General features: G+C 45.2%; 4 protein-coding genes and 1 pseudogene across 6 annotated transcripts in view; 4 read left to right on the forward strand and 1 right to left on the reverse strand.

Moving 5' to 3' along the window:
* The first annotated feature begins 42,289 nt into the window (after positions 1 to 42,289).
* Positions 42,290 to 43,544, forward strand: LOC123448833. The gene has a single exon (XM_045125854.1). It carries the CDS (start codon positions 42,358 to 42,360, stop codon positions 43,504 to 43,506), a length of 1,149 nt encoding a protein of 382 aa, XP_044981789.1. The 5' UTR covers positions 42,290 to 42,357; the 3' UTR covers positions 43,507 to 43,544.
* A 4,376-nt stretch (positions 43,545 to 47,920) lies between these two features.
* On the forward strand, positions 47,921 to 52,240 carry LOC123448832 (argininosuccinate lyase, chloroplastic). Its single transcript, XM_045125853.1, has 7 exons — positions 47,921 to 48,327; positions 48,691 to 48,954; positions 49,574 to 49,690; positions 50,066 to 50,214; positions 51,031 to 51,322; positions 51,399 to 51,563; positions 51,772 to 52,240. Exons 1-7 carry the CDS (start codon positions 48,016 to 48,018, stop codon positions 52,021 to 52,023), a joined length of 1,551 nt encoding a protein of 516 aa, XP_044981788.1. The 5' UTR covers positions 47,921 to 48,015; the 3' UTR covers positions 52,024 to 52,240.
* On the reverse strand, positions 52,156 to 55,073 carry LOC123450586 (annotated as a pseudogene).
* A 13,753-nt stretch (positions 55,074 to 68,826) lies between these two features.
* Positions 68,827 to 70,512, forward strand: LOC123448834 (outer envelope pore protein 16-2, chloroplastic). Its single transcript, XM_045125855.1, has 6 exons — positions 68,827 to 69,157; positions 69,248 to 69,299; positions 69,408 to 69,479; positions 69,590 to 69,624; positions 69,722 to 69,755; positions 69,844 to 70,512. The coding sequence occupies exons 1-6, from the start codon at positions 69,035 to 69,037 to the stop codon at positions 70,053 to 70,055; spliced, it is 528 nt and encodes a 175-aa protein (XP_044981790.1). The 5' UTR covers positions 68,827 to 69,034; the 3' UTR covers positions 70,056 to 70,512.
* Positions 70,513 to 71,251: 739 nt separating this feature from the next.
* LOC123448835 overlaps positions 71,252 to 71,873 on the forward strand; it is a 2,542-nt gene continuing 1,920 nt past the window's right edge. For 2 of the 3 annotated variants that reach the window (XM_045125856.1, XR_006631932.1), the window contains exons 1-2: positions 71,254 to 71,634; positions 71,787 to 71,873. The exon at positions 71,787 to 71,873 is cut by the window's right edge and continues 289 nt beyond it. In XM_045125856.1, coding sequence (XP_044981791.1) covers positions 71,423 to 71,634; positions 71,787 to 71,873 — 299 coding nt within the window. In that variant the 5' untranslated portion in view covers positions 71,254 to 71,422. Of the gene's footprint in view, positions 71,635 to 71,786 lie in introns of all 3 variants that reach the window. The other variant, XR_006631933.1, reaches the window with a different exon arrangement.

Consider the following 71,873-nt stretch of genomic DNA (forward strand, 5'->3'; position numbering starts at 1 on the left):
GTCGTTCTAAGCAAAATAAGGTGCATAAAAGGATTAACATCACATGCAATTCATAAGTGACATGATATGGCCATCATCACGTGCTTCTTGATCTCCATCACCAAAGCACCGACACGATCTTCTTGTCACCGGCGCCACACCATGATCTCCATCAACGTGTTTCCATCGAGGTTGTCATGCTACTCATGCTATTACTACTAAAGCTACATCCTAGCAAAATAGTAAACGCATCTGCAAGCACACACGTTAGTATAAAGACAACCCTATGGCTCCTGCCGGTTGCCGCTTCAATCCAACAATACCGCGGAATCAAGAAAAGACAAAGGAGGGCAGCAAAACGCACATCACCGCCCACAAAAACTTTTGTGTTCTACTCGAGAAGACATCTATGCATGAACCTAGCTCTGATACCACTGTTGGGGAACGTCGCATGGGAAACAAAAAATTTCCTACGCGCACGAAGACCTATCATGGTGATGTCCATCTACGAGAGGGGATGAGTGATCTACGTACCCTTGTAGATCGTACAGCAGAAGCGTTAGAGAACGCGGTTGATGTAGTGGAACGTCCTCACGTCCCTCGATCCACCCCGCGAACAATCCCGCGATCAGTCCCACGATCTAGTACCGAACGGACGGCACCTCCGCGTTCAGCACACGTACAGCTCGACGATGATCTCGGCCTTCTTGATCCAGCAAGAGAGACGGAGAGGTAGAAGAGTTCTCCAGCAGCGTGACGGCGCTCCGGAGGTTGGTGATGACCTTGTCTCAGCAGGGCTCCGCCCGAGCTCCGCAGAAACGCGATCTAGAGGAAAAACCGTGGAGGTATGTGGTCGGGCTGCCGTGGAAAAATCGTCTCAAATCAGCCCTAAAACCTCCGTATATATAGGTGGGAGGGAGGGGACCTTGCCTTGGGGGGGGGGGGGGGGGGTCGGCCGAGTCCAAGGGGGAGGACTCTCTCCCCCCCCCCAAACCGAGTTGGACTTGGTTTGGTGGGAGGGAGTCCCCCTTCCTTCCCACGTCCTCCTTTTTTTTTCTTTCTCTCTTGATTTTCTTCTCCTTGGCGCATAGAGCCTTTTGGGCTGTCCCACCAGCCCACTAAGGGCTGGTGTGCCACCCTTAAGGCCTATGGACTTCCCCGGGTTGGGTTGCCCCCCCCCCCCCCCCGGTGAACTCCCGGAACCCATTCGTCATTCCTGGTACATTCCCGGTAACTCCGAAAATCTTCCAGTAATCAAATGAGGTCATCCTATATATCAATCTTCGTTTTCGGACCATTTCGGAAACCCTCATGACGTCCGTGATCTCATCCGGGACTCCGAACAACATTCGGTAACCAACCATATAACTCAAATACGCATAAAACAACGTCGAACCTTAAGTGTGCAGACCGTGCGGGTTCGAGAACTATGTAGACATGACCCGAGAGACTCCTCGGTCAATATCCAATAGCGGGACCTGGATGCCCATATTGGATCCTACATATTCTACGAAGATCTTATCGTTTGAACCTCAGTGCCAAGGATTCATATAATCCCGTATGTCATTCCCTTTTGTCCTTCGGTATGTTAGTTGCCCGAGATTCGATCGTCAGTATCCGCATACCTATTTCAATCTCGTTTACCGGCAAGTCTCTTTACTCGTTCCGTAATACAAGATCCCGCAACTTACACTAAGTTACATTGCTTGCAAGGCTTGTGTGTGATGTTGTATTACCGAGTGGGCCCCGAGATACCTCTCCGTTCACACGGAGTGACAAATCCCAGTCTTGATCCATACTAACTCAACTAACACCTTCGGAGATACCTGTAGAGCATCTTTATAGTCACCCAGTTACGTTGCGACGTTTGATACACACAAAGCATTCCTCCGGTGTCAGTGAGTTATATGATCTCATGGTCATAGGAATAAATACTTGACACGCAGAAAACAGTAGCAACAAAATGACACGATCAACATGCTACGTCTATTAGTTTGGGTCTAGTCCATCACGTGCTTCTCCTAATCACGTGATCCAGTTATCAAGCAACAACACCTTGTTCATAATCAGAAGACACTGACTATCTTTGATCAACTGGCTAGCCAACTAGAGGCTTGCTAGGGACGGTGTTTTGTCTATGTATCCACACATGTAAATGAGTCTTCATTCAATACAATCATAGCATGGATAATAAACGATTATCTTGATACAGGAATTATAATAATAACTATATTTATTATTGCCTCTAGGGCATAATTCCAACACCCGAATGTTCGTAGATGAGACACATTCGGCTTACGTCCGTAAATTGCTTCATACGGAGTCTTGCCGATCCGCCTTCATTGGAGCCCGGTTGAGAAGATAGACCGCCGTCGAGACGGCTTCTCCCCAAAAAGTCCCCGACAGGTTCTTGCTCTTGAGTAAACTCCTTGCCATGTCAACGACGGTTCGATTGCACCTTTCGACGACCCCGTTCTGCTGCGATGTGTAAGGTGCCGTGAGGAACCTCTTTATGCCAATCTTCTTGCAGTAGTCGTAGAACTCATTCGACGTAAACTCTCTGCCGCGATCAGTCCGTAGAGCGCGAACCTTTAACTTGTGTTCCATCTCCGTCGCAGCCTTTAGCTTCTTGAACGCTTCAAACGCCTCATCTTTAGATCGTAGGAGAATGACCCACATATATCTCGAGTAGTCGTATACCACGAGGAAGAAATACTTCTTTCCCGCGTGAGTTGCCGGGGTGATAGGGCCACATAGATCACCATGGAGCAGCTCGAGTGCATCACTTGCATGATAGGTAGATTGAGCAAGGAACGGCCTGCAATGCTGCTTTCCAACCAAGCACCCGTCACATACTTGATCAACATGGTCGATAAATGGCATCCCGGATACCATCTCCATCTTTGACATCTTCTTCAAGGTGTAGAAGTTAACGTGTCCAAATCTAGCATGCCATAACCACGAATCATCATCACTCTTCGCGAGTCAACACTCCGGTTGAGATTGATCAAGGTTGAGGATATAGAGCCTGTTCCATGTGCGACTAACATGAGCTAGCACGTTTCGGAGGTTGTCGAAGATCGTCATCAATCCGTTCTCGATATCCACCTTGCATCCATTCTCGTCAAGCTTCTCGATAGAGATGATGTTGTTGCGAAGCCGTGGGATGTAGTACACTCCGGTGAGTATGTGATGTTCGCCTGTGAGACCCTCGAAGAGGACAAATCCTTGCCCACAAATTTCCACATTTGAAACATCACCAAACTTGACCGAGCCTTCAACATCGTATTCCAACTTGAGGAATTTCTCCTTGCAACCCGTCATGTCGTTTCTGGCACCCGTGTCGAGATACCATGACACGTTCTGATCACCGGATAACTTTGGTGTCACTTTCTTCTCATGAAGTAGCACCTTCCGGCTTGGTTTCACAACCACCGTTTCAGCGAGATCACAAACTTCGGCCATCAGAAGACATGGACCTTCGTCTTCCTGCTTTGCCAAATTTGCCTTGATCTCCCACTTGTTAGGCTTCGGACAATCCTTTGCAAAGTGACCCATCTCGTTGCAGATATATCACTTAACCTCGGATAAATCCGAGTTCCTTGGCTTTTGCCCTTTAGATTGGTCCGCCTTACCACGACCTTGTGGCTAGCCTTTTCCGGTTTGTTCGTCGCGCTTCACGTTGCTTGAGCCTTCGCCACCATCACGCCTTCCTTTGATACTTGGGGCCTCCCAATCTGCGCGTGAGTACATGAGTTGGTCACTACCTCCTCCTTTGCCTTTCCGACAGCCACGAGCATTCTCTTTCCATGTCCGCAGGCGTCCGATCGCCTCCGTTATGGTCATGTCGTCGATGTAGTAAAGCTGCTCGAGAGTGCCGATGATGTACGTGAATTTGTTAGTCACCGAACTGAAAAATTTCTCCACAATCTCGGTCTCATCGAGCTTTGCACCAAGTGCGCAGATCTCTCCCACCAAAGTATTAAGATGCATGGCGTAGTCGTTCACCGATTCAGTTTCCTCCATCTGCAACTTGTGAAATTGGCGCTTCAGCACTTGTACCCGAGCCTTGGTGACGCGATCTTCTCCGATCCTCATCTCCTTGAGTGTGTTCCATGCCTCTCTTGCCGTCTCAAACTCCGCCAATGTCATTAGCACGGAATCCGGCACGGACTGGGCTATGGCGGCCATGGCACCTTCTTCGGACTCGTCATCGACGTCGTCGTCCTTGATTGCCTGCCACACTCGGAGGATTCGGAGAATAATCTTTATCTTCACCGCCCACACGCCGTAGTTGGCGTCAGTGAGCATCGGGTACTGGATGGGGATGTTGCGATGCGCCTGGGCGTTGGCGCCGCTCATTCCTCCACCACTGGTTGCTGACTTGACGTCCTTCTTCACCTTGTCGCCATTCTTGTTCGCCTTGGCACCGCCCTTGCCGGACTTGACCGACCCAGCGTCGCTGTCCGTCATCGTAGATCGTAGATCGTCGAGGCTCTAGATACCAATTGTTGGCTTTTGAACTATAGACCAATTCACCCAAAGCAACCACGTACGTGCAAAAAACTAACCAACCAAGCTAGCAGGCAGCTGGATGGATTATAGCACATGTAATGCAACTCTTGTACGTAGAGCTGGCTTGGGCTGGCAATGAATCGATCGGGCTGATCGTCTCTTGGCGTCGTCGGCGGAACACTTCGTAACGTGGCGACACAGATTGATAGACTTATTTGATGGCTACAGGCTTGTGTCGAGCCTGTCGTAATACTTTGTATTGCTTTTCATTTTTCTTGGTGATTTACAACGTGGGTTACATAGGTATATATAGGAGCTAACTAGTCCTATAGCTAACCTAGTCGGATTTCTTTACTAGTCCGTCTCGGACTAACACTTCAAAATTCTAAACCGTGTTTAACTCTAATATCGAGGTCGTGTAAGATTGGGCCTCACCAACCGCGGGAGAGCTCGTCGTGGGATGATCCAATGGAACCCGGAGCATCCGGTTGGTGTAGGACGAGGCCATGGAAGAGGTGCGCCACACCCACTAGTCCGCGGGTGAGGACGACTTGTCCTGGCTGGTCGAGGATGTGGTGGCATCGATTTGAACGTGGCTGCATCCATGGGCAGCGACCTCGATGGTGTAGATGATTCGGAAAATCATGCAGGGTACGGTTGAGGGCACGATGTCATGGACTTGAACATGGCAGCGTCCACGCACATCGACGACGACGGTGTTGGGCAGATGGACATGGTGGATGCGATGATGGCCATGGAGGCAGTGACACTAGTCATGAGGGACATGGCCCCAGTGATGAGGGCAACGAAGGTGCGGAAGATTGCGAGGATGGTGCCGCCGGCGATGACGTTCCTAGTGAGCTAACCTCATGATCTTTTCGTTCATTTTTTGTAAACATCATTTCGGTTATATAAATTGATCATGTCTAAAAATTTCATACATGAAGATGGGCATAACCAGCAGCCACGGGAGTGGAGTGACAAAGCTAAGCTCACAGTTTATGGCATGTTGCTGGAGTGGACGACTCCAGGACTCTTGAAACATGTAGTGACCAAAGAATTGGCTCGTTTGACTGGTATGCCGCAGAGAAGTGTCCACGACGTATGGCGGAAGGAAAAGATATATGGAGGGATGCTTGGAGTGTTGAACAGGAAGCCCAATAATTGTGGTCGTAAAAGGTTCGCCATCGACTCACAGAGTATAAAGGCGATCTACAAGAGGAAGAGAAGGACCATCAAAGACTTGGCAAATGAGCTGAATGTGTCAGCTCCCACGGTTTGGAGGAGGTTACAAGAGAAGCAGATTAGGCGTCACATCAATGCCATCAAGGAAAGTCTCACCGATCTAAACAAGAGATGTAGGGTTGAGTGGTGCCTCTCAAAATTGGAGAAAGAGAGCTTGCGAGAACAACCGTCTTTTAACGAAATATACAATGTTGTTCACACAGACGAGAAGTGGTTCTATCGCACGAAGAAGTCTCTCAAGCTATACCTAGCCCAGGATGAAGAGGAGCCGAAACGATTCAAGGAGAACTAGAATTACATAGAGATGGTTATGTTCCTCGCTGTTGTACGCGCCCTCGGTTTGATGTGGGCGGTACCATGACATTTGATGGAAAAATTGGAATATGGTTGTTCACTTTTGAGGAGGGGGACAAAAGGGATAGTCCTAATTATCCAACATGGACAATCGTAGCGAAGGTTATCCCCAAGGTGACAAGGCACGTTAGTCGAGACTTCTTAGTGAACAAGGTTATCCCCGCCATCAAGGAAAAGTTGCCTCCATCCGAACGTGGTCGTCCTATATTCATCTAACAGGATAATGCTAGGACTCATGTCAATGTTGATGATCCGGTTTTTCTACCCGCGTCCCAAGCAGATGGGTGGGACATTCGTTCGGTGTGTCAGCCACCGAACTCCCCTGATCTTAACATTCTTGATCTAGGATTCTTTGCTTCCTTAAAATCATTGTTTCAGAAGTTATTTCCAGGTTCCATTGAGGACACCGTCCGTAAGGTGTGCCAGGCATTTGAGCAATACCCAGCCGAGAGGAGCAACAGGATATTCCTGGCTCTACAATCTTGCATACATGAGCTATTGAAGGATAAGGGTGGGCAACGCTATAAGGTGCCACACATGAGGAAGCTAGTCCTTGCAAATACTGATGCCCTCCCGGTTAAGTTGCCTTGTGATCGATCCATCGTCGATGAAGCAAGGGCTTTTTTTACTTGGGTAGTGTGGTGCTATTTTTATGTAATCAGATTATGTAATACATCTTTTGACTCCTATGTTGATGCAATCAAAACATTAATAAAGTCCATCATAAACAAAAAAATAAGCACCATATTTCAAACAGAACAACTAGCGCCATATTCCATAGGGTTGCATCACATTGGTTCATCAAAAACAACAAGTTCATCACTAGTTTAACTAGCATAAATTTTCACAACAAGTTCAAACTACACACGGCTGATCCTCACTCATTAAACTCCACAGATAATTTTTCATAAACTCACACTTCATCTTTTCATCCGGCACAGAGAATTTCTCTCGAAGTGGCAATGATTCTCCCCGCGGCATCGAGTCAGGAGCATAAAGACAAGATGCAGCAATGTCGCCAGCCTCTTCAACCTCCGTGTCGGCCAGACACTCCTCGTCGTGTGTCATCTCGTTTCTGCTTTATGGGTCGACTTTGCTATTGTCCACGAGCGCGCGCACCTGGTCATTGTCGTCTCCTTCCACTGTCTTTGCAGCGCCATGTGTGCTACCGTCGTGCTCTAGTGTGTGCCTGCTATTGTCCGCGAGCAAGCGTCCCCATCGAGCACACCTCGGGGCAGTTTGTGTTGTCGCGTCATCTCCATCAACGTGTCGCCATCGGGGTTGTCGTGCTACTCATGCTATTACTACTAAATCTACGTCCTAGCAATATAGTAAACACATCTGCAAGCACAAACGTTAGTTTAAAGACAACCCTATGGCTCCTGCCGGTTGCCGTACCATCGACGTGCAAGTCGATATTAACTATTACAACATGATCATCTCATACATCCAATATATCACATCACATCATTGGCCATATCACATCACAAGCATACCCTGCAAAAACAAGTTAGACGTCCTCTAATTGTTGTTGCATGTTTTACGTGGTGACCATGGGTATCTAGTAGGATCGCATCTTACTTACGCAAACACCACAATGGAGATATATGAATTGCTATTTAACCTCATCCAAGGACCTCCTCGGTCAAATCCGATTCAACTAAAGTTGGAGAAACCGACACTCGCCGGTCATCTTTGAGCAACGGAGTTACTCGTAGCGATGAAACCAGTCTCTCGTAAGCGTACGAGTAATGTCGGTCCGAGCCGCTTCGATCCAACAATACCGCGGAATCAATAAAAGACTAAGGAGGGCAGAAAAACGCACATCACCGCCGACAAAAACTTTTGTGTTCTACTCGAGAAGACATCTACGCATGAACCTAGCTCTGATACCACTGTTGGGGAACGTCGCATGGGAAACAAAAAAATTCCAACGTGCACGAAGACCTATCATGGTGATGTCCATCTACGAGAGGGGATATTCGATCTACGTACCCTTGTAGATCGCACAGCAGAAGCGTTAGTGAACGCGGTTGATGTAGTGGAACGTCCTCACGTCCCTCGATCCGCCCCGCGAACCGTCCCGCGATCAGTCCCATGATCTAGTACCGAACGGACGGCACATCCGCGTTCAGCACACGTACAGCTCGACGATGATCTCGGCCTTCTTGATCCAGCAAGAGAGACAGAGAGGTAGATGAGTTCTCCGGCAGAATGATGGCGCTCCGGAGGTTGGTGGTGATCTAATCTCAGCAGGGCTCCGCCCGAACTCCGCAGAAACGCGATCTAGAGGTAAAACCGTGGAGGTATGTGGTCGGGCTGCCATGGCAAAAGTTGTCTCAAATCAGCCCTAAAACCTCCGTATATATAGGGGGAAGAGGGGGAGCCTTGCCTTGGGGTCCAAGGACCCCCAAGGGGGTCGGCCAACCAAGGGGGGGAGTCCTCCCCTTCCAAACCGAATCCAACTAGGTTTGGAAGGAGGAGTCCTTCCCCTTTTTTCCCACCTCCTCTTTTTTTCCTTTTCTCTTTGATTTTCTTCCTATGGCGCATAGGGCCTTCTTGGGCTGTCCCACCAGCCCACTAAGGGCTGGTGTGCCACCCCCAAGGCCTATGGGCTTCCCCGGGGTGGGTTGCCCCCCCCCCCCCGGTGAACACCCGGAACCCGTTCGTCATTCCCGGTACATTCCCGGTAACTCCGAAAACCTTCCGGTAATCAAATGAGGTCATCTTATATATCAATCTTCGTTTACGGACCATTCCGGAAACCCTCGTGACGTCCGTGATCTCATCCGGGACTCCGAACAACATTCGGTAACCAACCATATAACTCAAATACGCATAAAACAACGTCGAACCTTAAGTGTGCAGACCCTGCGGGTTCGAGAACTATGCAGACATGACCCGAGTGACTCCTCGGTCAATATCCAATAGCGGGACCTGGATGCCCATATTGGATCCTACATATTCTACGAAGATCTTATCGTTTGAACCTCAGTGCCAAGGATTCATATAATCCCGTATGTCATTCCCTTTGTCCTTCGGTATGTTACTTGCCCGAGATTCGATCGTCAGTATCCGCATACCTATTTCAATCTCGTTTACCGGCAAGTCTCTTTACTCGTTCCGTAATACAAGATCCCGCAACTTACACTAAGTCACATTGCTTGCAAGGCTTGTGTGTGATGTTGTATTACCGAGTGGGCCCCGAGATACCTCTCCGTCACACGGAGTGACAAATCCCAGTCTCGATCCATACTAACTCAACGAACACCTTTGGAGATACCTGTAGAGCATCTTTATAGTCACCCAGTTATGTTGCGACGTTTGATACACACAAAGCATTCCTCCACTGTCAGTGAGTTATATGATATCATGGTCATAGGAACAAATACTTGGCACGCAGAAAACAGTAGCAACAAAATGACACGATTAATATGCTACGTCTATTAGTTCGGGTCTAGTCCATCACATGATTCTCCTAATGATGTGATCCCGTTATCAAGTAACAACACTTGTCTATGGCCAGGAAACCTTGACCATCTTTGATCAACGAGCTAGTCAACTAGAGGCTTACTAGGGACAGTGTTTTGTCTATGTATCCACACAAGTATTGTGTTTCCAATCAATATAATTATAGCATGGATAATAAACGATTATCATGAACAAAGAAATATAATAATAACTAATTATTATTGCCTCTAGGGCATATTTCGAACACTTGAGCCATAAGACGAAATGTGGATGAACCCGCAGGAAGGCCTCGCAAACGATGATGAAAGAAGAAATGTGCATGAAGGAGTTCGGGGGAAGATCATGAAAATCTAGCCCGTAGTAGAATATCAGACCCCTGACGAAGGGGTGGAGTGGGAACCTTAGCCCCCGTATGAAGTGGGGGACAAACACCACTCTTTTGCTCGGCCTTGGAGTGGGCACCACCTGGCCCTCCTCTGGCACATGGTGAGCGATATCCGGTGAAAGATAGCCGGCCTCCTTCAGCTCCCGGATGTCTTTGTCAGAGACGCACAGATCTCCCACTTGCCGTGAGAACCTGATCCGACCATGACAGTGTTTGGGGGAGGACGGAGGGGAGAGTATGGAAAGCAAAGAAAATCTAGGCTCTTGGAAGCTAGGATGGGAGGGGGTCGAGTCTCGAATGTCTGTGGGTGCTCTATGGATCTTTTTCCCACTAATAGGGGGTGTTGAGCCATGGGTTCCCGTTTATTGCACCGCAGGCCCGGCCACTACGACTGAGCCAGTAAATGCGTGTGGGATTACCCAAACAATTACCCATATCCCCTTAAATGCGGGGCACGATCTCCACGTCAACGAGACATGCCTATGAGAAAGTGGCCTCGAGCCGCGAATCGAGTTTTTGTCATAAGTGACTGTTGTGACCTTTCATCACAAAGGTTGTCAGATGATGAACTATTCACACTCGTGCCTTTTGGCCTTTTGATTCACCAGTGTCTGTTTTAAAGGCATAAACATCGCCAAATGACCAAGTCTGAACCATCTGAATAAGGGGGAACTCGCCTCGCAAGCCGATCACTTTGAATGCCAAAAGCAGTCGAAGACCTTTTACATCGGCATTCGATGCAAGTTCGGGGGATACTGAGGGAGTCCTAGATTAATGGGTCCTCGGACGGCCGGCCCATCTTTTAGAGGCCGGCCATGTGGGTCATATTACTGAAGATCGGACTACATGACAACTTTGTATTCACGAAGGAAAACCCCGAAGACTAGCATGTCGTCCAAGTTTAGTAGGCTAGATCGGCGCATCTATCCCTGGCTCGAGGTTGGTTGTATGTAACCTTAGGGACCCATGGTGTATATATAAACCAGAGGTTTTCATCCGCATAGGCAAGTTGATCCATGATACGTCCATTTTGCATCATGCTTTCATGTTGATATTTATCGCTTTATGGGATGTTATTACACTTCATGGTACAATACTTATGTCTTTTCTCTCTTATTTTGCAAGGTTTAGATGAAGAGGGAGAATGCCGGCAACTGGAATTCTGGCCTGAAAGTGGAGCAAAGTTGAGATAGCTATTCCGCACAACTCCAAACACCGTAAAAATCAACGAGGATTTATTTTGGAATTTATAAAAAATACTGGGCCAAAGAAGCGCCAGAGGGCGCCAGCAGGCGGCCACAAGCCTGCACGGCGCGACCACACCCCCCCCCCCCAGTCCGCGCCATGAGGGTTTGTGGGCAACCTGCTGGCCCACTGGCCCCCCTCTTCTGCTATATGAAGGGTTTCGTCCAGGAAAAAATCAGCGAGGAGCTTTTTCGTGGTTTCGCCGCCGCCACGAGGCGGAACTTGAGCAGAACCAATCTAGAGCTCCGGCAGGACGATCCTGTCGGGGAAACTTCCCTGTCGGAGGGGGAAATCGTCGCCATCATCATCACCAACAGTCCTCTCATCAGAGGGGACTCGTCACCATCAACAACTTCATCAACACCATCTCATCTCCTAACCCTAGTTCATCACTTGTAACCAATCTCCGTCTCGCGACTCCGATTGGTGCTTGTAAGGTTGCTAGTAGTGTTGATTACTCTTTGTAGTTGATGCTAGTTGGATTACTTGGTGGAAGAGTTTATGTTCAGATCCTTGATGCTACTCATTACCTCTCTGGTCATGAATATGATTATGCTTTGTGAGTAGTTACTTTTGTTCCTCAGGACATGGGATAAGTCATGCTAATAGTAGTCATGTGAATTTGGTATTTGTTCGGTAATTTGATATGTTGTATGTTGTTTTTCCTCTAGTGGTGTTATGTGAACGTCGACTACATAACACTTCACCATTATTTGGGCCTAGAGGAAGGCATTGTGAAGTAGTAAGTAGATGATGGGTTGCTAGAGTGACAGAAGCTTAAACCCTAGTTTATGCGTTGCTTCGTAAGGGGCTGATTTGGATCCACTAGTTTAATGCTATGGTTAGACTTTGTCTTAATTCTTGTTTCATAGTTGCGGATGCTTGCGAGAGGGGTTAATAATAAGTGGGATGCTTGTCCAAGTAAGGGCAGTACCCAAGCGCCTGTCCACCCACATATCAAACTATCAAAGTAACGAACGCGAATCATATGAACATGATGAAAACTAGCATGACAGAAATTCCCGTGTGTCCTCGGGAGCGTTTTTCCTCCTATAAGACTTTGTCCAGGCTTGTCCCTTGCTACAAAAGGGATTGGGCCACTTTGCTGCACCATTGCTACTTTTGTTACTTGTTGCTTTCTATGAATCATCTCACCACACAATCACTTGTTACCGACAATTTCAGTGCCTGCAGATTTTACCTTACTGAAAACCACTTGTCAGATCCTTCTGCTCCTCGTTGGGTTCGACACTCTTACTTATCGAAAGGACTACGATTGATCCCCTATACTTGTGTGTCATTAGTGGTTTAAATATCATCCTCCCTTAGAAGGCAATGTAGTTAAACCCAATCCACTTGAAGAGAGAGGCATTGCCTATAATGATCATGTTGTTCCCAGTGCTTACATTGAGAAACAACCTTCCCCTGTTAGGATAAAGGATCATTCTAAAGCTTCAACTGTGATACGTAGGGGCTATATTAGAACACCTACACCCCCTCAGCAAATTAGAGTTGAACCTAGCATTGCTATTATCAAAGATCTCTTGTCCGACAATGTTGATGGCCATGATATTCACTTCTGTGAAGATGCTCCTAGAATTGCTAAACCACATGCTAGAGACAAACATAGGCTTGTTGTTGGCACGCCTGTTGTTTCTGTTAAGATAGGATATCATTGTTATCATGGTTTATGTGACGTGGGTGCTAGTGTTAGTGCAATACCTCAATCCTTATATGATGAAATCAAAGACAAGATTGCACCTGTCGAGATAGAACCCATTGATGTCACTATTCAGCTTGCCAATAGAGATACCATCTGCCATGTGGGAATTGTTAGGGATGTTGAAGTCTTGTGTGGTAAAACAAAGTATCCTGCTGATTTCCTCGTTCTTTCTACTACACAAGATAGCTTTTGTCCCATCATATTTGGCAGACCCTTCCTCAATACCGTCAATGCTCATATTGACTGTGAGAAGCAAACTGTCACCGTTGGCTTTGAAGGTGTGTCACATGAGTTCAATTTCTCCAAGTTTGGTAGACAACCTCATGAAAAAGAGTTGCATAGTAAGAATGAAACTATTGCTCTAGCTTCTATTGCCGTGCCTCCTACTGATCCTTTAGAGCAATACTTGCTTGAGCATGAAAATGATATGCATATGGATGAAAGGGATGAGATAGATAGAGTTATCTTAGAACAATATCCTATCCATAAGAATAATTTGCCTGTTGAACTGCTTGGGGATCCACCCCCACCAAAGGGTGATCCTGTGTTCGAGCTTAAACAGTTGCCTGATACTCTTAAGTATGCTTATCTTGATGAAAAAGAGATCTATCATGTTATAATTAGTGCTAGCCTCTCAGAGCATGAAGAAAAGAAGTTACTAAAAACTCTGAGGAAGCATCGTGCTGCTATTGGATATACTCTTGATGATCTTAAGGGCATTAGTCCCACTCTATGCCAGCACAAGATTAAAACCGATCCTGATTCCAAACCAGTCGCTGATCATCAACGGAGATTAAATCCTAAGATGAAAGACGTAGTAAGAAAAGAAATACTAAAGCTCCTGGAAGCACTGATTATCTATCTTGTTGCTCATAGTGATTGGGTAAGTCCGGTGCATTGCGTCCCTAAGAAGGGAGGTATTACCATTGTCCCTAATGATAAGGATGAATTGATCCCACACAGGATTATTTCTGGCTATAGGATGGTGATCGATTTTAGGAAATTGAATAAAGCCACTAGGAAATATCATTACCCTTTGCCTTTTATCGACCAAATGCTAGAAAGACTGTCTAAACACACACACTTCTGCTTTCTAGACGGTTATTCTGGTTTCTCCCAAATACTAGTTGCACAATCTGATCAGGAGAATACCACTCTCACCTGCCCTTTCGGTACCTTTGCTTATAGACGTATGCCTTTTGGCTTATGTAATGCACCTGCCACCTTTCAAAGATGTATGATGGTTATATTCTCTGACTTTTGTGAAAAGATTGTTGAGGTTTTCATGGATGACTTCTCCATTTACGGGTCTTCTTTTGATGATTGCCTCAGCAACCTTGATCGAGTCTTGCAGAGATGTAAAGACACCAACCTTGTCTTGAATTGGGAGAAGTGCCACTTTATGGTTAATGAAGACATCGTCTTAGGACATAAAATTTCTGAAAGAGGTATTGAAGTCGATAAGGCTAAGGTTGATGCAATCGAGAAAATGCCATGCCCCACAGATATCAAAGGTATAAGAAGTTTCCTTTGTCATGTTGGTTTCTATAGGAGGTTCATTAAAGATTTCTCTAAGATTTCTAGGCCTCTTACCAATCTCTTGCAAAATGATATTCCTATTGTTTTTGACGATGATTGTGCGGAAGCCTTTGAAATACTTAAGAAGGCCTTGATAACTGCGCCTATTGTTCAACCACCTAATTGGAACTTACCTTTTGAAATCATGTGTGATGCTAGTGATTATGTTGTTGGTGCTGTCCTAGGGCAAAGAGTTGATAAGAAGTTGAATGTTATTCACTATGCTAGTAAAACTCTAGACACTACCCAAAGAAACTATGCTACTATAGAAAAGGAATTTTTAGTTGTCGTGTTTGCATGTGAAAAGTTCAGATCTTACATAGTTGATTCCAAAGTCACTATTCACACTGATCACGCTGCTATTAAGTACCTTATGGAGAAGAAACACGCTAAACCTAGACTTATCAGATGGGTTCTCTTGCTACAAGAATTTGATTTGCATGTTGTCGACAGGAAGGGTGATGATAACCCCGTAGCAGATAACTTGTCTAGGTTGGAGAATGTTCTTGATGACCCACAACCTATTGATGATAGCTTTCCTGATGAGCAATTGAATATCATCAATACTTCATGTAGTGCGTATGCTGATTATGCAAATTATATCGTTGCCAAATATATACCACCTAGTTTCACATACCAGCAAAAGAAGAAATTCTTCTTTGATTTGAGACATTACTTCTGGGATGATCCTCACCTTTATAAGGAAGGAGTAGATGGTGTTATTAGACGTTGTGTACCTAAACATGAACAGGGACAGATCCTACGGAAGTGTCACTCTGAGGCTTACGGAGGAAACCATGCGGGAGATAGAACTGCACACAAGGTATTGCAATCAGGTTTCTATTGGCCCACTCTCTTCAAGGATGTCCGTAAGTTTGTCTTGTCTTGTGACGAATGTCAAAGAATAGGTAATATCAGTAAACGTCAGGAAATGCCTATGAATTATTCACTTGTCATTGAACCATTTGATGTTTGGGCTTTGATTATATGGGACCTTTTCCAAAATCCAACGGGTATACTCATATCCTACTTGTTGATTACGTCTCTAAGTGGGTAGAAGCTATCCCAACAAGTAGTGCTGATCACAACACCTCTATCAGGATGCTGAAAGAAGTTATTTTCCCTGGATTTGGAGTCACTAGATATCTAATGACCGACGGTGGTTCACATTTCATTCATGGTGCTTTCCGTAAAACGCTTGCTAAGTACGATGTCCACCATAGAATTGCGTATCCCTATCACCCTCAGTCCAGTGGTCAAGTAGAGCTAAGCAATAGAGAGATTAAACTAATTCTGCAAAAGACTGTCAACGGGTCTAGAAAGAATTGGTCTAAGAAGCTCGATGATGCACTGTGGGCTTATAGAAGTGCCTATAAGAATCCCATGGGCATGTCCCCGTACAAAATGGTTTACGGCAAAGCATGTCATTTACCTCTCGAGCTTGAGCATAATGCTTATTGGGCAATAAAAGAGCTCAACTTTGATTTCAAACTTGCTGGTGAGAAGAGGTTATTTGATATTAGCTCAATTGATGAATGGAGAACTCAGGCATATGAGAATGCCAAGTTGTTCAAAGAAAAGGTTAAGAGGTGGCATGATAAAAGGATACAATAGCGTGAGTTTAATGTAGGTGATTATGTCTTGCTATATAATTCTCTTTTATAATTTTTTGCACGCAAGCTTCTCTCTAAATGGGAAGGTCCCTATATTGTTGAGTAAGTATATCGTTCCGGTGCCATCAAGATCAACAACACGGAAAGTAATTGTCCGACAGTGGTAAATGGGCAAAGAATCAAGCATTATATCTCAGGTACTCCCATAAATGTTGAAAGCAATATTATCAATACCATAACTCTGGAGGAGTACCTAAGGGGTATTTATCAGCCTGTTTCAGACTCCGAAAATGAAGAGGTATGTGATTCGGTAAGTAAACCGACTCCAAAACTTTTCCAGTAGGAACTTTTCTCCGTTTTGGAATTTTTAAAAAAAATAGAAAAATTTGAAGTAGTCCGGAAAGCGCACGAGAAGGCGACAAGCCTGCTAGGTGTGGCCTCCCCCTGGCCGCGCCTAGGGGGCTTGTGGCCACCTCGTGTGCCTCCCGGACTCCGTCTTCTTGCAGAGTACTCGTTTTGGTCTGGAAAAAAACCATTATATATTCTCCTGAAAGGTCTGACCCTCGTATCACGCAAATTTCCTCTGTTTTCGTTTCGAGCCTGTTTTCTGCCGCAGATTTAGAGCAAGGATGCCGTCTCAGGAATCTGTTGGGGAGAACAATTTCCCTCAAGTCTATGAAGAAGTAGATGCTGATGTGAAAAGAGTGGAAGTCACGGAAGCCAAGGGCAAAACTAAGGAGAAGAATCAGGCGTGGGACGAAGTACAATCTGTGTTCAGCAAGGAAGAAGTCGAAGAAGTGGATTTCCTCCAACCCTACCTCCACCTACTGTCTCCATCCTTGATTGAACTCTTGAGGTTTTGTGAAACAACTCGTGTTCGCAATACTTATCTCACTCGTGAAGTTGTTTTGCTGGAGAAACATATCACAGATCGCCAAGGTATAAATCAAAGATTGATGGCCCTCTTGGAATCAAAGGACAAAACAACTCCATCACCATCACCTCCAAAGGATGGGTATGGGCAGTCCCCTTGGCTTGTGCCAAGCTTGGGGGAGTTGCCCCGGTATCGTATCACCATCACACCTTTTGCCTTTACCTTTGTTTTAGTTTGTTCCTTTTCAGTTTTCTCTTTCTCTAGTAGATTAAAGTTCTTAGTGTTTTAGGCTTGAGTTTTGCTTTGTGTCACCCCCGATGTATTCGAGCTCGTGAGCCATATAATAAAGAGTGTCTTAGTTAAGGGCCTTGCCTCATGCCATGATCAAGAGAATGAGAAAAGAATTAAAGCATGAAAGATCATGTAATGATCTTATGGGAAGTGATGGCTTCACGTATAAAAAGAATGTTTATTGAAACTTGTTGAGGGTAGACAAACATAGACCTTGGTCATTGTTGCAATTAATAGGAAGTGATAAAGAAGGAGAGGTTCACATATAAATATATCATCTTTGACACCATCTATGATTGTGAACACTCACTAAACTATTACATGCTTAGAAGTAGATGTTGGACAAGGAAGACAACATAATGAATTGTGTTTGCTTGGTTCCGAACAATGTTATATTACTAGAGATCCCTTAGCATGTGACTATTGCTTCCACCTCATATCAGTGAAAACTTCCGCACTAAGTAGAGATACTACTTGTGCATCCCTAAACCTTCAACCCAGTTTTGCCATGAGAGTCCACCATACCTACCTGTGGATTGAGTAAGATCCTTTAAGTAAGTTGTCATCGGTGCAAACAATAAAAATTTCTCCCTAAATATGTATGATCTATTAGTATGTGGAAAGTAAGCTTTGTACGAACCTGTGATGAGGAAGACATAAAAGCGACAGACTGCATAATAAAGTTCTTTATCACACGAGGCAATATAAAGTGACGTTCCTTCACACTAAGAGGACACACATCCAAACCTCAAAAGCGCATGACAACCTCTGCTTCCCTCTACGAAGGGCCTATCTTGTACCTTTAATTTTTGCCCTTGAAAGAGTCATGGTGACCTACACCAATTCCTTATTTCGCCTTTATCTTGGCTAACGTCATATGCTAGGGAAAGATCTATATTCATATGTCAACTTGGAAGTAAGTATTCATGAATTATTATTGTTGACATTACCCTTGAGGTAAATGGTTGGGAGGCGAAACTATAAGCCCCTATCTTTCTCTGTGTTCGACTGAAACTTTGATCTCATGAGTACCATGTGAGTTGTAGCAATTGTAGAAGACGAAAGGATGATTGAGTATGTGGATTTGCTTTACAAGCTCTTACTTGACTCTTTCCGATGTTGTGATAAATTGCAATTGTTTCAATGACTAAAGGCTATCGGTTGTTAATTCTCAGTAAGGTTCTGGATCCATGCTTTACCTTGTGAAGGAATTCTCACTTTAGCATAAGAGTTCATATGATGGTATTGTTGTTCTGAGTATGATCATGATGCATGCATGTCCATATCTTGTTTTGTCGACACCTCTCTCTCTAAACATGTGGGCATATTTATTGATCTCGGTTTTCGCTTAAGAAGAAGCAAGGTTTAAGCTTGGGGGAGTTGATACGTCCATTTTGCATCATGCTTTCATGTTGATATTTATCGCTTTATGGGCGGTTATTACACTTCACGGTACAATACTTATGCATTTTCTCTCTTATTTTGCAAGGTTTACATGAAGAGGGAGAATGCCGGCAGCTGGAATTCTGGCCTGAAAAAGGAGCAAGTTTGAGATACCTATTCTGCGCAACTCCAAAAGCCGTGAAAATCAACGAGGATTTATTTTGGAATTTATAAAAATACTGGGCCGAAGAAGTACCAAAGGGGCGCCAACAGGAGGCCACAAGCCTGCTAGGCGCGGCCACCCCCCTGGCCACGCCTAGGGGGCTTGTGGGCTCCCAGCTGGCCCTCTGGCCCCCTCTTTTGCTACAAGAAGGGTTTCGTTCTAGAAAAAAATCAAGAGGAGGCTTTTGGGAGGAATCGCCGCCGCCACGAGGCGGAACTTGAGCAGAACCAATCTAGAGCTCCGGCAGGACGATCCTGCCGGGGAAACTTCCCTCCCAGAGGGGGAAATCGACGCCATCATCATCACCAACACTCCTCTCATCGGAGGGGACTCATCACCATTAACATCTTCATCAGCACCATGTCATCTCCAAACCCTAGTTCATCTCTTCTAACCAATCTCCGTCTCGCGACTCCGATTGGTACTTGTAAGGTTGCTAGTAGTGTTAATTACTCTTTGTAGTTAATGCTAGTTGGATTACTTGGTGGAAGATTATATGTTCAGATCTTTGATGCTACTCATTACCTCTCTGGTCATGAATATGATTATGCTTTGTGAGTAGTTACTTTTGTTCCTGAGGACATGGGATAAGTCATGCTATAAGTAGTCATGTGAATTTGGTATTCGTTTGATATTTTGATGTGTTGTATGTTGTTTTTCCTCTAGTGGTGTTATGTGAACGTCGACTACATAACACTTCACGATTATTTGGGCCTAGAGGAAGGCATTGGGAAGTAGTAAGTAGATGATAGGTTGCTAGAGTGACAGAAGCTTAAACCCTAGTTTATGCGTTGCTTCGTAAGGGGCTGATTTGGATCCACTAGTTTAATGCTATGGTTAGACTTTGTCTTAATTCTTCTTTCGTAGTTGCGGATGCTTATGAGAGGGGTTAATCATAAGTGGGATGCTTGTCCAAGTAAGGGCAGTACCCAAGCGCCGGTCCACCCACATATCAAACTATCAAAGTAGCGAACGCGAATCATATGAACATGATGAAAACTAGCTTGACAGAAATTCCCATGTGTCCTCGGGAGCGCTTTACCTCCTATAAGAGTTTGTCCAGGCTTGTCCCTTGCTACAAAAGGGATTGGGCCACTTTGCTGCAGCATTGTTACTTTTGTTACTTGCTACTTGCTACGAATCATCTCACCACACAACTACTTGTTACCGATAATTTCAGTGCTTGCAGATATTACCTTGCTGAAAACCACTTGTCAGATCCTTCTGCTCCTCGTTGGGTTCGACACTCTTACTTATCTAAAGGACTACGATAGATCCCCTATACTTGTGGGTCATCAATCCATCTACGGTTTAGCTCATACTATCTCGGGGTAGATCAACTCTGTAATCCTCATACTCCATCAATATAATTAAGGAGGACGTAGGGTTTTACCTCCTCAAGAGGGCCCGAACCTGGGTAAAACACGACCCCCTTCGTCTCCTGCAACCCATCGATCCAAGGTCCACGGCTCGTGACCCCCTACCCGAGATCCACCAATTTTGATACCGACAACCGTGCCTTCGAAGAAGGAGGACAAACTTGTCGAACTTGAGTACTCGGGTATGGGAACCACCCTTAGCTTGTTCCAAGTTTGTGGAAAGTGCCCCGTATCGCATGCTCGTCACCTTTTTACTATTATTATGTATCTTAGTTTGGTATTTGAGTTATTTAATGATCTATAAAAAGTATTAGTTCCAATAACCTTTGGGTGTGTGTGTTTGTCCCCATGCTATGAATGTAATCACGTGTGAGAGTTCCTATATTAAAGATTAGTATGAGTATCTTTTCCTTTTGTTTTCATTGCATCAATCTTAGCAAAATAAATTTCATATGCTCATCCTATGGTAAGTAATGACTTCACATTAAGGGTGATAGTAGTAAGACCTATTGGGGATTAACAAACATAGCATTGGTCATTCAAACATTTCATGCCAAAATAAGAAAGGAAGAGAGATTTCACATGCAAATATGCTATCTTGAACATCTTTGGTGGTTGTGAACACCCAATAATTATTTCCAAAAACATGATCAAATAGTTGAAGTTGGACAAGGAATATAATGTAATGAGTTATGTTTATGTATATTTGCATAGAAGTTATATTGTCATGGATCCTCCAACATGTGGTGCTTGCTTATAATCTTTTGCTAGCCAATTTTTTTACAATATGTACAGATACTACTTGTGCATCCAAATACCCTTAAACCCAGTTTCTCGCCATGAGAGTCCACCATATCTACCTATAGATTGAATAAGATCCTTCAATTAAGTTGTCATCTATGCAAGCAGTAAAAATTGCTCTTAAATATGTGTGATATTTTATTGGAAGGGAATATGAAACTTGGTACGAACTTGTGATGATGAAGTAAAAAAAGTAACAGACTCCTCAATAAAGTTCATCACCGTAAGGGGCAATATTCAAGTGATGTTACTTTTCATTAAGAATTAAGACAACCCCACTTCTAAAAGTGCATGACAATCTCTGCTTCCCTCTGCGAAGGGCCTATCTTCTAATTATCAAAGTTTTACTTCTTTGCAAGAGTCAAAGAAACCTCTTATTACATCCTTTATTATTATCCATTTGGCAAGCAACATGTGGTGCGAAAAGATCCTTTCAAATATATCCAGTCAAATATATATGGTCACGAGTTATTATTGTTGAAAATTATCCCTATGATAAGTAAGTTAGGAGGTGAAGCATTAAACACATATGTTCCTTTGTGTTCAATGGAAACTTCCTGCTCAAAATATATGCTTTGAGTACCAACAATCATTGAATATTATATGATAGTTGAGCATGTGAAGTTTGCCAAATCAAAAGCTTTTACACGGACTCTTCTAAAAATTCTGGTGAATTGTAATTTCTTAAATGACTGAAAACATAATTTGTAAGTTGTTGAAAGAGTTTATTATTTACACTTGGTTTGCAGATAGCTTGTTACTTGATCATGAGAGGTTATATGAATAATAATTGTTGTTATATTGGTGGTCATAAACAAGATGTTGCTATGTTCGTATTTCATTTTATCGGCATCTCTCTCTAAGCATGATTATCGAATTCGATATTCACTTGAGGACAAACAGAGTCTAAGCTTGGGGGATTTGATGCGTCCATTTTGCATCATGTTTTCCTACTATAATTTACTATGTTTTCGAGTCTTATTACCTTTTCTTATGCAACTCAAATGCCTTTCTCTCTCTCAAATGCAAGACACACCAATAGATGGAGATTACTGACAACCTGAATTCTGCCCTAAGAATAGTTACAACAGAGGTAACAATTCTCCGCAACTCCAAATGACATAAAAATTAACAGAGATTTATTTTGGAATATATTAAAAATACTAGAAGGGAAAAAAGAACCGAAGACAAGCCTCGATGGGGCCACAAGCAATGGGGATGCTCCACCCAAGCTTGTGGGCTCCACTTCTACTATATGAAGCGTTTTACCCTAGAAAAAATTAAGAGAAGACTATCGGGACCTGCTACCACCGTCTCGAGGTGGAACCTAGACAAGAGAACTTTTGCTCTTCGATACATCAATTATGCGAGGGAAACTTCCCTCCGGGAGGGTGCAAATGAAAGCTATTGTCATCATCGATGCTCCTCTCATCGTGGGAGGCTTCATCTTCATCAACATCTTCACCAGCACCATCTCATATCCAAACCCTAGTTCATCTCTTGTGCCCATTTTTTCTGTCAAACCTCAAATTGGTACCTGAGGGTGCTAGTAGTGTTGATTACATCTTGTAGTTGATACTAGTTGGTTTACTTGATGGAAGATTGTATGTTCACATTGTTAATCACTTATTTATCTCCTCTGGTCATGAACATAATTATGATTTGTGAGTAGTTCTATTAATTCTTGAGGACATGGGAGAAGTCTTGTTCTAATTAATCTTGTGAAGCTGGTTTTTGTTCAATGTTTTGATGATGTGTTATGTTGAACTTCCTGTAGTGATGTCATGTTGATGTTGACTACATGACACTTCACTACCATTGGGCCCATGGGAAGTCACTATGCAATTAGTCTGTAGATAGTTGGTTGCGTAAGTGATAGAAAACTAAGCCCCGGTTTATGAATTGCGTCGTAAGATGCTGATTGGATCCATATGTTTAATGCTATGGTTAGAATTATCTTAATACTTCTCTTGTATTTGTGGATACTTGCATTGAGAGGTTAATCATAAGTAGGTTGTTTATTAAGTAAGAACATCACCTTAGAACCAGTCCACCCGCAATGACAACTTATCAAAACAATGAACGTGAGTCCATGAATCATGTTGAAAGTAACTAGACATTATTCATGTGTGTGCTCGATAACGCTTTGCTCACTATAATAGGCCACTTGTTGCACCTTGCTACTTTTGTTACTTGTTACTTTACCAACTATATACTAACATTATCTATGAAAACTATCTTACAAGAATACCTTGTTGAAAACCGCTTGTCAATTCCTTATGTTCCTCATTGGGTTCGATGGTCTTACTTATTGAAAGGACTATGATTGATCCCTTATACTTGTGGGTCATCAATGGCCTAGAGTCTCAATCTTCTTTAATGGATCGGTCAAGCCAAAGTGTGGAAATTCTGGCATGAGGACTGATACGTCTCCATCGTATCTACTTTTCCAAACTCTTTTGCCCTTGTTTTGGACTCTAATTTGCATGATTTGAATGGAACTAACTTGGACAGACGTTCTTTTCAGCAGAATTGCCTTGGTGTTGTTTTTGTGCAGAAATCAAAGTTCTCCAAACGTCCTGAAATTTTACGGGGAGCATTTTTGGAAAATATGAAAAATATCTGCGCCAAGATCCACCTCAGGGGGTGGGCCAGTGGGCCACAAGCCCTGCCTCCGCCACCCCCCTGGTGGTGATGGGCAAGCTTGTGGGGCCCACACGGCTCTGCCGCCCCTAATCTTAGCTCTATAAGTTCACTTTCGTCCCAAAAAAAATAAAAAAGAGAAGATTTCATCGCGTTTGCGATACGGAGGCGCCGCCACATCCTGTTCTTCATCTGGAGGGCAGATCTGGAGTCCGTTTTGGGCTCCGGAGAGGGGAAATCGTCGCCATCGTCATCATCAACCTTCTTCCCTCTCCAATTCCATGAAGCTCTTCTTCGTTCGTGAGTAATCTATTCATAAGCTCGCTCGGGGTGATAAGTAGGATGAGATCTATCATGTAATCGAGTTAGTTTTGATGGGGATTGATCCCTAGTATCCACTATGTTTTGAGATTGATGTTGCTGCTACTTTTCCATGCTTAATGCTTGTCATTAGGGCCCGAGTGCCATGATTTTAGATCTGAAATTATTATGGTGTCACCAATATATGTGTGTTTTAGATCCGATCTTGCAAGTTGTAGTTACCTACTATGTGTTATGATCTGGCAACCCCGGAGTGACAATAACCGGAACCACTCCCAGTGATGACCATAGTTTGAGGAGTTCGTGTGTTCACCAAGTGCTAATGCGTTGGTCCGGTTCTTTATTAAAAGGAGAACCTTAATATCCCGTAGTTTCCTTTTGGACCCTGCTGCCACAGGAGGGATGGACAATAGATGTCAAGCAAGTTCTTTTCCCTAAGCACGTATGACGACACACGGAATGCATGTCTACATCACATTGACGAACGGGAGCTAGCCACATATCTCTCCGTGTTATAACTGTTGCATGATGAATATCATCCAAACAAATCACCGACCCATTGCCTACGAGTTTGTCCTACTGCTGCTGTTACTTGTCTTGCTCTGCTGCTGTTACTTGTCTTGCTCTGCTGCTGTCACTACTGTTGTTCCTTGTCACTGCTATTACTCGTTACACTGCTGCTACCTGCTACAATCTTGATTGCTAGTCGTTGACGGGAACAGACAATTTCCGTCAACGGGCAACTTGGCGCCATTGATACAATCGTTAGAAATAGTCTGTCGTGTCAACAGATCATTTCTGACACCATTGTTATCATACTACTTTGTTGTTACTACTTTGCTTGCAGATACTAATCTTTCAGATGTGGTTGAATCTGACACGTTCAGCTACTAATACTTGAGAGTATCCTCTCACCTCCTATAGACGTATCAACAAATTTGGGTCGAATACTCTACCCTCGAAAACTGCTATGATCCCATGCGCTGGTGGGCCGTCAACAACATTCTTCTAGTTTCGATTGCCGGAGAGTGCTAGCAGCATTCTTCTGGTGCCGTTGCAGGGGAAGGTCTGCTGTCACAGAGTCAGCATTTTTCTGGCGCCGTTGCCGGGGAGGTATTGCTATATTCTCTGAGTCACTTGGGATTTATATTTGCTGATCACTATGAAGAATCTAAAGGATCCAAAAAACCAAAGTCTTGCCCTCAACTACGAGGGGAGGTAAGGAACTTCCATCTAGCTCTGCACTTGATTCACCTTCAGTTATGAGTAAGTTTGCAACATCACCTCCTGCTAGAAATCTTGATGTGTCGCCTGTGCTTGATGGTGCTTATGATGCTATTGCTAGAGATGCTATGCTTGATACTATGCCTGATACTGCTTTGCCTCATACTGCTAGAGATGCTATGCCTGATGATACTATGCTTGATACTGCTAGAGATGCTATGCCTGATATTGCTAGAGATGTTATGTCTGATGATGCTATGCCTGATACTGCTTTACCTGATGTTCCACTTGGGGTATTCTTTGATGCTCATATTGCTAGAGTTACTTCCAATGATCGTGATGCTTGTGAAACTGCCGATACTATTGAGTTAGAACCTGTTTTTGCTCCTGTTAGATCTAGCTCTCCTAGATATGAATTGCCTGGTATACCTGAGGGTTACGTTATGGAGGGAGAGATAGCTGAGGATTTTCTTGCGTGTAAGGATGCCTATGACACTGAGAAATTACTTCTCAAGTGGAAGGAAAAATCTCTGAAAGCTATGATGAAATACGACCCGAAGTTTGCCACTTCACCTATCTTTATCACTGATAAGGATTATGAATTCTCTGTCGATCCTGAAATAATCTCTCTAGTCGAATTTGATCCTTTCCACGGTTATGAGTCTGAGACGGTCGTAGCCCATCTTGCCAAACTACACGATATAGCCACCCTTTTCACTAGTGAGGAGAAGATCCGCCACTACTATATCCTTAAGTTGTTTCCTTTCTCTCTAAAGGATGACGCTAAAGCCTGGTTCACCTCTCTTGCTCCTGGATGTGTGAGTAGTCCCCAGGATATGGTCTATTACTTCTATGACAAATATTTCCCTACCCATAAGAAGCAAGTTGCCTTGCAGGAAATATACAACTTTGCTCAACTCCAAGAAGAGAGTCTCCCACAAGCTTGGGGAGGCTCGTCCAGCTACAGAATGCTTTGCCTCATCACCCTCTTAAGAAGAACGACATACTTGATATCCTCTATAACGGACTTATCGATGCCTCTAGAGACCACCTAGATAGTTGTGTCGGTTGTGTTTTTAGGGAAAGAACTGTAGAACAAGCTGAGACTTTACTGAATAACATCTTGATCAACGATAATGCTTGGACTATTCCCGAACCACCTCCTAAGCCAACTCCGAAGAAAAGAGGTATTCTATTCCTCAGTCCCGAAGATATGCAAGAAGCCAAGAAATCTATGCAAGAGAAAGGCATTAGATCTGAAGATGTCAAAAATCTACCACCTATCGAAGAGATCCATGGTCTCGATAACCCGATACAAGTAGTAGAAGTGAATTCTCTGCGTAGGTTTGATGAGAGTGATATTCCTTTTGACAAACCTGCTAGCCTATGATTTGATGAATTTGACAACTTTGTTGCCAAACAACAGAGTTTCAATGATTATGTTAGCAGACATTTGGAACAAAGTACTCGTATGCTTAGCCATTTAAGTGCTTGTGTAGACAGAAATGTCAATGATCTGAAGCTTCTAAGTAAACATGCCTCTATGATTACTACTCAGGTAGAACAAGTACTTAAAGCTCAGAATGACTTGATCAATGAATTAAATGACAACTCTGTCAGAGTCATTACTAGAGGAGGAAAAATGACTCAGGAACCTTTGTATCCTGAAGGTCATCCTAAGAGAATTGATCAAGATTCTCAAGGAATCAATGCTGATACACATAGTCATCTTAAGGAGAAGAAGAAGGATGATAGAAGCCTGCATGTTCATTCACCAAATACTGTCACACCTGAAGAACCTAATGATATTTCTGCGTCTGATGCAGAAACACAATCGGGTGATGAACATGAACCTGGTGACAATATGGACAGTGATGTTCATAATAATGCTCAACCTAGCAATGATGAGGATGTGGAGATTGAACCTACGGTTAATCCTGATAACCCACCACCTAAGAGATACGATAAGAATGACTTCACTGCTAGGAAGCATGGTAAAGAAAGGGAGACATGGGTTCAGAGATCTATGCCCTTTCCTCCTAAGTCATCCAAGAAAAAGGATGATGAGGATTTTGAGCGTTTCGTTGAGATGATAAGACCCATCTTTTTGCAGATGCGGTTAACTGATATGCTCAAGATGTCTCGGTATGCCAAGTACATGAAAGATATCGTGACTAATAAACGGAAGATACCAGATCTTGAGATCTCCACCATGCTTGCCAATTACACTTTCAAAGGTGGAACTCCTAAGAAACTTGGTGATCCCGGAGTGCCCACTATACCTTGCTCCATCAAAGGAAACTACGTAAGAACTGCCTTATGTGACCTTGGAGCCGGTGTTAGTGTTATGCTGTTATCTCTTTATCATAGACTTGAGTTGGATAAGTTGACACCCACTGAAATTTCTGTGCAAATGGCCGACAAATCAACTGCTTTCCCTATCGGCATTTGCGAGGATGTGCCTGTTGTGGTTGCTAATACCACTATCTTAACAGACTTTGTTATCTTGGATATTCCCGAGGACGATGCCATGGTTGTCATCCTCGGAAGACCCTTTTTAAACACTGCAGGGGCTGTTATAGATTGCAACAAAGGCAATGTCACTTTCCATGTCAACGGTAATGAGAACACAGTGCACTTTCCGAAGAAATGATATCAAGTACATTGCATCAATGCTATCGAAAAGACTTCATCGATTCTTATTGGGAGCTTTGAATGCCCTATTCCTCGTGTCAAGATGAAGTATGATTTGCTTGTTGGGGAGATACATATCCCCATTGAGGTGACTTAGTGGCTATTTGAAAATTCTTCGTTCTCTCTTGCGATTCGAGAAGGTTTTGTCATGAGGACTTGATCAACCCCATTGACGGATTTCTTTCGATGACCATGAAATGGATGAATCAAAGACTCACATACCTCTGTTTTGAGCTTTCATTTTCTGTTGCTTAGAATAAAAATGATAGAATTAGTTTAGTTTTTCCTGTTTTAGCGTCCCGGAGGAAAATACCTCGAAAATAAAAGTTCTCCGATGGTCCTGAAAATTTAGTATGATTTTTTCTGGAATTTTTAAAAATTACTCGGCCTGAGAGCTGGCCTCGGAGCCAGACCAGTGGGCCACAAGTCGTGCCACCGCCACCCCCTGGTGGCGGAGGGCAAGCTTGTGGGGCCCGCAGGGACCCCCTCCACTCATTCCAGCTCCCAGCCTCTTCTTCCACCTCCAGAAAAAATTGTTTCGTGGCTCAAACCCATGTTCTTGCTCATTTGGCTGTGATTTTCGATCTCCTTGCTCAAAGCACCATTCTCCGAACCGTTTTGGGGAAACTACTCCTTGGTAAATGACTCCTCCATTGGTCCAATTAGTTTTTGCTCTAGTGCTTTATCCTTCGCGTATTCTTGCTACCTTGGTGACCCTGTTCTTGAGCTAGAAATGTTGATTTTAGCTGGTCCCAAGTAGTTTTAGCGCATGATACGGTCTGTAGGCACTAGTGGGAGTAGTTGCTACAAGTTGGGTTAATCTTTATTCACTTTTCTTTCGAAGTCTCTAAAAATTTGAGAATTTTTCAGAGCTAGAAAAAGGAAAAGATGAGGAGGTCCTTGAGAGGCTCTTCAAGCCGTAACCCCAAGGAGGATGAGAAGAACCACCCCAAGTACGTAGTCCCTCGAGTCATAGAAGTTCAAGCGTGCGAGTGGCCAAGTGATGAATTCTTGCGCGCCGCTGGGCTTTATGAAGACTTTTATTACTTGGTGGAGAACTCAGGTTTTACTGCATTCGTTGCAGATAAGTGCTCACAATACCTCCTCCTCACCAATATTTTCGTTCAAAGCTTCAACTTTTATCCGAGGAAGAATCCTCCCATGGTTGATGTCACATCCCTGGATCCCTAACTAGGTTTAGCATTGTGCTCATGTTTACATTCATTGCATTCAAGAACTTGAAACAAATTCAACGCAAGTGGTGAAACAAAACCCCAAAAACCCTAGCCACTTCTAATTCAAGGAAAATTCAAATCTTTTTAAAATCAATGAACCCAAAATGGCCTCAAGAAAAGTTCAACTTTTCTGATAACTGTTGAAAACAAGATATTAGAAGTGAAACATATTTTCAAAATGCTTTTGGTATTTCTAAATGAAGTTAAAAGCTACTGAAATCAATTATATATTTGATTTCAAATATTTCAAAGTTTCCAAAAATGTTGAAAACTTCAGTAATGGTTCGAGGTATTCCAACTAGTATTTCAGTGTGTTAAAAATAATTTTTGAACTAATTTTGGAGCCAAAATAAATGGCAAATCAATTCAGTTTCAAAATAGAAAGAAAAATAGAAAAAAAAATAGGAAAAGATTACCTGTCGCTCACCTCGCCCAGCTCAGCTTCCCCTCTGTCGTCTTCCTCCCCGCCAGTGGGCAGCAGGAGGTGGCCGCCGCGTACTCCGGCGCGGCCATGCACCTGTGCGCCTGCCTGGCCGCCGCTTCGTGCTGGCACGCGAGGGGATAACCCTCCCGAGGCATGCCCGAGCTCATCCTCTCCTGAATCTTCCCCCTGCTACCTCTCCTCTCGGCCGCCATTGGAGCCCGAGCAGAGCTCGAGCTCGCCGTCGTTCTAGCCTACCTCCTTCCCTCCTGAGCCGCACACAAGAACCGCTAGGGTCCCCTGAAGCTTCCAAGCCACTAGCTCGATGCCGAGACGCGGTGAATCGAGGAGACGCAGTCATCTTCCTCGGGTCACCGAAGTTCGCCGCCGGCGTTCTCTCTCTGCAGGTCGTCCCCGAGCAAGCTAGCGCTACCACTGCACTCCCCGTGAGCCTAGCAAGATTTCCCCCATGTTTCCCCCTTCGATCTCTTCCTCTAGCCTTGATTTCACCGGAGCCCGACGAGATCCACCGCGGGAGCTCGTCGCCGGTAGCCCTCCGGTGAACGGCTCGTCCATCTGAGGCCACGAGTGGCTTCAGGGCGTCGTGTAGATGCCATAGGAGCCTAGCCCCGCGCGTGAAGCCCCCTGTTTCGATGACCCCGATGACGCCCGAGCTTCGGCCGCCGCCAAGCTCGTCGCCGGCGGCATCTCCGGCCAGATCAGCCCCGGCTAGGTGCAAAAATGAACCTGCGGGAGACGTGTCGTTCTTCTGGTGCACTCCGCGCATAGTTTGGCCGCCTGTGCCGTGTTTCCGAGCCCCTCCACCGTTGTGGTGGTCGCCGGAGGCTCACCGCCAGCGAGGACGACCTCGCCGCCGGTGGATCTGACCCCCTGAGTCTATGACAGGTGGGGCCAGCCTCTGGTTAATTAGTATTAATAAAAATAAAATAAACCTAATTAAATTAATTTAACCAGTCACTCACATGTGGGTCTAGCTTTGTTAATTAGCTAATTAAGTTTAAACTTAATCTAAAACTGGCCAGAGTCACTGACCAGTGGGTCCCACTGGTCAGGTTTGACTTTCAACGGCCAGTTGGACCTACTGATATCATGTTGATGCAGTAAAGAGTTTTCTGATTTAAAAGAATTCCAGAAAATGCCGAAAACTTCTAAATATCATAGAAAATAATCTGTAACTCCAATGGAAATAATTTATATATGAAGAAGTATCAGAAAAATCCAAGGAATCTGATTTTGATATTTTCAAACATGTTTTAAAATGTTAACATCACCAAACAGATTAAATGATGATTAGGATAACCATATTAAGTAATATAGATTTGGAATTTGAAATCCATTTGAATTCCACTTCAAATGCCATGACCAAACAATGCTCAATCACAACCAGCAACTTAACATGTCATTCCCATGCATGTTAAAACAAGATGACCTGAGCATCAGGTCGAATCAATTAAAAGGGTATCTAAAAATACCTTGTTTGAAGTGATGTTTGAATCTTGATTCAAATCAACTTCAAACTTAATAAATGATAGCTACATTAGCCTGTCACCTTTCATCTTCATGCCATGCTCATGCATTATCTTGTTGCATATGATTCTTATTGATTGATATTGTTTTTACCGGTAGGCCCCGCTCCTCCGGATTCCACCGAATATGCGACTGACGGATATTGTCCCTCTGCTGAGCAACAAGGCAAGCAACCATTTTGATCATCCCGATAAATCCCATGTTCTCGCTCCTGCACTTACTTATTGCATTAGGATCAAATGCTTCAAATGCTTTTGCCACGTTAGCTGAACCCACTTCCTTTGCATGACCTGTCTTTGTCACAGTAAATAGCTGAACCTTGCAACCTAGCATACCTGGTAGATGCTTGAGCCATGATGTGCCTTATCCTACTATGCATGCTATGCTTAGAGTTGTGTATGGTCTGTCATCTGGGTGATGAACAGAATTGTGGGAATGTGTTCAGTAAGTAAAGGTTGTGTGTTGAACCTGATTTGGTAAAGGTACCGGCGAAAGGCTATGTAGGAGTACATGGCGGGTTGTTTCATTGGAACCGCCCTTAGGAACTGAGTTCCGTGTATGTAATCCAGGACTAGATACTACCACATGTTGGGATACTTAATTGACCCTCTCGACTTATTAATCGCTTAGTACTCGGTCCAGGAGTTGCAAGTAGTTTCTGGTGTTTATAGTCATGCTGGAGACCGTGCATAGCGCTGACCTGAGAGGTGGGCTGTGATGTGGTAGGCAGTGACACGGTGTACCAAGTGGAACCCGGATGGTGGGCTTGGGAACCCTGCGCACATCGTTTGGGGCCGTGGCAGAAACCTCGGCCGGACTTCCGTGCGAGTTACCCTCAGATAGGCGATAGACCTGGACTAAGTATTAGCGTGGTAAACGGTCGTGGCCGACTCCCTCGTTGGGCTTCTTCTTGAAGGTTGTCGAGGTGCATGACGTGCACATGGCGATAAGTGGCGAGAGTGTGTGTGAAGAAGTACACCCCTGCAGGGTTATGATCTATTCGAATAGCCGCGTCCGCGGATATGGACTACTTGGAGACATATGTTGTTCATAGATAACTTTAATGGCTACTCATAAAATTGTCAAAATAAGCGTGAGTGTCGTGGACGGCATTTCCGTATGGAGACGGAATGATTCCACGATGGAGTATTGTTGTGGTGTTAGTGGACTCGTGTGCGAGAAATCAAGTTGTCAAAATTATTTAAAAATGCAAGTTGTCTAGCCACGAGTCAAGTGTTGGCTTTCCGCATGAAACCCCACAATTCCTTATTGATACATTGCATGAGTAGATAGCTTATCCTAAAGTCTTGCTGAGTACCTCTGTACTCACGTTTGCTTAATAATTTGTTGTGGAGGTTGTTAATGACCCTAATGGAGGGTTCTACCTAGACATCGACGACGACGAGTAGCTGGTATCCGAGCTACGGTCTGGCCCTAGGGTGGGTCTATAGATAGTCAGGCCATGTGCCTTTATCTTTCCATCTGTCTGTACTCAGACAGCTTTACTCTTTCGCTGGTTTGTAAGAATTGTGTGTATGACTTGTGATGATGGGTCGTGAGACCCCTACTTTGTAATATTATGTGTGTGGCTCTTCCGAGCCTTCTAAATAAAGTTTGTATGTTTATGGTTATGTTGTGAGACCATCGATGTATCTATACATATCGGTATGCCATGCGTACGTGTGTTGTACTTGATATGTACGGGGTTCGATTACCTAGCCGTAGGCTTTAGTAGCATTCCTTACAGGGAAATGCCCCTTTGTGATCCAACGAGCCATGGTAGTTCGCTACTGCTCCGGACACATTGGTTGACCGGCAAGTGTCCTTCTTAGCTGATGTGTCTGTCCCCGTTGGGGAAATGTCACGCGATGTAATGGAGTCCTTATAGCTTGCTACAACTCGTCTACATTCGCTCGTGACCGACACCTGCTTTGTCGGGTCATGTATGCATGTCCCCGTGTTGTGCATTTATGTTTTGCGGTCTCAGAAAGAGCTAGCGAGATACCACCTATTCATATTGCTTCATGCTTGTTTTGATTCAAGTGTTGGTATTCGAAACTCATTATTATTTGCTCGTTAGCTGATTATGCCATTGATATTAGTTTACCGTGAGACCTTTGTGTCACTTGCTTATGTGGTTAACTTGTGATCTTGCTGAAATTCTGGTTATGAGTTAGACATAGTTGCAACAACAAGATCAAACAGAGTTTGTCAAAGTTTTTCTTTCTCTCTCAGTTTGTCAACTGAGTTGCTTGAGGACAGCAAGGTTTTAAGCTTGGGGGAGTTGATACGTCTCCATCGTATCTACTTTTCCAAACTCTTTTGCCCTTGTTTTGGACTCTAATTTGCATGATTTGAATGGAACTAACCTGGACTGACGCTGTTTTCAGCAGAATTGCCTTGGTGTTGTTTTTGTGCAGAACTCAAAGTTCTCCAAACGTCCTGAAATTTTATGGGGAGCATTTTTGGAAAATAAGAAAAATATCTGCGCCAAGATCCACCTCAGGGGGTGGGCCAGTGGGCCACAAGCCCTGCCTCCGCCACCCCCCTCGTGGCGGTGGGCAAGCTTGTGGGGCCCACATGGCTCTGCCGCCCCCAATCTCAGCTCTATAAGTTCACTTTCGTCCCAGAAAATAAAAAAAATCGTCGCGTTTGTGATAGGGAGGCGCCGCCACATCCTGTTCTTCATCTGGAGGCAGATCTAGAGTCCGTTTTGGGCTCCGGAGAGGGGAAATCGTCGCCATCGTCATCATCAACCTTCTTCCCTCTCCAATTCCATGAAGCTCTTCATCGTCCGTGAGTAATCTATTCGTAGGCTCGCTGGGCGGTGATGAGTAGGATGAGATCTATCATGTAATCGAGTTAGTTTTGATGGGGATTGATCCCTAGTATCCACTATGTTCTGAGATTGATGTTGCTACTACTTTGCCATGCTTAATGCTTGTCACTAGGGCCCGAGTGCCATGATTTCAGATCTGAAATTATTATGTTGTCACCAATATATGTGTGTTTTAGATCCGATCTTGCAAGTTGTAGTTATCTACTATGTGTTATGATCCGGCAACCCCTGAGTGACATTGACCGGAACCACTCCCGGTGATGACCATAGTTTGAGGAGTTCATGTGTTCACCAAGTGCTAATGCATTGGTCCGGTTCTTTATTAAAAGGATAACCTTAATATCCCGTAGTTTCCTTTTGGACCCCGCTGCCACGGGAGGGATGGACAATAGATGTCATTTAAGTTCTTTTCCCTAAGCACGTATGACGACACACGGAATGCATGCCTATATCACATTGACGAACGGGAGCTAGCCACATATCTCTCTGTGTTATAACTGTTGCATGATGAATATCATCCAAACAAATCACCGACCCATTGCCTACGAGTTTGTCATACTGTTGTTGTTACTTGTCTTGCTCTGCTGCTGTTACTTGTCTTGCTCTGCTGCTACTGTTGCTACTACTGTCGCTTGCTACTATTGCTCCTTGCTACTGTTGTCACTACTGTTGTTCCTTGTCGCTGCTATTACTCGTTACACTGTTGCTACCTTCTACAATCTTGATCGCTGGTCGTTGACGGGAACAGACAATTTCCGTCAACGGGCAACTTGGCGCCATTGATACAATCGTTAGAAATAGTCTGCCGTGTCAACAGATCGTTTCTGACACCGTTGTTATCATACTACTTTGTTGTTACTACTTTGCTTGCAGATACTAATATTTCAGGTGTGATTGAATCTGACACGTTCAGCTGCTAATACTTGAGAGTATCCTCTCACCTCCTATAGGCGTATCAACAAATTTGGGTTGAATACTCTACCCTCGAAAACTGCTACGATCCCACGCGCTGGTGGGCCGTCAACAACATTCTTCTAGTTTCGATTGCCGGAGAGTGCTAGCAGCATTCTTCTGGTGCCGTTGCAAGGGAAGGTGTGCTGTCACGGAGTCAAGGACCGTGTTGTTGCTGATGTGGTCATCAACTTGTGGTGCCATTGAGTCGCTTCGACTACACAAATGGACATGCATGGGCCACCAATGATGGAGTCAAATCTGGCAAATCTCGGGTAAGGGTACCGATCTGGTAGCATAGGCTAGGAAGTAACATGACACAAGGGACACCGAGGTTTTACCTAGGTTCGAACCCTCTCGAAGAGGTAAAACCCTACGTCATGCTTTGTTGTATTAATAGTGGATGCCATACGAAATTACATGTGAGCTAACATGAGAACATATAAGAATGTATGTGTCCTCTACGACCCCGGTATCTCGGTTTTTATAGATACCGGGGTACCTAGGGTTTACACATAGGTCAGTTGAATATAGGAGCAAGTGCATCGTGGACTAACTCAAGATCTTGGAGTAGGCACAAATTTTTTAGAGCATTCCTTCACTCGTCTTCGGATCTGATGAACGAGGCCCTCTAGATGATGGGTTTAGAAGGCCCTTCGTCACAGCCCAAAGGACCAGTAACTGACGTGATGAGCACCCCCTGATCCAAGACTCCGTCACTCATCGCAGGAGTCATCGAATCCGGCTAGGGACGGCTCGAGACTGGGCGCAACCTCCTCGAATGCCGTCCATCGTAGCCATGCGACCCGACATGTCCGTCAGTGAAGAGGTAGGAGATAAAGAGGAGAGAAATATGTTATTCGACTTTTTAACTCGACCTCACACGTGGAACTCAACAATCAATTTGCCTTCATGGCAGATTTCCTCTAGCCAACTCAGCCTGACGAGTGGACCATCATTAGTGACATCATCCAAACGATTAGCATCTATCATCAGTGTTTTTACCACGGTTAGAAACTTGAGGCGGTGTCAAATGTGATGAATCATAAAGTGGTGATCTTTCGATTTTACTACTCACTTTGTTCACTTTTAAAAGACGATGAGCTGCCCGAAATGCGAACGGACGTATGGCTCTCGGCCTCCATGGAGGCCTTTTTTTGGAAAATTCAAATTGCAAAAATTTCAGTTTTAAAAAATCTGAAATAAATGTACAAGTAAACAAGTATGTGGTGCATATGTGTGTAAAATTTTAAAATGAAATACATTGAAATACGATCTATACAAAAAAGACAAATTCGTGGTCTCGGAAAATGAATAGTATCGTATGTTAAAAAGCCCTAGATTTGTCTTCTTCACATCCCTCATTTTAACTTATTTCGTCACCAAAATTTACACACTTGTGTACTAGGCCTTCATCTATCTCTGTATTTTTTTCAAAAAATTGAAATGTAAAAAATATGAATTTTCATAAATTTTAAATTCTGCATTTAAAGGCCCCATGGAGCTCGGCGTGTAAAAGCAATTTCTGATCTGAAACATCTTACAAAATTAACTAAGGAATTAGTTTTTTTAGAATGTTGGTAGTTTGCCTACCAAATTCATTGATCAAAGAAAAAAACGAATTACAAGAGCCCGAGGTGGGCAAGCACCAAGGAAGAAGTTGGTGCAAAGGAAAGAAAATAAAAATAAAAATACACGTGGCCTCAACATCGATCAAACGGGATTCCAGCTCCAGCCATATTCCACAAGTAGATCTCCTCTCTGATTTCACATAAGAGTGCGGTTTGATGCATGTGCTCCTTCTAGAATATGCGCCTATTCCGTTCACGCCAAAGTTCCCAGATCAAGAGGTGCATGAGAGAAAGCATTCCTTTCCTTTTCCCCGCATCGCGTTGGAGACACACTTTTTCATCCATGCTTTGAAGCTAGGTTGGTCGTCCCACGATAGAGGTTGCAGTGACGGGAGACCCATATCCTCCTTGACCATGGACATTCTGCGAACAGATGCAATGGTGTTTCAATACTCCGCTCACAGAACCAGAAGAAGTACTCATTTTCGCATCCTCTCCATAGCAATGCATCTGCCGTCATAATTTTCCCAAGCATTGTTGTCCAAACGAAGAAATGAAAATTGCTTGGGGCCCACGCAGACCATATCGACGTGAAGTCATCCATCAACGTTGATCCCTCGAACTGGAGCATGTACGTCGAGCTTGCGCTATACTTACAGTTAGCGGAGAATCTCCAGCTGATCGCGTCCGGTTGTCCGGTCGTAAGCGTTGTGCCATCCAGTAGGGTTGCCAAATTTGCCAACTCCGTGGTCATTTCCTTTGTTAGTCCGTGCGCCAGATCAGCCAGCCACATCTCCCTATGTAACACTTCCTGGACTGATTTGTTCTTACGCACTGAGACGCTAAACAGGGTAGCTACAATCAACTTGGGGCATTGTCCATGCAGCCATCTATCATGCCAAAATTTTGCAATCTTCCCATTTCCAATTATGATGTTAGTTGCCATCGAGAAAAAGGAGAGCTCCTTTGTGTCGCGCGGAATCAAAGTTCTTACCCACGGGTGGTCAAGTTCGCACCAGGCTAGCCACAACCATCGGAGGGAAGGTCGTCGCCGAAGGAATTCGGGTTCATGACTCCCAACCCTCCAAGGTGTTTTGGCCTACAGATTTGCCTCCATCCCACTCTGCACTGACCTCCCGTGCATGAATCCGATCCAGCCCATAGCCACGCTCTCGCGGTCTTGACCAATTGCTTGTGTGCCCAAACTGGAAACTTAAACACTGTCATTGAGTAAATTACCAACGGAATCAGATTGGCTTTTAGGAGAACAAATCGCCCACTTTTAGCCATGAGTTTTCCCTTCCAGCATGTCGACCTGTTACCAAACTTCAGCAGGAAGGGTCGATCTCCGCTTTGGTGAGACTTTTCACGGACAACGGGAGTCCGAGGTAACTGGTTGAGAGCGTTCTGACCATGATGCCGTGAGGAGCTAGAATGGTTGCTAAGTCCAGTCCAACGCACCTACTGGGAAAGGCACAGCTCTTGCCATGGTTCGTTCCCAGCTTAGTCGCCGACCCGAAACAGTCAAGCACGCGCTTAACCATTCGCGTCTCACTTTCTTTTGGGTTCATGAAAAGTTCCACGTCATCCGTGTAAAAAGAGCACCTCGTAAGCTTTCTTCTCCCTGACAGCTTGGACAGCACGCCGCAGTTTGCGGCAAGCTCTAACATCCGCTGTAATGATTCCATTGTAAGGATAAAAAGAAAGGGGGAGATGGGATCCCCTTGTCTCAGTCCCATCTGATGGTGGACGGAATCAGACTGTTGGCCGTTTATCAGTATGCACGAAAAGGACGTATGCAACAGCATGGGGATCCACTCACGCTAGCGGACACCAAACCCTCTTGCCTCAAGCATGTCTAGTATGTACGTTCAAGAGACAAAATCAAAAGCCTTGACAATGTCTAATTTAAGCAGGACAGTCGACTTCTTAACCTTGTGAAGGTGACGCATAGTGTTCTGGACGTACAGAAAGTATTCTTGAATGCTTCGATTTTTAATAAATGCACTTTGACAATGGTTAACTAGATCATTCATTTTTGGACACGCTCAACGCGTTAAAATCTTTAAAATAACTTTATCAAGTTGTGCAAGAGAGAAATTGGCCTCAATTCTTGCAAAGTGTCGGCGCCGGGCTTCTTGGGATCAACACAATCAAGGCCATGTTGACGCGCATCATCCCTTTGTCGTCCATACGGTGCAGCTGTTGAAGTGCAGCCACAACATCTATTTTGATTGTTCCCCAGCAAGCTCTAAAGAAATCGTCGGAGAAACCATCCGGGCCTGGTGCCTTCCCCGTTGGCATGTCATCAGTTGCATGCTTAATCTCATCTAGGGTGAAAACATCTTCAATATCACACACGTCGACATGATCAAGGTCCAATTCTTAAGGCAGTTGATGTTGGCCGTAGGGAGCCAAAAATCTTCGAGAAGTGTGTGTGAGCGACCCCTTTCATTGCATGTGTGCTTGAAACTGTTCCCCCCAGTCCATGCACGACGTGAATCATGTTGCGGTTGTGCCGAGAGTTTGCCTTCCTTTCAAAAAAACTGGTGTTGGCATCACCTACCTTCAGCCACATGACTCGACTACGCTGTCGAAATTTAATTTTGAGAAGCACTGCGTGACCTAAAGATCTTGATTTTAATTTGAAACGTAGTTTCCTTTCATGTATAGAAAGAGGCCTAAAATCTTGCTCCATGTGGAACTCAAGAATGAACTAAGGAAGTAGTATGGATCACTTGCAAAAGGTCATTTTGGAGCACGGGTGCATTGGAGCACTATATTTTGAATAGTGCCAAAATGCTATTTTTATGTTTTAGAAAATTTTGAAAATAAATCAACATGTTTATATGGATGTATATTACACATGTGCTTTTTTATATGCTGAAATAAGTAACCATGTGAGTTACACAAAAATGGTAAAATCGTAATTTTGAAAAGATAAATAGTGCATGTATTGTTCGCTATTTGGAAATCATAATTTTGTCATTTTTATATATCTCACATGTTTACTTATTTCATCATGATTTTTTTTCACATATGTAATATACATCTATACGATCAATTTTAATTCTTTTTGGAATTTTTTAAAACTTTAAATGTGTTTTTTCTAATATTTAAAATAAGGTCCTCCAATACACCCAGACTCCAAAATCCATTCTCGGGTCACTTGGCTGTATCTATGAGCTGCCGTGTGCTGGCTACATCAGTATCAGTGACGTAGTAGACACGGACAGCCTGCTCACAGTTGCCCTGACGGCCACATCAGTCTTTTTTTCTTTTTCTTTGAGGCTCCTTGCCCAGGATCATTCGGTTAAGAGCATCTCCAACAGCCGCGCTATACCAGCGCCGCGCGGCAAAAAAGGCTAATATAGTGCGCGCGCAACGCTGCGGACAGATCCAGCGGGCGCGCTAAAACCGCTCGCGCGCTAAAACGATTTGGGCGCGCTGGTCATAGCCCCATCCCGCGCTGCGTATTTCGGGCGTTCACTTCGGCGCGCGGCAGACTCGAGCGCGCGCGCGAACCCTCCCTTTCTTCCTCCTTTCTCCCGCGCGCGCCGCGCGCCAGTGCCCCTGCCACCATGGACACGCACACCGGCGCCCCGCTGACCCCGTTGTACAGCCGCAACCCCCCCGCCGCCGCCGAAAACCCTAGCGCGGCCGCCGTTGGCGCTGGCGCCGCCGCCGCCGCCAGAGCTCCGCCGACCGTCGGCCTCGCGCGCAGCCTCTTCTTGTCGCCGCGGATGACCACACCGACGGGTGGCGTCGCGCCGGCGCCGTCCCGTGCCGCCGCCGCACCGTTGGAGCAGAAGAAAGGAAAAACATCCGCGAAGAAGAAGACGACGGACGGCTCCGGCAGCTCGAAGCCGAAGAAGAAGGTTGCAGTGCTCCGGCAGTTCTTCTTGGACACATCTTTGTTCAATGATGCGCAAAAGGAATATGTCAACCTTGCCCGTGAAGAAGTGTTGATTCAAAAAAGAGCCATGATCCGCACAATGGGTGGCGGTGGCCTTGGCGGCATGGGTGGCGGTGGCCTTGGCGGCATGGGTGGCGGTGGGCTCGGCGCCATGGGAGGCATGGGCCTCGGCGCCATGGGAGCCATGGGTGGCGGTGTCCTTGGCGGCATGGGTGGCGGTGGCTTCGGCGCCATGGGTGGCTTTGGAGCACCCTCCAACGCTATGGGAGGCATGGGTGGCATGAGTTTTGCTTCTCTCATGGGCAGCATGGGTGCACCTCCGTCCATGGGTGGAATGTCTTTCGATGTGCCTCACACACATACCCATGAAAGTGCCGTTGAAGATCTTGCCAAGACCGTCGGAGCTACACGTGATGCGGTGCGTGATGAGGTTAGGGAGGAAGATTCATCTTCGAAGGCGGAAGAATCGTCTTCGGAAGAAGAGGAAGACGACGAGGAAGATGATTGATGTGTTATATGTCTTCAACTTTGTTGGATGAACTTGTATTTTGAACTTGGTTTGCATTTTGAACTTGGTTGGATGAACTTGTGGGGATGACTTTTATTGCATTTTGATGAATGTTTCACATTGCATTTTGGGCGTTGCTGCAGCGGCGCGCGCTGCATTTTTGCGCGCTGCTGGAGCGGAGCGCGCGCGCTGCATTTTATAGAGGGTGTTTGGTTCCCTGCACTGCATGTGGCTCGCATCCACCATACAAAAATTAGATGTTTGGTACACTGCGTGGTCTTTTGAGCCTGGCCCGCTGGATGCAAAAGTAGGCCTCACAGCCAGGCTGAGGGAAACGCAAGTTTTCTGCGTAGCTCGCGTGCAGGTCGTTACCTCGCACTTTCCTTCCTTTTCCCAACTTTTCCCATAGCCGCCGCCGTCCTTGTTCCTCCTCCATCGAGCTCCGCCGCCGCCGTCCTCCACCGAGCTCCGTCGCCGTCCTCCACCGAGCTCCGCCGCCGCCGTCCTCCACCGAGCTCCGTCGCCGTCCTCCACCGAGCTCCGCCGCCGCCGTCCTCCACCGAGCGCCGTCGCCCTCGCCAAGCCGCCGCACGCCGGATCTTGCCGCCTCGCGCGGACACACGCTAGATCCCGGCGCCTTGCGCTGTCACAGGCCAGATCCCGTCATCTGGAGTCGCCGCCGCGCCATCTCCAAGCGTCGCATTCCTCGGTCGTCCTCCTTAAACGCCGGTGGCACCCTTGTCCAAGCGCGGCCGCCGTCCTCGTCCAGCACCATCTGCACCATCTGGAGGTCACCTCATACATCCATATCATGCAAAGTTTGCCAAACACTATCTCGGTTCATCGTTGCATCAGTCCAGCCAGGCCACACTCACCCAGCATCCTCCATGCAATGCAGCCTAAAACTACACAGGGAACCAAACACGCCCTATAGCTACTGCTGGAGTCAGCGCTGCGCGACGCGCAAAACCAGGCGACCAACGCGCGGCAAACTCGTTTTTTAGGCGCGGCGCGAAGCACGCCTGTTGGAGATGCTCTAACGTTGTAGCGTCGGCCCAAATTATAATCCACATTTTACAGCTAGCTAGCTAAGCTTACAGAAGGATCCTCAAAAGAAAAGAAAAATGCTAAGTTGCCTGAGTTTGACTTCCCCAGAGTAATCAGCGGAACTAATCACAAATCGTGCAGACGATTAAGCGCCATGTCCTCAAACGAGCTCACCACGCATCATGTAACAGACACGATGATGGCTGCACAGCTAGGCGGTCAGGTATAGTGCACTGCACGTAATTCATGCCTCCATGCATGGCCGTGCGCGCGTAACAAAATCCGGCCGGCTCCAGCCTATACAACGCAACGAACAAGCACAACTACGACAGGAGAGAGGTGCGATCTCCGGCCGGTGCCTAACATCCTAATCACCAGACATGTCGACGACGCCTCGAGGCCGGTCGTCGTCCCGCCGCCGCAACCGGTGCTGCAAGTGCGCCGGCGGCGGCGGGGGCAAGCCCTCCACGCCCTGCTGCTTCAACCCGCTGAGGTCCCTATTCCGGTGCCCCGGCCGGGGCCGTGGACGCAGCCGCAGCCGCAGTCACAGCCGGAACCGGACGGCGCCGTCCAGGGTATCGGCGGACATCGGCACCGAGCAGCAAGGCCAGGAGCCGTCATTCTTCGTCTATTCCATGGGCAGCGCCGCGGAGAACAAGAAGAAGAAGCACAGGAAGGCGCGGCTCCCATCCATCCGCTCCTGCTTCCGCAGCAAGAAGAAGGAGCGGAAGGCCAGCGCCCGCTGCCAACCTCTCACGCCGGCACCGTCGATGGTGACGCACCCGCCGCGCTCCCCGCCTGCGCCGGATAATACGCCCGCCGTAGCATCCGGCGTGACGATGACACAACCACCTTCACCTGCGTTTGCCGAGACCGGCAACGTTAATTCGCCGGCGACGTCCGACGGGAGAACTGCGCCGACGGGCCCGGGCAAGCAGCCGTCGGCGGACTCGGCGTGGGCACCGTTCCCGCCGCAGAGGCAGCAGCCGAAGCAGCAGGTTGACGGGCTGCAGATCGTCGAGGCGGCGACGGGCGAGCGGCTGTCAGCTCACGAGGCTGCGCTCATCGAGATGGTTGAGAGCTCGACCGACGATTCCGCGGAGTCGTCGATGAAGTCGTCGCTGGAGTTCATCAACGAGCCGTCGCCTCAAACGCCGGTGAAACGGATGGTGGCGGATAGGGAGACGGCGGTGGTGAAGACCACGGCCAGGGAGGCACCAAGGCTATGGCTTAATGGCAACGCCGCCAAGGCCGGCACCGGCGCGCGGTTCTCCGAGCCTCTTGTGGTGGCGGAGGCCAATGAGCTGTGGGCGCACGACATCGCTTGCAGCCGCGCCCACGCTGCCATGCTCGCCGACACGGTAAGTTTTTCAGTTGCTCTTTTTCCTTCGAGGGATTTCACCTGCTCTGAGCGGCATGTCGGCTGCTTGAAATGCATGAGGCGTATTTACACGGATCTGCTAGTTCCTAGGCTGAGAATTAGTATTTTCTCAAAACACTTTCAGTTTATTCATCATATATCATGGTAATACGGAAACATTAGAAACAATAAAAAATTAGACTTCACTAGAGAGCGGCCTCACATATTAGGCTTTTCATGCGGGTTTTCTTTCATCTATTTCTTGCATGCATGCAACATTACACAAGTATGACATCATTAAATATTTTTTATTCTCGTATTTAAAAAAATATATCTTCTAAATCGTTATCTTAATTAATAATCCGTTTTTTACACTGCTTTTTTGCGACGAAATTTTTAAAACTAGATCTTATGTCGACAAGTTTCGATAACTTTTGTTACGTCGTATTTGACAGATTACTATTACTTACTTATCACACTATTTGTCACATAATTTAACATTAAATCAACTTGATTATCAGGTTTATAAATGTTGATGTACTCCACTAAAAAACTTGATTCATTGTATTTGTGTTGCTTCATGCATTTACTTGCTTATTGTTAGTGCTTTAATACCCATTTTTTATCTTCACATAACATTGCAATGTTTAAAAAGAATAAAATTATTGTCCCGGTAACTACGTATAATTTTTGTGACAATTGTACACCCGTATGATGACAACTATGATGATATAAATGTGGCAACTAGGAACGACGAAAAAATTCAATGAAACATGTCGACATGGGATCTTATTTTGAAGGTATTGTCGAGGCGAACCTAACGATGAAGGTGAATCTCCAATCAAATCATTAATCTGTGAGATAAATCATTTTTAAAATTTAAAAAAAATTAATGTGATGATGTAAGCACGGTGTAGAAGTTTCTTGCATGTGCATGGGGATATGCGAGCCGCCGCATGAGAAAGCTCTGGTGAGGCGCTTTTCCTTAGATTTTCTTAAAAAAATACATCCAGATTCGCAGACGTAAACACTCATACATACATACATACATACATACATACACACATACATACATCTTTATAAACACATGTCTTTGTGGTAGGCAGGAATCTTCTCCCGTATCCGTTGACCACACGTTGCTGGAAGACCTAAAATAAATTCAGAAAAACGTGAACACCGAGGCTAGAATTCGAACCATAGTGGGTTGGGAATACCACCGTCCTATTAATCATTCAACCTCAAATTGATTCGCATGTGAGGCTTTAGTACAAGTTTGCTTACTCGACATTAGATGGTATACGGACCTGTAGGCACGGATAAAAAGCTCAAAGCTCGCGAGCTAAACGAGTAGCTCGTGACTCGGTTCGAATTGACTTGAACTCGAAGAATAACAAACCGAGCCAAGCTTTATTTTTAGATCATTTATAGATTAACTTAAATGAGCCGAGTTCACGAGCATTTGTGTAAATCGTTAGGTTCAGTATAAAAAATAGCCAGCGAACACCACGTTGCATACCAGACCAGTCGCATAGGGACAACACAAGGCCCATCGACATAACACTATAGGCCCAACCGCCAAGGAGACACACGCCACGATTTCCCTCCTTCCGTCCCTAGCGAAATAGCGAGAGAGCAGTCTCTCAATTCCCCTCTTGTCACCTCTATTTATGAATGGCGCGCGTATGTGGTGATGGCGCGTAAGCCCACCTCTCAGGTCATGTACATGTTATGAACTTATTGATTATCGTGGTCATGTGCATGTTAGTGACTTGTTGATTATTGTGGTCATGTACATGTTATCGACTTCTTGACATGTTGATGGTATTGAAAATTATAAATTAATTACTTACAGTTGTTTGTAAACAACGTACATGCTTAATATGTACATGTTATATCCTAATTTTTTTCATCATATTCATAAGATTATATGTGCATGTCTGTAACGAGCTTAACAAGCTAGCTCGCGAGCTATGCGAGTCGTGCTAACTTAGATTTGAGCTCGTTATAGTAACGACTCGAGTCGAGCTAGCTCATTAACAAAACGAGCTTGAGCGAGTCAAGCCGAGCTGGCTCGAATTCCAGCCATACAGACCTAGATGCAATTTTTATTTTTATCATTTTTTATACCATCTTAAAAATTAATAAATAGATCGAAAGTTTTCTCGCATAAAAAAGTATGATTCTACATTAATTGCAAAATCTTACTCTCTATTGTTCATCAGAGCGTAGGTAATCTCGTAGATCGTGTATAGGTAGGTGATCTTTGACAAATGGTAAAGACGATCGGTTTTTTAGCGTTGCATAACCCTAAACTTTTAGATAGAAGAAACCAATCAAACCCAAGTACTCATCATTGGAGATGCTAATGACCGCCGGCACGGACCGGCCTCCTGGTCGTTGGCCATGGGCTGCAGCTTCGTCTCTTTGTTGGACTCAGTGTCCGCGAAGAGTTCCTCGAGCCCGTGTGCACTTTGCGGGAGGTAGCTGTGGTTTGTCGTGACCTCGAGCTTCGACTGGATGGACTTAAGGATGACTTGCCTCTTGGGCCACTTTGAATCGGCCAACACGTCATTCATGGCAAATCCGGCTGCAGGAGGCGCCAAATCCGCCTCGCCTTCCTCCACCTCCCCGTCATCCATCTCCACGCCCTTCATCTCCATGTTTGGACCCCCTACTTCGACGCCTCCTCCTGCTTCGGAGAGTCCAGAGGCAAGCCAACTCTAATGCGAGTAGCACGTCGTGCCTCCATCTTAGCTGGATCTCTGTCCGATGTTGTAGAGTATGCATCTTGTAGGTGGTGATCCACTGGCGGACCATGGCTACCGACGAACATGAAGTTGATTGAGAGAGGTGACGCGGATGTGGGGAGGGTGAAAATGGAAGTGACAAGGGTTGAGGCTCGTTGTCCGGCTTAAATAGCCAAATTTGCCCCTCGAGGAGGGGTGGGGGCGGCGGAGTGGCAACATGAATGCGTCCTCACCCGATCGATGGGTTTCAACGTGTGTCCCCGTGGGTCTCGCTCGCCAGTCCGACAGGACGAACACGTTCAGACCTCCTCGAATCCGCCCCAGATATGGGGGTACCGATCAGTCCGAACATATAGAGCCAGTTCGAGGAGCCAAACTAAGTCACAATTTGTCTCATCACTAACCGAACCGTCTGCTCAGATGTGCATTGAGCACTTGAGGAGCCCAACTATAGTAGATGATGCAATATGTCAAATTTGCTTGCAGTGTTAGCCCCTAACTCCTAGATACAACATTGTCTCTAACCTGATATATTTTTTTTCCAAAATTTTGCTCGCATCTGTTTGCAAATTGATATATTAACATTCTACTCCCTCCGTTCCAAAATATAAGTCTTTCTAGATGTTTCACTAGTGGACTACATATGGATATAAATTCACACATTTTGCTTCGTATGTAGATCCCTAATAAAATATCTTAAAAGACTTATATTTAAAAACAGAGGGAGTATTTATTTGAGACAACCTCTAAGCTAAGACCCCGTTTGAAGGGCAGAAAATCAACATATAGCAATAAGAAACACAAGAATTGAAATGCCATATATTCTAAATTTCTATATAGAAACTAAAACCATAGAAAAACTGCAAAAGCACATGAATCCTAGACACAGACAAAGAGAAGAAAACATGAACCATGACCTCATATTTGGTTTCCTACCAAATCAATATGAAATAATCACCCTGTAATAAGAACTCCAAAAGAATGTACTGAAATGATAAAAGATGAATTTGTTTCAAACGGCATGAAAGGCAAATTTTCTATAGAAATCTTAGAGGGTGTTTGATACGTTTTAGTCCCATGACTAAAAGTAATGAGACTAAAACTTGTTAGTCTCATCCATGCTTGGATCCAAATACTAAAGAGACTAAAATCAAGTTAATGAGCATTTATTATCCTTCAAACCCTCTAATTCAGAACTTGACTGAGGAGTTAAATGAGGAGAGAGAGGACTAACGCACATTTTAGTAGGGGTATCCCTGACTAAAAGATTTTAGCCTCAAGACTAGTTTTAGCCTCTCTTTAGTCAGAGATGTTTGAAACTTTAGCCTGTTAAAGAGACTAGTTTTAGTCAGATTAGTTTTAGGGGCCGTTTGGTTCCTAGCCACACCTGCCACACTTTACCACAACTTACCTTAGGCAAGTTTGATCAAGTTAGGTGGGTGTTTGGTTCTAGCCACACCTTGCCACACTTTACCACAACTTACCTTAGACAAGTTTGACCAAGTTAGGTGGATGTTTGGTTCTAGCCACACCTAAGACAAACATTTTTTAATAAGTACTAAACCCCACATGTCATAGACACAAAAAGTGTGACAAGATTCCCTTAGGCAAGCCAATGTGTGGCTAACAATTTAAGCAACTCAAGTAAGGAAGTGTGACAAATATGATAAAAATAATGTGGTAAGATATGACAAAGATAGTCACAATCCAAACAGCCCCTTAGTCCCTTATATCCAAGCAACATCCTATCCTTCGAAAATTCTACTCGTACGACTTTCCTCCATTTCAAACGGGGCCTCCCTTAAAGGTAGAGGAAGGAAAAGTATGCGTCGTCTGAAGTCTAAACCCTCTCCAGTCTCCCACCTACCCCGCCGCCGCGCCGCCGCGCCACAGCCGCGCGTGCAGCGAACGTCGGCGCCAGTGCCACGCTCATGGCCGCCACCTCCCATTCCCTCCTCTCCCCGGCGCCCACATCGCTCCCCCGCGCCCGCATCACCTTCCCCGTCGCCCGCGCCGTCGCCCTCCGCCGTCGCCCCTCTTTCCCGGCCGTCGCGGCGGCGGTCTCTTCGATGGCGTCCTCGGATGGCGAGGAGAAGAAGGAGACCAAGCTGTGGGGCGGGCGCTTCGAGGAGGGCGTCACCGACGCCGTGGAGCGCTTCACGGAGTCAATCTCCTACGACTGGCAGCTGTACAAGTACGATATCATGGGCAGCAAGGCCCACGCGTCCATGCTCGCCGCCCAGGTACCTTTACGCGCGCGCTCCATCAAATCACCTGTTCTGGTCGGTACCTAGGTGTTGGACTAGTTAGTTCCCTGCTTTCGACGAGTCTGCGGCGACAGCTTGATGTTATGCTCGCAGTGTGTTTGACGAAATTGATAGCTTCGTTCTGCTGCATTTCATGTGATCTGTAGCTGTTCGAAATTGCTTGCTTGGTTTGAAGCGTCACATTGAAGGATTGAGGGTTTAATCTTTCAGTCATTAGGGGTTTGGGTTTGCTTAGCACGTCCAAATACTTAATGGAAGCACCTCCCTCTAGCTTGCTGTAGATGTTAACTGAACTAATGGTCACCTTAGCGTGGATGTACTGAATCATTTGCAATGCAGGGTTTGATAACCACCGGTGATAGGGATATTATCTTGGAGGGCCTAGATCAAATCGAGAAGCAGATTCAAGATGGCAAGTTTGAGTGGAGAAAGGATAGGGAGGACGTGCACATGAACATCGAGGCAGCTCTGATTGAGAAAGTTGGTGAGCCGGCCAAGAAGTTACACACTGCTAGGAGCCGCAACGACCAAATTGTGACGGATCTTAGGTTGTGGTGCCGCGATGCTATTGACAAGATTTTGATTCGCATCAAACAGTTTCAGGTTTGTTCTTTAGTTCTCTTTGTGACACTCATGGTGTGCTGCTTATAACTTGTCTAAACTCCTTGTATACAACTTGTTTTCTGGTGTCGCATTCATCAGATTTATGCTCTTTGTAGACATCATGAGACATTGCGGATTCATTATTCAGTGTCATGGTCTATGTTAGATCCATAGCTATTTATTATTATTTGCGCCCGGTACACCACCTTGACAAGTAGGGAAGCTAACTGAACTGTGAAGCTATTCCTACTGATTTTCCTAGTAATGCTCAACTATGGGCAGCAACTTCCAAAGAGAATTTCTCCACTCTCTCAAGGGGGAGAAATGGAGATCTACTTGGTTTCATGCATTTGGTATCTGTACCTTGTCCATACTGCTTAAGCTTTGCCAGTAATAGAAGGCAGTTTGTTGTTATGCAGAAATGAATTATGTATAACTAAGAACATCAATGGGTTGCTGTATTTGGTCTAATTTATATCATATGTTCACATATTTTAATAATTGGTAACATTGTAAGTTATCCCGCTTTGCTGACATAACACTTGATTTCGCCTTTTCTGATAACCCTTCATGGTGTCTATGTATTTTTTTTAACACAAGCATAATTCTATTGTTTCAGGTGTCTCTGGTTTTGTTAGCTTCAAAATATGTTGACTTAATTGTCCCCGGTTATACCCATCTTCAAAGGGCACAACCTGTTTTGCTGCCACATCTTCTCTTATCATATGTTGAACAGGTACACCCATCCTCTTTTAATGCACCATTTCTTTTTAGTGCCTTGATGACTAATTTTCTAACTGTCCTGTAAACGAACCCCTAACCCTCCTCTCTACACTGTAATAATCATATTTATCCACTCTATTTAACCACTTCTAGTGTGAAAATTGTTTCAGACTGTTTGCCACATTAGCTCTATTTTTCCCACTACAAAAATGGGAATAAACAGGACCTGTTGTGCCAAAAAAATGGATTATCCTCTAAGCATAACAAGTCATTTTTTTGGGTGAAATTTCAGTTTAGGTGGGTCTTAAGACTGAACTAGGTTCTGCCCTAGAGTGAACCATATGACTGGAAATGAATCTGATGTTATTTTCACTTGTGCTGTGCACAGTTGGAGCGTGATGCTGGCCGGCTGCTCGACTGCAGGGAAAGAGTGAATTTCTGCCCTCTCGGTGCTTGTGCTTTGGCTGGAACTGGACTCCCCATTGATAGGTTCAAAACCGCTAAAGATTTGAAGTTTACAGCTCCGATGAAGAACAGGTAACCAATATCCTTGATTTCATTAGTCGTGTGAAACTGTGAACATGTAAAGTACATAGTATGCTTTCTCTGCTATATCTTGTTGAATTGTAACCAAGATAAAGTTAGTTTATTAAATTGCATACCTTAGCATCCTTAAATATTTAACATCTTGTAAAATGAGTCTCTGCCTTACATGAAAGCGCACATGTACCCTATTAAATATATTTTTGGGAGCATATTGATCTTACCAAAGTAAAGCTGATAAAGCCTCATTTGTTTTGGAGGATTCCTACCGGATTCCCCCTCTCCTCCTCCTCTCCTCCATATTGATCTCATTCTTAGGATTCTTACCATTAGGTGAGGCCTCATGGAAAATTCCTCAAAGACCTCCTTCGGGTTCTTAGCATTAGGTGAGACCTCATTGAAAATCCTTAAGGATTGGAGTGGGCAGGGCATCCTATTCCTTTTTTTTCTATTCCTCTGATTTGAAAATCCTTGAAACTGAATGAGCCCTAAAAATATTAGGCCTGAATACCTTATCATTTTGTGGCTATCTAGTAAAGAGGTGAAATATGACACAGAGGACAAATATCCTATTTTAATTTGCTTGTTCATACTTGATTTACACAATTAGTTATTCAGACAACGACCACCATTTCAAGTTTTAGTGCTGGAATATTACTGTGCAATTGAAATTATATGCTTAACTCTTATAGACTAAGCGATGCAAATAATTGAACTTCACTATATGCTTTCTCTCTCTGAATTTCCTCCTTTTAGGTTAACCACACCTTTTGATATTTGTTTCGGTATTTGATTGTTATTTTTCTACAGTATTGATGCAGTGTCAGATCGTGACTTTGTTTTGGAGTTTCTTGCTGCCAACTCTATTGCTGCTATTCATCTTTCCCGCATTGGCGAAGAGTGGGTCTTGTGGGCATCAGAGGAGTTCGGATTCTTGACACCAAGTGACAAGGTTTCAACTGGAAGCAGCATTATGCCACAGAAGAAAAATCCAGATCCGATGGAGCTTGTCCGTGGAAAATCTGCTAGGGTTGTTGGTGATCTCATGACTGTCCTAGTCCTCTGCAAAGGCCTTCCACAGGCCTACAACCGTGACCTACAGGTGCGCCTTATTCTTGGTACTTTTATTATCCAGGCTTGGTTTCTTGTGCATGTTCTGAAAATTCTTTTTCGAGCAGGAAGACAAGGAACCCTTGTTTGACAGTGTGAAGGCCATACTAGGAATGCTTGAAGTATGTAGCGAGTTTGCTCAAAACATCTCTTTTAACTCGAAAAGAATACAAAGCTCGCTGCCTGCCGGTTATCTGGATGCAACAACACTGGCAGATTATCTTGTGAAGAAGGTAAACACTACTCTATTTGGTCTGTATTTGAACTAAAACCACTACACTTATTTTGGATCGGAGGGAGTAACTAAATTAATCCACAGCATCATAAATAATAATTGCATGAGTCGTACATTAACACTTCTTTTATTTTATTTCTGCTGTGTTATTTACTTGACTAGGATGGTTACTCTGGTTGAGTGGTTTCTATGTTTCTGTTCTGCAGGGGGTTCCATTCAGAACTTCTCACGAGATAGTTGGAAGGTGCGTGGCCTTATGCGTGTCGAAGAACTGCCAGCTGACAGAGCTTGAAATGCACGACTTGAAAGCGGTTCACCCTGTCTTCGAGGCCGATGTGTACGCCTATTTGGGTGTGGAAAACGCCGTCAACAAGTTCATATCTTACGGTTCTACGGGTTCAGAACAGGTAAAGAAACAGCTTGAAGATTGGCGCCTTCAGCTTGGGATCAACCCATAAGGCGCAGCATCAACAGAGGAATAAATCCCCCCAAGTCTAGTGTGGCTGTTGCTTATTTTGGGAGGTGGGTTGTAGTCTGTAAACCAGAGACGTTTTATGAACGTGGTTCCTGTAAACTATTGTGGCTGTTGCTTCATTTGAGAGTTGGAGTGATCCGTGCAACGTTTTATTTGTAAGGCACATGCAATTTTACTGAAATGGCTGTGTTTGATCTCCATGACGAATCCAAAAGGATGCCCGTTAGTTTACAGAGGGAGTATCCATGTTTATGCCCAAACAGGTCACTGGTTCTTTTTAGTTTTTAAACATCACCATATTATGACCAGATAGTATTGGCATACACCAGAAGAGAACTGCACACAAAGCTGAAGCTTTGTTGAGATAGTGATGGAGCATGATTGACGATGCTACCTACCATGCCTTGCATTGTGAGTTCAACCTCCCTCAAAACACGATCAAGCACGGTTCATTTACACTACACAATGGACCAGGGAGCGAGGCAGACACAGCTTTGCCGCTCAGCTCGGCTCACAATGGTCTGCAGTCTGCACCGCAGTCATGCCCCAGAGTTTTACACTGCATACGGACTACTCCCTCCGTTCCTAAATATAAGTCTTTTAAAAGTTTTCATTAGAAAACTACATACGGATGTATATAAACATATATTAAAGTGTAGATTCACTTATTTTGTTTCGTATGTAGTCTTGGAATTTGTAAAAAGACTTATATTTAGGAACGGAGGGAGTACAATGCTAGCAGCGGTGCAATGATCAGACAGCTTGCCCTGTGACGCACGCGCGCCGGACGATTCAGGCCGCCGCGTCGTCCACCTGCTGCATGCGCCGCTTATTGGACTCCTTTGATCTTCAGCAGCAGCTCGTCGCAGACGATCCACGGGAAGCTCCAGAACGGCTTCTTTCCCGGCCGGCGGTGGTCCGCGTGATAGGTCACGCGGTACCACGCCAAGGCCCTCCTCGCCGCCTCCGCCTTCGGGCAGCTCGTGAACCAACCCCGCACCTCCTTGTGCAGACCCTCGACAGAGTCGATGATGCGGTCCTTCATCTCGAAGTACCTCATGTTGCCCTTCTTCAGGTACAGGAGCCTGTTCCGGATGTTGCCAGTCAGGATCTCGTCCTCGTGCTCCGTGCCGTAGCAGCCCATCAGGGTGCTCAGCTTCTCCGCGTACGGGTCGTAGCACTCCTCCGCGGATGCCAGGAATTCCTCCAAGCCAGGGACCTCCAGGTCGGGATCGAACTCGGGGCTCGGTTGAGCCGAGGACGACGGGGCAGGAGAGCTCTGCATACGGCTCGCAGCCGGTCGGTACAGCTTGCCGAGAGCTCCGTTGGAGATGTACGTTGGTTTGTCCCACCGTTCCATGAGGTCGGGGTACCCCTTTTCTTTAAAACAACGTAAATCCATTACTCAACGAGCGCATCAAGCTGGCTAGATAACAGTGTATAAAATCAGAACGGCGCTGCTATACTTACGACGTTTCTGGTACCATAAACGTCCGACGCTACGTGGCAGCTACTTACGATGCGCGGGGCAACGAAAGCGGAACTGCATCGTCACATGCTGGGCTTGGGTTCGGGCCGGGGCTGGATCAGAGTGCATCTCCAATTCTGGTAGGCCCCACCTCTTAAAAAGTAATTTCTTTTTTTCTTTTTTCAACTAGCACGCTGCCTTATCCCCTTGCTGGTTTGGACGAAGTGTTCTAGCTGCTACCAAGTGTTACCTTGCCATCTCATGTAATATCACTGTGTAAGAATATTTCAGCAAGCAAAAGTGAGATCCATGAGAGAAGCAAAATTGAGATACAAGCGATGGCAGCTTCATAAAAATGTCGTACGTTTATCGTACGACAAACGTCGTACGTGAAGCAATTTCGAAATCAAAAGTATGCCCCGGCCAAACTATTTGGGGAACGTCCTTGAGCATTGCACCAAATGCGGCGAGGCCGTCCGCAACTCTATTACAGGTTCTAGGACAGAAACTGATATTGAAGCAGGAGAAATTTAGAAAAATAGACACCTTTACTTCCTTGATCAATACTCCGCACTGCCCCATCTCATTGTCTTCATTGTTTAGCGCCTGAATCAGTAGTTGCGACTCAGACTCAATCTGAATTCTTGACATGCCCCATTCCTGAATCAGGTGTAAAGCTCTGCTATATGCCTCAACTTCCGTATGAAGTGTACCTTGAGCGTGGTCCAGACGACCAGCTGCCGCCCCCACAGCCGCGCCATTGGAGTTTCTCATCACGAAGCCCCAACCACCGCTTCGAGACATATAATTAAAGCAGCCATCAGTGTAGGGATACTCCTTTGGTCTCGGTGACCGGGGCATTTCAACTGGAACTCCTGACTTAGCGAAGTCAACCGCCATCAAATGCAAAGTAGCTAGCTGGAGGCACTCAGGGCTTCGGGCTTTCATTGGATGACGATACGCGCCAAGTAAGCAGTTGAGATTGCACCGAGCGAGTCATTTATCATGTAATCTACAAAGTACTTCTGAATTTCCTGTAGTTCATTAGATGTTTCTTAAGCTTCCACGTATAAACATGTCAGGTGAGGAAAATTATTTCTTGTCGAGAAAAGAACTCTGAACTGCTTATTGGAGCCAGCCAACTGGTAAATTGTTGTGAACCTACCAAGGTTAGAGATATACTGCATTGAAGAGCATTTTAAAACCAAGACCACTTTAAAACTCAATCATGGGCAATTGTTTTCATTAGAGGACGGCAAAAATGCCCTTCTTTCCGAAATAAGTACGTGCTTTTCTACAGTGTTGGAAATATGAATAATTTATCATGTGATTTTACTAGCAGAAATAGTAGATAAATCATGATTACCATAACAATTATAAAACAAGTCATGCAATCATAAAAATAGTATGCAAGTAGCATCTGAAGTGATGAGTAGGAATGAAACATATCTAGAACTGAAACTAGAACAAGAAGTTGCGGCAGAAACTCAAACAAGAAGTACACGAACACGTACTGAGTTGTCAACAACAGCAGTGGGATTGGCGTTGACATCGTCACCGGCCATGTTGTCGAAGAGGTTGTTGATGTCGGGGAAGAAGTCGTTGCCTCGTAAATGGTCGTCTGCGTGTGTGGCGTCCGTGATGAAGAAGCCAGTAGTCGCATAGAGCGCTCCTCAAAAACCTTATCACCCTTATCCCGTAAAGGACCCAAAGTGACGGGGTTTCGAAGGCCTACTGTCCCGACCTGGGATGCACGCCGCAAACCCGGATGAAGAACCTAGCAGTAGGTCAGATATTGGAACTTGATGACGAGAGGAAGATGATGTTCCGATGTGTCTCTCTCTCGAGAGCGACCTCTCTTTTATAGGCACATGAGAAGGAGGCGAATATGCAGCGACGGGAGGCGAAGCAAAAAAGGGAGACAAAACGAACAAGGAGCACTCGAATGGTGCAACATGCATATTCAATCTCCATTACAGCAAAACCTTTCAGCTCCCAAGTGACCTTTTGTATACCAATCGTGCATGACAAAAATTTAGACATCGGCTCGGCTCATTCCCTCTACCCGCGACACGTTGTGGCGAGGCGGGCGGCGGAGGAGGAGCGCGTGTATGTCTCTCTTGTTCTCGTGCTCATACATGTGAGAAAACATCCTCCCTTATAAGGAGGTCCAACTCCTACCAAACTAGCAATGTGGGACTAAACTTTAGTCCCACCTCTTGCCATGCACGAATGGACTTCGTGGGCTTCTAGGATTTATCACGATTCAGAAATTGGGCTGGGCCATGTATGGAACAGATTCCAACAATCCCCCACCAGATCCCACAGGCACACAAATTTTTTCCTTTGCTTCCAAAACATTGTTTATATACCGCTACTGCATAAGTTGAACTTTCACCTAGAAATCTATGTTACACTAGTAAGCAACTTGAACATTGGACTATGCTTTGAACTGCAAGTTTTTTGCGAATCTAGCTTCACACAAATCCTTGACCAATACTAGGCTACCGTGGGACTTCCCTGCGGGTGGAGCTTATGCGTCATACTCCGAGGCCTTTCATGAGTTTACTAGAGAGCACCCTACTCTCATAGATTGCAATATTAACAATCAGACTCATATAGGTGTGTTCTTTAAAAGATGTTCTGTAGGACAACATCTCTGTTTCAATAAGACACTTAGAACATATTAAGATATATATCAACCTACCATGCATATCAGGAAAGTATTGCATCTTCATGGAGTGGTATTATCAATGGTAAGGATACTTTCCTCTCAGTTGAACAACAACTTGTCTTCCACATCTAATTCACGGGATCTCCAATCACATAGAATAGGTTACCACTGTGAACAACTCATATTGTGGGTCTCATACCCATCTCCTTCGATGCATTATCTATCACATTACGTGATAGACGCTTGGTAAAAGGATCTGCTGGAGTATTAGACGTTTGGACATAATCCAATGCAATAACTCCGGAGTTTCTCATTTTCCTAACACACTTTAACCTTCTGTGAACATGTCTTGATGACTTCATGTTATCCTTTCAACTACTCACTTTGGCGATCACAGTTTGATTGTCACAGTTCATAAGAACACCCGGTAACCGGTAAGTCATTCAAGAGCCGACGAAGCCAATCTGCTTCGGCTGCAGCTATATCTAGTGCCATGAGTTCTGCTTCCATTGTTAACCTCATTAAGATGGTTTGATTGCAAGACTTCCAAGAAACAACTCCACCACCATGAGTGAATACTTATCCGCTCGTGGCTTTTATCTCATCAACATTAGAGATCCGGTTTGAGTCACTATACTCTTCAAGTACCTAGTGTAGTAAATTCCATAACTCGTAGTGCCCTTCAAATAGCACATAACTCTTTCTAGAGCTTTCCAATGACCATCTCCTAGTTTTGGGACAAATCGGCCCAGTTTGCTAATAACAAAAGAGATGTCAGGACTCGTAGCGCTGGGTAAATACATAAGTGAGCCAATTATCTAAGAGTATTTCAATTGGTCTCTAGCAATTCTTTGACTCTTTCAAAGCAACACGCTAGCATCATAAGGTGTCGAAGAGGGCTTGCAGTCACTATAACCTAAGCGACTCAAGATCTTTTCCACCATCATCACTTCTCAGCAGCTTGATATTCAGAATAACATCAACTACTCCTAAATCCTTCATCTCGAAACAGCGAGATAGGAAATCATTGACCTCCTTAATAACATTCATTTTTTTTTTGAAAATCAATATGCCATCAACATACAAGCAAAGGATAACTCCCTCCTTAATAACTGCTTAGGTGCTTGCTTAAGTCCATACAAAGACTTCAACAATTTGCACGTTTTTCCTTCCTGGTTGTCCATTATAAACCCATCTGGTCATTCCATATAAATTTCCTCGTCCAACTCTCCATTTAAGAAAGCAGTCTTAACATCCATTTGATGAACGAGAAAACCATGTGAGGCATCTAGTGAAAGTAGTACTCCAATAGTGGTTATCGAGCCACACGTGAGTAAGTATCAAAGAAGTCTTCACCTTTCTTTTGAGTATAACACTTGGCCACGGGTCATGCCTTGTACTTCTCAATAGTACCATTAGGTCTAAGCTTCTTCTTGAATACCCATTTGCATCCTATAGGTTGGCTCCCATAAGGACGATTAGTTATCTCCCAAGTTTTATTTGCCATGATGGAATCCATCTCACTACGGACCGCCTCCTTCCAGTAGTCGGCATCTTCAGATGCATAAGCCTCTGGAATAGAACTAGGAGTGTCATCTATGAGGTATACAAGAAAATCATCACCAAAGGACTTTGCAGTCCTTTGTCTCCTCTCCTTTTAGGAGTCTCATTATTGTCCTCCACATGATCTTCAAGATGTTGCATTGCAATGGTAGGTTCATAAATTGCAACTACATCTTGACTCGATGAACTAGGCATCTCCTGATTTGATGAGCTACCCATATCCTTCATGGGAAAGATATCTTCGAAGAAAGTCGCATCATTCGACTTCATAATTGTACTGACATGTATGTCAGATGTTGGGGAACGTCGCATGGGAAACAAAAATTTTCCTACGCGCACGAAGACCTATCATGGTGATGTCCATCTACGAGAGGGGATGAGTGATCTACGTACCCATGTAGATCGTACAGCAGAAGCGTTAGTGAACGCGGTTGATGTAGTGGAACGTCCTCACGTCCCTCGATCCGCCCCGGGAACAATCCCGCGATCAGTCCCACGATCTAGTACCGAACGGACGGCACCTCCGCGTTCAGCACACGTACAGCTCGACGATGATCTCGGCCTTCTTGATCCAGCAAGAGAGACGGAGAGGTAGAAGAGTTCTCCGGCAGCGTGACGGTGCTCCGGAGGTTGGTGATGACCTTGTCTCAGCAGGGCTCCGCCCGAGCTCCGCAGAAACGCGATCTAGAGGAAAAACCGTGGAGGTATGTGGTCGGGCTGCCGTGGAAAAGTCGTCTCAAATCAGCCCTAAAACCTCCGTATATATAGGTGGGAGGGAGGGGACCTTGCCTTGGGGCTCAAGGAGCCCCAAGGGGGTCGGCCGAGTCCAAGGGGGAAGGTTCCCCCCCCAAACCGAGTTGGACTTGGTTTGGTGGGTGGGAGTCCTTCCTTCCCTACCCACCTCCTCCTTTTTTTTTCTTTTCTCTTTGATTTTATTTCCTAGGCGCATAGGGCCCTTTTGGGCTGTCCCACCAGCCCACTAAGGGCTGGTGTGCCACCCTCAAGGCCCATGGGCTTCCCCGGGGTGGGTTGCCCCCCCGGTGAACTCCCGGAACCCATTCGTCATTCCCGGTACATTCCCGATAACTCCGAAAACCTTCCGGTAATCAAATGAGGTCATCCTATATATCAATCTTCGTTTACGGACCATTCCGGAAACCCTCGTGACGTCCGTGATCTCATCCGGGACTCCGAACAACATTCGGTAACCAACCATATAACTCAAATACGCATAAAACAACATCGGACTTTAAGTGTGCAGACCCTGCGGGTTCGAGAACTATGTAGACATGACCCGAGAGACTCCTCGGTCAATATCCAACAGCGGGACCTGGATGCCCATATTGGATCCTACATATTCTACGAAGATCTTATCGTTTGAACCTCAGTGCCAAGGATTCATATAATCCCGTATGTCATTCCCTTTGTCCTTCGGTATGTTACTTGCCCGAGATTCAATCGTCAGTATCCGCATACCTATTTCAATCTCGTTTACCGGCAAGTCTCTTTACTCGTTCCGTAATACAAGATCCCGCAACTTACACTAAGTCACATTGCTTGCAAGGCTTGTGTGTGATGTTGTATTACCGAGTGGGCCCCGAGATACGTCTCCGTCACACGGAGTGACAAATCCCAATCTTGATTCATACTAACTCAACTAACACCTTCGGAGATACCTGTAGAGCATCTTTATAGTCACCCAGTTACGTTGCGACGTTTGATACACACAAAGTATTCCTTCGGTGTCAGTGAGTTATATGATCTCATGGTCATAGGAATAAGTACTTGACACGCAGAAAACAGTAGCAACAAAATGACACGATCAACATGCTACGTCTATTAGTTTGGGTCTAGTCCATCACGTGATTCTCCTAATGACGTGATCCAGTTATCAAGCAACAACACTTTGTTCATAATCAGAAGACACTGACTATCTTTGATCAACTGGCTAGCCAACTAGAGGCTTGCTAGGGACGGTGTTTTGTCTATGTATCCACACATGTAAATGAGTCTTCATTCAATACAATTATAGCATGGATAATAAACGATTATCTTGATACAGGAATTATAATAATAACTATATTTATTATTGCCTCTAGGGCATAATTCCAAGAGTCTCCCACTTGCACTAGAGTCAATAATCTAGCCCTCACATCATCATGTGAATTACATTGTAATAAATCTAACACCCATACAGTTCTGGTGTTGATCATGCTTTGGCCGTGGAAGAGGTTTAGTCAGCGGGTCTGCTACATTCAGATCCGTGTGCACTTTGCATATATTTACGTCCTCTCCCTCGACGTAGTCGCGGATGAGGTTGAAGCGTCGTTTGATGTGTCTGGTCTTCTTGTGAAACCGTGGTTCCTTTGCTAAGGCAATGGCACCCGTGTTGTCACAGAACAAGGTTATTGGATTCAGTGCGCTTGGCACCACTCCAAGATCCGTCATGAACTGCTTCATCCAGACACCCTCCTTAGCCGCCTCCGAGGCAGCCATGTACTCCGCTTCACATGTAGAATCTGCTACGACGCTTTGCTTGGAACTGCACCAGCTTACCGCACCCCCATTAAGAATAAATACGTATCCGGTTTGCGACTTAGAGTCGACCAGATCTGTGTCAAAGCTTGCATCGACGTAACCTTTTACGGCGAGCTCTTCGTCACCTCCATACACGAGAAACATCTCCTTAGTCCTTTTCAGGTACTTCAGGATATTCTTGACCGCTGTCCAGTGATCCACTCCTGGATTACTCTGGAACCTACCTGCCATACTTATGGCCAGGCTAACATCCGGTCTAGTACACAACATCGCATACATGATAGAACCTATGGCTGAAGCATAGGGGACGGAGCGCATATGCTCTCTATCTTCATCAGTTGCTGGGCACTGAGTCTTACTCAATCTCGTACCTTGTAAAACTGGCAAGAACCCTTTCTTGGACTGTTCCATTTTGAACCTCTTCAAAACTTTATCAAGGTATGTGCTTTGTGAAAGTCCTATCAGGCGTTTTGATCTATCCCTATAAATCTTAATGCCTAGAATGTAAGCAGCTTCTCCTAGGTCCTTCATAGAGAAACTCTTATTCAAGTAATCCTTTATGCTCTCTAAAAACTCCACATTGTTTCCAATCAGCAATATGTCATCCACATATAATATTAGAAACGCCACAGAGCTCCCACTCACTTTCTTGTAAATACAAGATTCTCCAACCACTTGTATAAACCCAAATGCTTTGATCACCTCATCAAAGCGTTTGTTCCAACTCCGAGATGCTTGCACCAGTCCATAAATGGATCGCTGGAGCTTGCACACCTTGTTAGCATTCTTAGGATCGACAAAACCTTCGGGTTGTATCATATACAATTCTTCCTTAAGGAAACCGTTAAGGAACGCCGTTTTGACATCCATCTGCCAGATTTCATAATCGAAAAATGCAGCTATTGCTAACATGATTCTGACGGACTTAAGCATCGCTACGGGTGAGAATGTCTCATCGTAGTAAACTCCTTGAACTTGTGAAAAACCCTTTGCCACAAGTCGAGCTTTATAAACGGTTACATTGCCGTCAGCGTCCGTCTTCCTCTTAAAGATCCATTTGTTCTGAATAGCCTTGCGGCCCTCAGGTAGTACCTCCAAAGTCCACACTTTGTTCTCATACATGGATCCTATCTCGGACTTCATGGCTTCTAGCCATTTCTTGGAATCTGGGCCCACCATTGCTTCTTCATAATTTGCAGGTTCATTGTTGTCTAACAACATGATTGATAAGACGGGATTACCGTACCACTCTGGAGCAGTACATGGTCTCGTCGACCTGCGTGGTTCGATAAAAACTTGAACCGGAGTTTCATGATCATCATCATTAACTTCCTCCTCAACCGGCGTCGCAATGACAGAGGTTTCCCCTTGCCCTGCGCCACCATCCAGAGGGATGAGAGGTTCGACAACCTCGTCAAGTTCTATCTTCCTCCCACTCAATTCTCTCGAGAGAAACTCCTTCTCGAGAAAAGCTCCGTTTTTAGCAACAAACACTTTGCCCTCGGATTTGAGATAGAAGGTGTACCCAACTGTCTCTTTTGGGTAACCTAAGAAGACGCAGTTTTCCGCTTTGGGTTCCAGCTTTTCAGGCTGAAGCTTTTTGACATAAGCATCACATCCCCAAACTTTAAGAAACGACAACTTTGGCCTTTTGCCATACCACAGTCCGTATGGTGTCGTCTCAACGGATTTTGATGGTGCCCTATTTAAAGTGAATGCAGCTGTTTCTAATGCATAACCCCAAAACGATAACGGCAAATCAGTAAGATACATCATAGATCGCACCATTTCTAATAGAGTACGATTACGACGTTCGGACACACCATTACGCTGTGGTGTTCCAGGCGGTGTTAACTGTGAAACAATTCCACATTGTCTTAAGTGAGTACCAAACTCGAAACTCAGATATTCACCCCCACGATCAGACCGTAGGAACTTGATCTTCTTGTTACGATGATTTTCCACTTCACTCTGAAATTGCTTGAACTTTTCAAATGTTTCAGACTTGTGCTTCACCAAGTAGACATAACCATATCTACTCAAATCGTCAGTGAAGGTGAGAAAATATTGATATCCGCCGCGTGCCTCCACGCTCATCGGACCACACACATCGGTATGTATGATTTCCAACAAGTCACTTGCACGCTCCATTGTTCCGGAGAACGGAGTCTTAGTCATCTTGCCCATGAGGCATGGTTCGCACGTGTCAAGTGAATCAAAGTCAAGTGACTCCAAAAGTCCATCAGCATGGAGTTTCTTCATGCGCTTTACACCAATATGACCTAAGCGGCAGTGCCACAAAAATATGGCGCTATCATTGTTAACTCTAACCTTTTTGGTCTCAATGTTATGTATATGTGTATCTCTATCAAGATTCAATATGAACAATCCTCTCACATTAGGTGCATGACCATAAAAGATGTTACTCATAGAAATAGAACAACCATTATTCTCTGACTTAAAAGAGTAACCGTCTCGCAATAAACAAGATCCAGATATAATGTTCATGCTCAACGCAGGCACTAAATAACAATGATTTAAGTTCATCACTAATACTGATGGTAACTGAAGTGAAACTGTGCCGACGGCGATTGCATCAACCTTGGAACCATTTCCTACGCGCATCGTCACTTCATCTTTCGCCAGCCTTCGTCTATTCCGCAGTTCCTGTTTCGAGTTGCAAATATGAGCAACAGAATCGGTACCGAATACCCAGGCACTACTACGAGAGCCGGTTAAGTACACATCAATAACATGTATATCAAATATACCTGATTTTTCTTTGGCCGCCTTCTTATCTGCCAGATATTTGGGGCAATTGCGCTTCCAGTGACCCATACCCTTGCAATAGTAACACTCCGTTTCAGGCTTAGGTCCAGCTTTGGGTTTCTTTGTCGGATTGGCAACAGGCTTGCCGCTCTTCTTCGAATTACCCTTCTTGCCTTTGCCGTTTCTCTTGAAACTAGTGGTCTTATTCACCATCAACACTTGATGCTCTTTACGGAGTTCAGACTCTGCGACTTTCAACATCGCAAACAACTCGCCGGGAGACTTGTTCATCCCTTGCATGTTGTAGTTCAACACAAAGCCTTTATAGCTTGGCGGCAGTGATTGAAAGATTTTGTCAGTGATAGCCTCTTGCGGGAGTTCAATCCCCAGCTCAGCTAGACGGTTTGAGTACCCAGACATTTTGAGCACATGTTCACTGACAGACGAGTTTTCCTCCATCTTACAAGCATAGAATTTATCGGAGGTCTCATACCTCTCGATCCGGGCGTTCTTCTGAAAGATAAACTTCAACTCCTGGAACATCTCAAATGCTCCATGACGCTCAAAGCGACGTTGAAGTCCCGGTTCTAAGCCATACAAGACTGCACATTGAACTATTGAGTAGTCCTCCTTACGTGCTAACCAAGCGTTCTTAACATCCTGATCAGCCGTAGCGGGTGGTTCATCTCCTAGCGCAGCATTAAGGACATAATCCTTCTTCCCAGCTTGTAAGATTAGCTTAAGATTACGAGCCCAGTCTACAAAGTTGCTTCCATCATCTTTCAACTTAGCTTTCTCTAGGAACGTATTAAAATTCAGGATGACTGTAGCGTGAGCCATGATCTACAACACAAATATATTCAAAGTGGACTTAGACTATGTTCAAGATAATTAGAGTTTAGCTTTAATCAAATTATTCGCTAAACTCCCACTCAAAAAGTACATCTCTCTAGTCATTTGAGTGGTTCATGATCCACTTACACTAGCTCAAGTCCGATCATCACGTGAGTTGAGTATAGTTTCAGTGGTAAGCATCCCTATGCTAATCATATCATCTATATGATTCATGATCGACCTTTCGGTCTCATGTGTTCCGAGGCCATGTCTACACATGCTAGGCTCGTCAAGCTTAACCCGAGTGTTCCGCGTGCGCAACTGTTTTGCACCCGTTGTATGTGAACGTTGAGTCTATCACACCCGATCATCACGTGGTGTCTCGAAACGACGAACTGTAGCAACGGTGCACAGTCGGGGAGAACACGATTTCGTCTTGAAATTTTAGTGAGAGATCATCTCATAATGCTACCGTCGTTCTAAGCAAAATAAGGTGCATAAAAGGATTAACATCACATGCAATTCATAAGTGACATGATATGGCCATCATCACGTGCTTCTTGATCTCCATCACCAAAGCACCGGCACGATCTTCTTGTCACCGGCGCCACACCATGATCTCCATCAACGTGTTGCCATCGGGGTTGTCATGCTACTCATGCTATTACTACTAAAGCTACATCCTAGCAAAATAGTAAACGCGTCTGCAAGCACAAACGTTAGTATAAAGACAACCCTATGGCTCATGCCGGTTGCCGTACCATCGACGTGCAAGTCGATATTTTCTATTACAACATGATCATCTCATACATCCAATATATCACATCACATCGTTGGCCATATCACATCACAAGCATACCCTGCAAAAACAAGTTAGACGTCCTCTAATTTTGTTGTTGCATGTTTTACGTGGTGACCATGGGTATCTAGTAGGATCGCATCTTACTTACGCAAACACCACAACGGAGATATATGAGTTGCTATTTAACCTCATCCAAGGACCTCCTCGGTCAAATCCGATTCAACTAAAGTTGGAGAAACCGACACTTGCCAGTCATCTTTGAGCAACGGGGTTACTCGTAGCGATGAAACCAGTCTCTCGTAAGCGTACGAGTAATGTCGGTCCAAGCCGCTTCAATCCAACAATATTGTGGAATAAAGAAAAGACTAAGGAGGGCAGCAAAACACACATCACCGCCCACAAAAACTTTCGTGTTCTACTCGAGGAGACATCTACGCATGAACCTAGCTCATGATGCCACTGTTGGGGAACGTCGCATGGGAAACAAAATTTTTCCTACGCGCACGAAGACCTATCATGGTGATGTCCATCTACGAGAGGGGACGAGTGATCTACGTACCCTTGTAGATCGTACAGCAGAAGCGTTAGTGAACGCGGTTGATGTAGTGGAACATCCTCACGTCCCTCGATCCGCCCCGCGAACAATCCCGCGATCAGTCCCACGATCTAGTACCGAACGGACGGCACCTCCGCGTTCAGCACACGTACAGCTCGACGATGATCTCGGCCTTCTTGATCCAGCAAGAGAGACGGAGAGGTAGAAGAGTTCTCCGGCAGCGTGACAGCGCTCCGGAGGTTGGTGATGACCTTGTCTCAGCAGGGCTCCGCCCGAGCTCCGCAGAAACGCGATCTAGAGGAAAAACCGTGGAGGTATGTGGTCGGGCTGCCGTGGAAAAGTCGTCTCAAATCAGCCCTAAAACCTCCGTATATATAGGTGGGAGGGAGGGGACCTTGCCTTGGGGTTCAAGGAGCCCCAAGGGGGTCGGCCGAGTCCAAGGGGGAAGGTTCCCCCCCGAACCGGGTTGGACTTGGTTTGATGGGTGGGAGTCCTTCCTTCCCTTTCCACCTCCTCCTTTTTTTTCTTCTTTTCTCTTTGATTTTCTTTCCTAGGTGCATAGGGCCCTTTTGGGCTGTCCCACCAGCCCACTAAGGGCTGGTGTGCCACCCTCAAGGCCCATGGGCTTCCCCGGGGTGGGTTGCCCCCCCGGTGAACTCCCGGAACCCATTCGTCATTCCCGGTACATTCCCGGTAACTCCGAAAACCTTTCGGTAATCAAATGAGGCCATCCTATATATCAATCTTCGTTTACGGACCATTCCGGAAACCCTCGTGACGTCCGTGATCTCATCCGGGACTCCGAACAACATTCGGTAACCAACCATATAACTCAAATACGCATAAAACAACGTCGGACTTTAAGTGTGCAGACCCTGCGGGTTCGAGAACTATGTAGACATGACCCGAGAGACTCCTCGGTCAATATCCAACAGCGGGACCTGGATGCCCATATTGGATCCTACATATTCTACGAAGATCTTATCGTTTGAACCTCAGTGCCAAGGATTCATATAATCCCGTATGTCATTCCCTTTGTCCTTCGGTATGTTACTTGCCCGAGATTCGATCGTCAGTATCCGCATACCTATTTCAATCTCGTTTACCGGCAAGTCTCTTTACTCGTTCCGTAATACAAGATCCCGCAACTTACACTAAGTCACATTGCTTGCAAGGCTTGTGTGTGATGTTGTATTACCGAGTGGGCCCCGAGATACGTCTCCGTCACACGGAGTGACAAATCCCAATCTTGATTCATACTAACTCAACTAACACCTTCGGAGATACCTGTAGAGCATCTTTATAGTCACCCAGTTACGTTGCGATGTTTGATACACATAAAGTATTCCTCCGGTGTCAGTGAGTTATATGATCTCATGGTCATAGGAATAAGTACTTGACACGCAGAAAACAGTAGCAACAAAATGACACGATCAACATGCTACGTCTATTAGTTTGGGTCTAGTCCATCACGTGATTCTCCTAATGACGTGATCCAGTTATCAAGCAACAACACTTTGTTCATAATCAGAAGACACTGACTATCTTTGATCAACTGGCTAGCCAACTAGAGGCTTGCTAGGGACGGTGTTTTGCCTATGTATCCACACATGTAAATGAGTCTTCATTCAATACAATTATAGCATGGATAATAAACGATTATCTTGATGCAGGAATTATAATAATAACTATATTTATTATTGCCTCTAGGGCATAATTCCAACATCAGATACCTCAGATTTTACAATAAAGAATTTGTAACCAATGCTATGAAAAACATAGCCTAAGAAAACACAATCCACAGTTTTTGGTTCAAGTTTTCTCTTCTTTGGAATTGGTATGTTGACTTTTGCGAGCAGCCCCAAGTTCGTAGGTACGGGAGTTTTAACCTTTTCTTCTCTCATTCCTCGAATGGAGTTATCTCTTTATTCTTTGTAGAAACTCGGTTTAGGACATGACATGTACTCCATATCGCCTCCCCCCACCATGCCTTGGAGAACCCTGGTGCGCATTTTCAGAGTTTCGATTTTATTGTTTTATAATGCCTTATAAAAATGTTATTTCGGGCCAAATTTTTGCATGTGCTTCGAACTTTGATCAATGTTGCTTAAAAAATTCAGAATTGTTTGAATGTTTTTTGGACTTTTTGATTTTACTTTCATCGAGCTCATTTGAGCTCGGGAGTAGAAGGGCATTGAAAAAAATAGAATGTATCCCTTTGTAAAGAAATATAAGAGCGTTTATTTTCCTACTTTTGGGATTTAAACGTGCTTATATTTCTTTACCTAGGGATTAGTATCAAAAATTGTTGTCTCAACTAAACTAAACGTAGCTTAAATAGTTAGGTTCCTTGTGGTGAAATCAATACTTCGGGGTTGAAGTGTTAAATTTAACAACATTCGTATTTTTATGTTTATGTTAAACTTTCCGACTATGTTCATTACAAGGCACATATTGTTACCTCGTCAATCTCAAAATGTAATATCAGACAATATCTTAAAGGTGTTCATAGAAATACTTAAATAATAACTGATATATGTATAGCAGTAAACACTTCGATCCTGACTTTCTATAACTAGAGTTGTCACCCAAAAAGAAAAAGAAAAAACCTAAAAAAAAAAACTGAAACTTGCCGTAAAAAAAAAGTTATTATGCTTAACAACTAAATTTGCATCACTGAACCTGATATCCTTGCGTCATCAAATTCGTCCTAAAAACGTTCGAAGCTAATAGTGTTCGTGTTATACGTGGTACGAGTACGTGGTCGTCTGTGATTGTACGTTAAAAAAAGTAAACGTTTGTGGCTGGAGCGTCGACTGAACCGTTCGATCGGCCATTCGCGGCTCGCGCGTCTGAGAGCAGCCTTGCAACATTGTTTTAGTGCAGATTTGTAACAATCATGTATAAATTTGATACACTGGTCCACATATGCAACCCTTTTAATGCAAATTTTGCTACAAACGCGGTTAAATTTGCTACAAGCCTTTTTCTATTTTGTTGCAACTTGTTCATTAAAAAAATTACATTCACGTTTGGTTGCAACTCGAGTTCGTTGAATTTTTTTGCTACAACCGACGTTTGATTTTTGCTACAATCATGTTAATTTTTGGTACAACCGGCATCATTTTTTGCTGCATTCGTTTAATAAAATAATTGCATACACGTTTGTCAGAGTTGCAACCCGAGTTCATCGGATTGTTTTGCTACAACTTTTTTTTGTTTTGCTATCACACATCATCAACTTCATTTTTTTGCTATGATTACGTAGATATTTTTTAGATACAATTTTTTTTTACAACCATTGACAAAATGGCTGCATCATGAACGAAATTTATTACATTAAAAAATTACTGCATAAAAATGTAACGACGCGGGCCGCGTACAGCTGCCGGATTGGACGACGCACGAACGATCGGCCGAACGATCCGACCGACGCGCCGGCGCACAGCTCTTAAAAAAAATGGTGCGTGGAGAAACGGGTCAGTCCTGAACTGAACTGATACCGTGAATCACGAGCGCACTAGCGCATGTTCCAGAAGAGCGCCACGAGTAACCGCGAGAGACCACGCGTCCGTGGCGCTGGCATACGTGTCGCGTCTGGTTCTCGGGTTCTGGTCGTCTCGCTGTCGATCTGTGCCTAGGCGACTGGTGGTGCGCTGCTCCCTACCTCGGGCTTCAAAGAATCAAAGTTCACTCCCTCGTTCCTTTGCCACCATTGTACTACACGCACAGCCTGCAGTGCTTGTGCATTTCTCCGTAGCTTAGCATTGCGTAGGGAAAAGGGAGAAAGATGAGCAGCCACGAGGCGCGCAAGTTCGTGGAGGAGGTGCGCGGCCTGGAGAAGAACTGGATGCTCGAACTCGGCCACCCGCTCCTCAACCGCGTCGCCGACAGCTTCGTCAAGGCCGCCGGGGTATCCATTCTGCTATGTGCTGTACTACTCTTGCTCCATCGTTCGTATGATGCGTAATTTGTTGTGAAGATAACACTCCTGCGATGACAGATCGGCGCGATGCAGGCCGTCGCGCGGGACTCCTACTTTATGGCCATCGAAGGTAACAGACCATTCATGCTAGTGTCATCAGAACAACTGCTGCTTCGGCTGCTGGCCTATGTAGATGTGTCACTCTGTTTTTGGCCCTGGGTTAATTTTGCTGCTGCAGGCGAATCTGGGGGCACCGGAGCGGTGTCTGACGCGACCGGCAGCAGGAAACGGACGTTCCCGGACCTCAATGGTAACTCCACTTTTCACTTATCAGAACTGATTGGCGATTTGATTTCTACTCATTTCAGACTGATTGACGTACGTCTCCTTCTCCTTTTTTTTTTCTTTTTGATTGGAAAGGAGGGACGAGCAACAGCAAGTCAGCGGAGGACATGGTAAGCAGGCAACGCCCACTTCTTCCTACCAAGAACACCGTCATTTTGGTACTGTCATTCGTGCTTCCTTAATCACGTTTTCTGTTGCTCTTCTCAGGTGAAAAGCGTGAGCAAGGAGTCGTTCCAGTGGGGTAAACAGTGCCCCCTTTTTTGCTTATGTTACTGCGGGCACTTGAGGTTGTCGAGCGTTGTTAATGTTGGAAGACTCGATGATTGCAGGGCTCGCGGCAGGGATGCACTCCGGCCTCACCTACGGACTGACGGAGGTGCGCGGGGCCCACGACTGGAAGAACAGCGCGCTGGCGGGCGCCGTCACCGGCGCGGCGGTCGCGCTGACCTCGGACAACGCATCGCATGAGCGGATTGTGCAGTGCGCCATCACCGGCGCCGCGCTGTCCGCCGCCGCCAACGTGCTCTCGGACATAGTTTAGGCCTCGTTTGGTTAAGGGGGATTGGGAAGGTTTTGAGAGGGAGGAATTTCACGGGATTGGGTGAATCCTTTTTTTCACCCAATCCTGTCAAATCCCGGGGTTTTGCTTCCACTCCTCCTCTGAGGAGGGTTTTGAAACACATGAATAGGAATGGATTAAAGGGGAACGGAGGGGATTGGCCTAAGCAAACCAATCCTACCAAATGGACGCGCGAGGATCTGTGGGGTTTCTGGGTCCTCGGGGATTTTCCTCTCAAACCCTTCCCAATCCACATTAACCAAACGAGGCATTAGGGAGTTCATACCACTCGATGGCTCCGGCGGAAGTCGAGGGGTAGTAGTATGCGAAATGGACTTGTTTAGGCGACCTGTTCCCTTCTTACGATCTCGGTGTAGCCAGTTGGAATAATAACTGTTATCATGTACGCTTTGCCTTTAGACCAGGATCTCTATTGCCATATTATCTGGGGTTCTCCTTCCATCCAGATTTCTGTTTTAACAAAATTACTTCCTCCATTTCCTTATTCCTTAATAAGTTTTTTTTTGTTCTTATAAAATTCTACTTATACTTCCTCCGTTCCTAAATATATCTTTTTCTAGATGTTTCATTAGTGGACTTACATATAGATGTATATAAATATATTTTAGAGCCCTAATAAAATCTTTTTAAATGACTTGGAACGGAGGGAGTACAATGTCAAGTGCATTTCTTCTGGTCTCTCCATCCTCACAATTGGAAAATATCTCTCTCCTGATAGTAGCAAAAGAAGAAAAATATCTCTCGGTTGGATGTATCTTTTTTTTTTCTTTTCCTTACTAACTGATTTACTTGTCACTAACCAATAACTTTTGTCAAGCGTGAGTTTGTCCTAATGTGTGTCTATAATTATGTGTATTGGTCATCAACGAAGTTTGTCCTAATGTGTGTCTATAATTGTGTGTATTGGTCACCAATCAATGAATTTGTCAAGTCTCTACAATTAAAGGAGATCTACCGTGATGGTTCGATCACGAAAGGTCCCCTCGTTAGTTTCATCGATTTTTTCCATTCCTTCAAAAACAAATTGATTATTGTCGCAAAAAAAAACAAATTGATTAAATATAGGAAAAAATCGATTCACATAGAAAACCCTCTACCTCCCTGTCGTGATGGTTCGACCTTCGACCCCCTGACTCTCCGGTCGCGCGATCGCTACTCCCCCGCCTCGGTCCCACTAGCGCACGTCGAAAAAGCCTGTAACGCAATCGCTACACACGCCGGCACGCACGCCTCTTCCAGTTCCCTACCCATGATTCCCCTACCCATACGTCGCTCCATCCAATACACAAGTCGCGCTTCCCATCCCTGGCCACTGGCCATCTCCTTCCATGTTGCGTTCACTGGCTTCCTTGCCGACCTGCGTCATCCACGTGTGCTCGCCCTCCGCCGGAACTCTTCGATGGCGTCTGAGAGAGGCCCAACCTGACACGCCTCGTGTTCAGGTCTCTCACACCCCGTCGGCAAGACGGTTCATCGTGTTGTCGATGGAGGCGACCGCTGAGGTGCAGGATTCAGAACTCGATGGCGGCGTATGGCCCAGGTGTAGTAACCTCCACTGTCTCCCCATCTTCCTCTCTCTGATTCGGCCGCCTGGGTTGGCCAGGACGTGGAGTTGAGTCACGTTGGCCGCTGTTGTCGGTTGTGCACGGAATCGAGGCAATCCCTTTTGACAACCACGATGCCGAGGTCCAGGTCTGGTCGCTCAATGTCGAAGGCGCGCTCGTCTGCACCGTGCATCGCTACGAGTTTTGCGCCCGCGGGGGGCGTCGCTGTCGCGCT

Source organism: Hordeum vulgare, chromosome 4H, assembly GCF_904849725.1.
Source record: "Hordeum vulgare subsp. vulgare chromosome 4H, MorexV3_pseudomolecules_assembly, whole genome shotgun sequence".
NCBI lineage: Eukaryota > Viridiplantae > Streptophyta > Magnoliopsida > Poales > Poaceae > Hordeum > Hordeum vulgare.

Bases quoted from the DNA above. Each gene is read 5' to 3' on its own strand.
- LOC123448833 (XM_045125854.1), top strand. From the start codon at position 42,358: ATGTCGACGACGCCTCGAGGCCGGTCGTCGTCCCGCCGCCGCAACCGG.
- LOC123448832 (XM_045125853.1), top strand. From the start codon at position 48,016: ATGGCCGCCACCTCCCATTCCCTCCTCTCCCCGGCGCCCACATCGCTC. The intron at 50,215-51,030 runs GTAACCAATATC...ATTTTTCTACAG, and splicing joins ACAGCTCCGATGAAGAACAG to TATTGATGCAGTGTCAGATC. The intron at 51,564-51,771 runs GTAAACACTACT...TCTGTTCTGCAG, and splicing joins CAGATTATCTTGTGAAGAAG to GGGGTTCCATTCAGAACTTC.
- LOC123448834 (XM_045125855.1), top strand. From the start codon at position 69,035: ATGAGCAGCCACGAGGCGCGCAAGTTCGTGGAGGAGGTGCGCGGCCTG. The intron at 69,158-69,247 runs GTATCCATTCTG...CTGCGATGACAG, and splicing joins GCTTCGTCAAGGCCGCCGGG to ATCGGCGCGATGCAGGCCGT. The intron at 69,300-69,407 runs GTAACAGACCAT...TTGCTGCTGCAG, and splicing joins CTACTTTATGGCCATCGAAG to GCGAATCTGGGGGCACCGGA.